Consider the following 72,089-nt stretch of genomic DNA (forward strand, 5'->3'; position numbering starts at 1 on the left):
TCAGCAGAACTGCTGAAAGGGCCCTACTTTATGGGTACACTAACAGAATGCTCACGATTAGACATCCCACTGCTGGATGGACTCTCCACAGGGATTGGCCTCAGTGTTTTCTTGCAGCTCGGCTTTCACACGTAACAGTAGTTGTGCACCACTTTTGGAATTCAAATTACTTGGTCTTGCAAATTCTATACACAAGCCTGCTTGTCTTCCTCTTCATCAATGACTCTTAGCAATTGAGCACTCGTCTTTGGGTGTATATTACACCCAAACCTAATGAGTGCAAATTAGTAAAAATACAGTTTAATCCCTGATAGGCCCTCCACCATCCTTTGCATGTTAATAGTAGGATTGGTTGGAGTTATGGTGAAGGTCACACATTTTTTTAAAAAATCTTTCAAACCAGCCCAGATGTCAAACTGTTGTGCTCTGCCCCCTGCGTCATCCCTGCTTGTGTTTGGAAAGTACATATTAGTGCCAGAACCTCACGTGCCAGAACTGCTGCCACTGGTGCCACACTGCTGCAGGACTTACACAATCAACCGCATCCTCATCGTCTGATACCCAAATCTCCCCTCATCCTCTTCTAAAGACAAAGTGTCATCCTCACTTGGTGTATCACCGGCTACACTCGGGCTGTTCAGGCACACATCAGCAGAACTGCTTAAAGGACCCTTCTTTATGGGTACACTAACAGAATGCTCACGATTAGACATCCCACTGTTGGATGGACTCTCCACAGGGATTGGTGTCATTTCTGATTCAGAGCAAACATTATCCTCTAATGCCTGTTATCTTGCAGCTCGGCTTTGACGCGTAACAGTAGTTGTGCACCCCTTGTAGGTTCGGTAACATTTTTGGATCTGCCACTAATAGAGAAAGGTGAAGGCCTCATTCTCTCTTTGCCACTGCGTGTGTAGACTGGCATGTTGGCAATTTTTTTTTTATCGCCAGTTAACTTTTCCTCAGTAACACTTCTTTTCCGCTTCAACACGGTAAATGTTTTTTTGGTGTGTGTTTTTTTGACTGATTTTAAAAGACTGTGTAGTTTGACATCGCCTTTTCCAGATGACGTACTGGGAACTCCACCATCAGGACTGGTGACAGAACCTGGTTGCTGATTCTGCTCATATGTGGACTGCTTTGAATCCATTATGAGCACAAAGCACTTGTAGTGCTTCAAATTGTTTTAGATACTGCTGACAAATATGACTTTTGACAGCCAGAAAAATTAATGCAAAAGAATGGGGGACACCTCAAAAGCACTTGGAACGCAAAAAATTAACCAGATAGTGCTGTTAGATAAGACTTTCAGCACCAGAAAAATTGTTGTTTTACACTGGGGGATATGGGACACCCCAAAGCACTTGTGCCAAATATTGAAAAAAAGGACTCCTCTATCCTCCTCTCTTCTCTATCAATTGTTATCAGAATTGTAATCAGAATTGTTATCAGAATTGGATGAAGAATAAGGTATATTCTCTGTCTCTGCTCTAATCAGCCTGTGACTACACCCTGCTCTGTCCCTATGTCAAATGGCGATGGATTGCTGTGAATAGGCAAAGTTCCGGCGGGATCGGTTCTCGGGGAACCGAGCCCGCCCATCTCTAGAAATGACCCACTGGGGCATATTCAATTAGCTTTCCCGTTTGTGGTAACGCGCATTACCGTGAAAAGTGCGCAGTATTGACGTAATACGGTACCGCAATAACGCAGATTTTCCTTCCCAACCCTATGGGGTGCGCACGAAAATCCACGTTATTGCGGTACCGTAGATTGCCTTCACGTTACTGCGGACCGGAAACCTAATTGAATATGCCCCACTGTGTCTTAAGTCATCACATCCAGGTTTTCCTAAATGTTACTACAATCAAATTCCAGTAGTTCTAAATCCTGCCTAATTTTGTGTTGGCCCCACCTACAGTTGATTCGGTCCTGCCCACATTAGGCCACTTCAAGAATTTTTTTCAGGGCTACTTTAAGTTCCCAATCCTCCCCTGCAGGTATGTTACATCAAAGTTTGTGCTAAGTATTTTTTTTGCTTTTAATATTTATAGTGAAAGGTAGGTCTTTATTATTTGTCTGATGAATGCCATTTTTCTCTCTTATTTGTGCAAAGATTTGTCCTATCTTCATGAACACATAGCACAGAAACGTGATCTAATAAAATGAATGGAATGAAAGGAATGAATATACCTTAAACCAGTGGTTCCCAAACTTTTGCAGTTCGCGTCACCCTTAGAGTCTCCATAATTTTTTCAAGGCACCCCTCCAAAATAATTACCAAGCAGTCCCGTTTTATATGTAGTTGGGTCAAAATAACGTAATAAGTATTTAGGTCAGGACAGAAATACTTATTTAGTTGTATGCAAAAATACTACACATAAATCCAAGGAAAAAGAATATTTTTATATATTTTTTTCAATTATTTCTGTCAAAGAATAATTTACAGCTAACTCAAACTGTGCCCTCCTTCATATCCACTCACTCTGTGCCCTCCTTCATATCCACTCACTATGCCACCCCTGCATCCCCTCACTCTGCCGCCCCTGCATCCCATCACTCTGCCCCCTCTGCATCCTGGGGGCCAGGAAGAGAAAAAACAAAACAAAACAAAAAAAAAACTTCGCAATTTGGCGGCACCCGGGACCCAGCATCCTCTTCTCTCCTGCCGCTTGTCACTGAATGTTGGGCGTGATGATGTCACACCCGACATTCACTAAGAAGTGATGAGGGAGGATGCTGGGTCCCGGGCGCTGCCGAATTGCGAAGTTTTTTTTTTGTTTTGTTTTTTCTCTTCCTGGCCACGGCATCCCTGTGACAGCGCTGCGGCACCCCTGGGAGCTGCGGCACACACTTTGGGAACCGCGGCCTTAAACCATACTTGTCGACCCTCCCGGAATGTTCGAGCGACTCCCGAAATAACAGGCAGTCTCCCGGACTCCCGGGAGAGTCTCCAAATCTCCCAGACTGTGGGTGACAGATCTTCCAGATCAGAAGAGGGTGACAGATCCGCCCAATCTAGCGTGATGACACGCAGTGTCATCACTCATCTATCCTTGTTCAGACTGTTTTCGCGTATCAGACTCTACAGAGACGTGGGTCCCACCCCCACACATGACCCTGAGAGACTGTGTCATTGGCTGACAAGAGAACTACACTGAAGATTGTGGCAGACACAAGAAGAATTGATAAGGTAAGTAAAAGACTCAGCAATGTAAACAGAGATAACGGGGAGTGAAGAGACCAGAGGAATAGTGGGGAGTAGAAGCAGTGTATGGGGAATACAAGGGGAGAAGTTAACACAAGCAATAGGGGGCAAAGGAGAATATAGAAAGTGCAGTTAGAGACAGACATAAGAGGGGAACAGAAAGTGAGGGGATATAATGAGGACTGAACTGGAATCTGTAAAGAAGGATCAGAAGGATAATAAGCAAGGAATTAAAAGAGTAATATGTAGCCACCTGTAATATGAAGTTTATCTGTTAAAATAATACATGTACCCCTACCCCCCATCTCCTCTTCTCTTATCGATACCCTCCCCACCTTGTTGAAATTAAAATAAAAATAAATGTAAAAATAAAATAAAGGAGTATTAAATAATATAACAGAGGGGGTAAGAGATAAAGAGAACAGAGGTGGAAAAGTAAAGGGAGAGTAAGGGGAGAGAGAACGAGCAGCATAAGAGTTCCTAGGAGTTTGTATGTGTACATGAATATTTATTATATAGCTGGTGATATTAAATGGTCTATCAGACAACCCTACCAGAAATAATTATTTTATCCTAAAGTTTTGTCGAGTTCCACGTAAGAAACATAAAAATACAATACAAGGCTTTTATTACAAGTAAATAAATCTGTGTATGTAAATGTATTTATTTATGTAAATAATTTATTAGAAGTACAAAAATGTGTTTGTTAAAATTTAATAAAATTGTAATAGAGATTTTTGATAGTTGAAGAATTTGGGGTCAATAACAGCCTATAGGTTCCACCTACTGACGCTGAACACGTACCTGGGTGGCCAGAGCTGGATTAAGGCTGTGGGGGGGCCCTAAGGTGTACTATAGCTGTAATTTTAGACAAATACACAGACAATACTATGTGCACTACTATTAGGTGCAGGCAGCTCTGCCCTCACCAGTAGTACAGTGTGAAGCAGGACATACCTCCCAACTGTCCTTGTAGTTGGACCAAATCCTAACTAAGAAGACATCCACCACAATTCGGAACTGCCCCACCAGATTCAGGACAGTTGGCAGACTGTCCTACTCTCTCCTACCTGTTCTTGTCACTTCCATCACCTGTGGCTGCTGGTGTCTTAAACTCAGTTATTGCTTGTGTAGATCCTGGAATGTTCGTGAAAATCTAAAACAGCCCTGGCATTAAATCAATAGCACCCACATTTAATAAGTAGGCCTCCCTCCCTGCAAATAGGCCTGAATATAACATTTTATAAAATTAATAATATACAAATTTAATAATATAACTGTTTCTCCCAACTAGCCCTGACATTGAATTAATAGCATACACATTTAATAAAAAGATCCATTTCCCTCCCCACAAAACAGCCCAGCAATAAATTAATAGCATTCACATGTAACCCATTTCGCACAACCATTGCTGACAATTAATATTTCATATTCACGTTTAATAAATTAGCCCTCCTTCTCACCAAACTTAGACCCAAATTAAATAATAAATTAATAGTCCGAAACCAGCACAGCATTTAATTAAAGGTCGCATCAACACACACACACACACACTCTCTCTCTCTTTCCCCCTCTCCCTTCTCTCTCTCCCCTCCCTTTCTCTCCCCCCTCACCTGGTTGCGACTAAATCCCCTTCACCGTAGGTACCTGGTACCTACACTGCATGGGAAATAGCACACTCAGTGTGAGCCAGCTAAATCCCCTTCACCGAAGGTACCTTTTGGCCCCCTGCTGGCCGGGTCATGAATTGGAAGGGGATTTAGCCTGCTCAGTGTGAGCCAGCTAAATCCCCTTTACCGTAGGTACCTGGTACATTGACTGTATGGGAAATAGGATTTAGCCAGCTCTTAGCCACACTTGTACTGTCTTATATTACTGAGGTTGTTTTTGGTGATGGTAGTATCAGAACTAAATAACATGAAAATGGATAGTATAATATGTGAATTTTGTCTTGAATTTGTTTCCAGGTCACCTAAAAAAATAATAATATTTGTTTAGCCATTTATTTTTTAAAGATAAAATGTACTTATTGGGACAACCTTTTAAGAGTTAATTTCTCTTGTGGTTACTCATAAATGATCCATATGGATGTGTAGAGATCTAAAAAACAAGATAATTTTAGAGTGATAAATAGAGAAACTGAAGATACAGGGTCATAAATTGGAAGTAACAGCAAGAAATGCAAACTGAAAGGTCAACTCACAGTAAAGGATAATGTGTAGATATTAGCCCATGAGAAAAGTTATTTGCAATTATTATTTTATGCTAGAACCTTAATGCACATTAGCATTCATTAGCGATATATGAAGAGCCCCCTTTCCCTCTCTATTCACAGAACTTGTTTTCACCAGCAGACAATTATAGTTGCCAACTGTATGGTGTTACTTAGTACTCTCTGGGGCATATTCAATTCAGTCTGGAGCATGTAGATTTGCTTACAGAAGTTGACTATTATACTTGTATAATAAGCATTCAAGTAGGGTCGTAGTCCTGAGAGCGAAGGTAACCTGGAAGAAGCAAATAAAAAAAGCGTCAGCTTGAGCATAGGGTTGGTATGTACAGAGACTGTGATAATAGATGTAACAAGTGAAAATGGATATGACGGCACTAAATACTTTTGTAGTGAAAATATAACTAAAATGGAAGACAGGATGGTTTCAGTAGGACGACAGTAATTGATGATGGAGAGTAGAGAGGTTATTCCTGCAGCAACTATTTGATTGGATTGTAGGGGATCAAGATATCATTACAGCAACATGGAGGTTGCAGCAGTCTGGGGAGTATATAACAAAAATTGCTTTGTAGTACCAGGAAAAATGTTTTATTTTTGCAATAGTAATCAGGGAAATAAAACATAGAAGGAATGATAGGATTTTTATACATAGTCCACTGGGAAACATTGGGATATAGTGTAGGGACCAGTCATACGGACACTATTTAAGCACCTCCCTCCAGAAATGCATTGGTAGCTGTTCAAAAGGACACACCCTCCACCAGTCCAGTGCCTAGTGGGGGCTTACATATACCCAGTATCGCCCACCTGACCCAAGCCCCTTAAGGAAACATGAAGCCTGCCCCAACTGAGGTATCCATTCCTGTGTTCCACATCATCTTGCTAAACCTATCTTCCAACACTGTGGTGGGAAAGGTTAACACTCACAGTCTTGCCGTCCTACAGAGCACTGTGAAGCAGTGACTGCCATTCCAGAAATCACTGCCTGGGAACCCCTGTAGCGATTATGGCCATGTCCTGCAGAGGAATCCAGCACTATGAGTGGGGGCATTAGCGTAAACACCACGTCGTTACCTCCGTTCTTCCGCTCAGCGCATTAAACAATCATCTGCGCTGTGACACTGAAGTCGCTGACTTTGGAGACCACACCAATAATAAAAAAATATGCCCTGCCACCCTGGGCAATTAATGCAAACTGAGGGCCTAACAGGAGAGGGGTATAGAGCAGGAGCACTGTCAGTGAACTTCCAGAATGTCTTATATTGCCCTTTCGCCTGGTCCCTACACTATTCTCCAATGGTTCCTGGTGTCCTACAATGAATGCCTGAAAAATAGCAAAAATTAAGTTATGGATAAGTGAGAAGGCAAAAGTATGACACCTAATAAAGTGCTTAGAAAACTGGATGTATTGTTATTTTTGTGAGATAATTGATAAGTCTTTTATGTACGGTGTTGTGAGAAAATCAATTATACTCATGGCCTGTAATGAAAATATCATCTGAGCAAAATGTGACTAAATACAGTATTTTTTAAAAAACAAAACCACAACATCTATGGCAATAACGGTCTCTGTATTATTATCACATTTGCTGGTAAGGCTGTACTCCTCTTTCAAATAAAAGATGCCTCTTCTCATTTTGAAATAAGAGAGGTGTCAGGATTGAGGCAGAGGGGCCTGTAAAGGAAAAGCTGGTGGGCGACAGTGAGACACGATTGTGGGCACGGGGCCTGTGAGGGAAAAGATAATGAGCACCATGGGGAATATCAGAGAAAAAGAGGATTTATGTACTTACGTTAAATCCGTTTCTCTGATTCCGTCTGGGGGACACTGCTTACCATGGGGTTGTGGAGGGGAGCTTGGGAGTTGGCACCTAACTAGTTAATTTAGTACTGCTGGCAAACCCCTCCCCTTTACAAACCCCCTGCCTCTTCCTGTCCAGTTAGTTTTAACAAGCCCAAGATAAAAAGGGCAGTCACACAAGAACACACAGAAGAAAACAGAAGGGAGGGATCGCAGTGTCCCCCAGACGGAATCAGAGAAACGGATTTAACGTAAGTACATAAATCCTCTTTTCTCCTTCATCCGGTCTGGGGGACACTGCTTACCATGGGGACGTTCTAAAGCAGCCCCCTAAGGGTGGGACTACTCTGAAAGCCCTGCTACGAGCAAAATTTGCATCCGCAGAGGCAAATATATTAAACTGGTAAAATTTGGTAAAGGTGTGGACAGAGGACCAGGTGGCTGCCCTGCAGAGCTGGTCCGCAGAAGCTCCATTCCTTGCTGCCCACGAGGCCCCCACCGATCTGGTGGAATGGGCCGTAAGTCTCTCCGGCACAGCACGGTTAGCATTAATATAAGCTTGCCTGATGGTAGACGTAATCCATCTGGCGATGGATTGTTTTGAGGCTGGCCAGCCTCTCTTATTAGCGTCATAAAGAACAAACAGTGAGTCAGTTCGTCTAATCTGGGAAGTTCTTTTAACATAAATGCGGAGAGCTCTAACCACATCCAACTTTTTCATCGATTGCTGATCCGTATGAGAAGTGGATGAGAAAATCGGAACAATTATTTCCTGGTTTCGATGAAAAGCCGAAACTACCTTTGGCACAAAAGAAGGAAGGGTTCTTAACACTGCTCTGTCCTCGTGGAACACCAAATAAGGTTCCCGACAGGACAGGGCTCGTAATTCAGAAACTCTGCGAGCAGAGGCAATGGCCAGAAGAAAGAGGACCTTCCAGGTCAAACACTTCAAATCCGCCTTGTTCAAAGGCTCAAAAGGGGGTCCCTTGAGCATGTCCAGAACCAAGTTGAGATCCCATGGAGCTGTAGGAGGGACATAAGGAGGCTGTATATGGAGAACTCCTTGGAAAAAAGTCCTAATGTCTGGTAAGTCAGCCAACTTCGTATGGAAAAATATCGAAAGGGCTGAAACCTGAACCTTTAAGGAGCCTAATCTAAGGCCTGCCTCTAAGCCATGCTGAAGGAAAGCTAACAAGCGAGGGAGGTGAAAGGAGGACGAGTGGTATGTCCTACTTTCACACCATCTAATATATGCCTTCCAAATCCGGTGATAGATGCGAGATGACACTGGTTTCCTAGCTCGCATCAACGTTTGAATTACACTGGAAGAAAACCCTCTAGCCCTCCAAAGGCTGGCTTCAACAGCCATGCCATTAAATTGAGCTGATGTAAATTCTGGTGATAAAATGGACCTTGAAGAAGGTCGTGACGATACGGAAGGTGGAATCCCGGACCTTCCGCCATAGATATTATTTCTGCGAACCACACACGCCGTGGCCAGAAGGGGGGTACCAGAATTACTGGTAGGGAACCCTGTCTAACTCGTCTGAGGACGCGAGGAAGCATGGGGATCGGAGGAAACATATCCCATCCTGAATTCCCATGACATCGTCAGGACGTCCACTGCCGCAGCTAGGGGATCTCTTACCATTGCGCAGAACCTGTGGACCTTTTTGTTGTGTCTGGAGGCCATGAGGTCTATGTCTGGAAGACCCCACCTGTGAACCAGAGATTGGAAGACTTCCGGGTGAAGTGACCACTCCCCCGGCATCATCTGGTTTCGACTTAGATAGTCCGCCTCCCAGTTTTCTATTCCTGGAATGAAAACTGCTGATATTGCCGGAACATATAGCTCTGCCCAAACCAATATTTGGGCTGCGATATCCATCGCCGCTGCGCTCCTGGTTCCTCCTTGTCTGTTGACATATGCCACGGCCGTGGCATTGTCGGACTGGATACGGACTGGGTGGCCCTGAAGAAGGGATTGCGCTCCCTGAAGGGCTAGAAGAATGGTCTTCAATTCCAATACATTTATTGGGAGAGCCGACTCCTGAACCGACCAACATCCCTGGAGCCGGAGGTGCAGGACCACCGCCCCCCAACCTTTGAGGCTGGCGTCCGTCGTAGCTATGATCCACGACCAAGGTGCGAAGGATCTGCCCACATTCAAGTGATCCTGGCACAGCCACCACTGAAGAGATGTTCTCGCCCTCTAGGATAGAGAAATCTTCTGAAGATCTAGGCGTAGGTGTGAACCTGACCACTTCGACAATAGGTCCCACTGGAAACATCAAGAATGAGCTCGACCGAAGGGAATGGTCTCGAAGGAGGCCACCATGTTTCCCAGTAGCCTCATGCACAAGTGCATTGAGGGTCTGGGAGAAGACAGAACCTGAGAGGTTACCTTCTGAATAGAGGTGATCTTCTCTACTGGGAGAAATATCCTTTGTTTGCTGGTGTCCATGATGAGTCCCAGGAACACCATGCGTTGACACGGAACCAACTGGGATTTCCTTAAATTTATCAGCCATCCATGGCCCTCAAGAACCGCTTGGGTGCGAGATAGGTGATAGCTTAGGCAACTCTCTGAGGAAGCCTTAATTAGCAGGTCGTCCAAATAAGGAACGACCTGAACACCCTGCAGGTGAAGACATGCTGCCATCACTGACATAATCTTTGTGAAGACCCTTGGCGCTGTTGATAGGCCAAAGGGGAGGGCCCGAAACTGATCCCACCGAAAATCTGAGAAGGGACTGATGGTGGATCCAAATGGGAATATGGAGATACGCGTCCTTTATATCTATGGACGCTATGAACTGATCTTTCTCTAGGCCGCTTATCACTGACCTTAGAGATTCCATCCGAAACTTGTCCACCTTTAAGTAGACATTGAGGCCCTTTAGGTTTAGGATAGGGCGAAAGGAGCCGTCCGGCTTGGAGACTAGGAATAGGTTGGAATAAAACCCTGTTCCTATCTGGCAATCTGGAACCTTGCAGATGACCTTCTGAGCTAGAAGAGAAGCTACACAATCCTGTATAGCCTGTCTTTTTACTGGATCTCGGGAAAGAGGGGTCTGGAAGTAACGGCGTGGAGCCAGTCCTGAAAGGTCTATTTTGTACCCCTCTGAAATAATTTCCCGAATCCAATGATCTTGGGAGGATGCTGCCCACTGTTCGTAAAACAGAGACAGACACCCCCCCACAGGCGCCCCCTGCAATACAGGGTGGTCGTCAGGACGCAGGTTTCTCCTGAGATTTAGGGGCCTGGCGTTTGTATGCAAACGAGGACCTCCCTCTGGTAGAGGAGCCTCTGGAATTGGATTGCCTGCCTCTAAAGGGCTGTCCCCTATGGGGAGAGGCCCCACGAAAGGGCTGACAAAAGGAGCTACCCCTCGGGGTGCGGCTCCTGTTAGCATAAACTGGCAAGGACGTGTTCTTGCCCCCCGTGGCCTGGGAAATAAGGGTATCTAATTCCGGGCCGAACAAACCTGCAGCCGAAAAGGGGATAATTTCAACGGACCTTTTCGATTCCGCATCACCTTCCCAGGATTTCAACCAAAGCGTCCTTCTGGCTGAAATGGAGGCCACCTGAATGGAAGAGGAGACTGCCGCTGAGTTCTGGGCTGCTTCATAAATATACCCCGAAGCCTTCTTTAAGTGTAAGGCTAGGGGAAGAAATTCGGAGTCCTGTAAGGCCTCAGCTAGCTGGTCTACCCATGCCTCCATGGCTCTAGCCACCCAGGCCGAGGCAAATGTGGGTCTAAAGGCAGAACCCGCAGCCGCAAATATGGATTTGAGCTGGGATTCAACCTTGCGGTCATTGGTGTCCGGAAGGGACGCTGAACCCGGGGCTGGGAGCAAGCGAGCAATAGGAATGTCCACCTTGGGAATACTTTCCCCGCGAACCACTTCTTCTTCCTGTAAGGGATACAGGGAAGAGAACCTCTTGGGGATAGAAAATCTTTTATCGGGATGTTTCCATGCCCCTTCAGCGATATCTCTAAGTTCTGCGGAAGGGGGAAAACAGCTGGCCTTCCTCTTGGCCTTTTTAAAGAGACTTCTGTCTCTGGAGGTTACATCTTCCGGTTCCGGGAGATCCAACGCCTGTCTTACCGCTAAAACCAAATTGTTTACAAATTGGCCCCTAGACACTTCTCCCTGCTCTGAGGAATGACCTTGGTCAGTGTCCGAATAAATTTCCCCTTCTTCCTTAGAATCTGAGAGGGTCAATAGGGGATTAACATATCTAGGCCTCTTTCTTTTAGCAGGCGGGGTACTAGAGGGGTCAAGTAGCTGGTTAAGCTTATTCAGCCCTCTGATAAAAGCTGTAGACCATGCCGGTTCTGTAGCAACCAGGGCTGGGTCAGTCTGTAATGAGGATGGTCCCGGCAAACTCAAGGCACTAGAACCTGAGGAAGCCGGGGGGTCTGACTGTAAACTTGCGTTACTAGCCACAGAAGTTGCCACAGTAGTCAGCAACTGGTTAGACTGAAGGACCATTTGAGCTAAAGAGCTAACCGACTGTGTAAGGGAGGTGACCCAGGCCGGTTCCACCGACGGTGGGACTGAAACCTGCGGTATCTGTGCAGTGGAAGCCTCTGCTTCGCATGTCGTGCAGAGCGCCAACGGGTCCCTCTGGGCACTAGGTAATTTAACATTACATTTAGAACATGTGAAATATTTTGGCATAGGGCCCTTTCCCTTATCTGTCATTTTTATAAAGGAAGGCACACCAAGCACACAGATTAAATATAAATCTAGCTGAATATACAGATAGATAGCCAATATATATATAGAGAGAGAGAGAGAGAGAGAGAGAGAGAGAGAGAGTAAAGTAAGCAATGAAACAGAGCAATACCAAGTAAACAACTGATATGTTCTAAAAGTTGTACTTGAAAATAGTAAACACCATAAATATCAATGGCTAGTAGGAGGCTATAATAGTAAACCTGCTAGGCCAGTATAACCACATCAGATATGTGTGTAATAAAGGTGATACTTAGCCAAATGGCCACCCAGTGGAGAAGATCTGACAGCAGTCTGTGCTTTCTCCTCAGCTCTGTTCCTTTTCCCGGGCTTGTACTGGCGCCAAAAGACCTGGGAAGGACCATCTCTCTCTCTCTGAAGGGAGGGGGGAACTCTATGTATTAGCTCCCCCTTCCTGTAGTTCTTTTTTTCCATGTTCTTCTCCTCTTTACTAAAAAAAAAACCTAACATAATAGTGGCAGAGTGGTGGAGACCTCTAGGACAGAGGTCTCCGCAGCTGAAGGTTTCCGACGCCCCCCTCCCATGTCTGAGGGGGGAATCTTGGTTTAGCCCCTTCTCCTCGGCGCTTCTGCCGAAATCCAAGATGGCCGCAGCCATCTTCATTACCCGATAACCAGCGCTCTATGCCTGCAATGGCAGCGCCGGTTATCAGGGAGGCTATGGGAGTGCAGCGGTCCATGAGACCGCTTGTCACTCCCTTCAATCAGGCACCCTGTTTCAGCCCCTGTCAGTGAGAACCGCTGGCTTTCAGCTGACAGGGGAATGCCTGCGCTGCCAAGCTGTGAGTGTGTTCTCTATATTATCATCATCATCATCATCATCATTTATTTATATAGCGCCAACATATTCCGTAGCGCTTTACAATTGGGGACAAACGTAATAAACTAATAAACAAACTGGGTAAAACAGACAAAGAGGTGAGAAGGCCCTGCTCGCAAGCTTACAATCTATGGGACAATGGGAGATTGACACATGAGGTTAAGTATACATTTTGCATCTTGGCCCAGCCAGACTGCAAAGGTAGGGTGACTCATAAGCTAAATGATCCTGTCACACAACAATGTTGGTCCGGGGGTAGTTGTCTTGTGTGAAATTGTGTAACAGGCTAAAGGTAGTGAGGTTAAGATGGTGGTTGAGGAATATTATAAGCTTGTCTGAATAGGTAGGTTTTCAGAGAACGCTTGAAAGTTTGTAGACCAGAGGAGAGTCTTATTGTGCGAGGGAGAGAGTTCCATAGAGTGGGTGCAGCCCGAAAAAAGTCCTGTAACCGGGAATGGGAGCATGTAATGAGGGTGGATGAGAGACGCAGATCTTTTGCAGAACGGAGTTGCCGAGTTGGGAGATATTTTGAGACAAGAGAGGAGATGTATGTTGGTGCAGCTTTGTTGATGGCCTTGTAGGTTAGTAAAAGTATTTTATATTGGATTCGGTAGAAGACAGGCAGCCAGTGTAGAGACATACAGAGTGATTCAACAGAGGAATAGCTATTTGCAAGGAAAATCAGTCTTGCCGAAGCATGCAAAATAGATTTTAGGGGTTTGAGTCTGTTTTTGGGAAGACCAGTAAGGAGGGAATTGCAATAGTCAATGCGGGAGATGATTAGTGCATGAATTAAGGTTTTAGCAGTGTCTTGTGTGAGATATGTGCGGATTCTGGAAATGTTCTTTAGATGTATGTAACATGATTTAGATATAGAGTCAATGTGGGGAACAAAGGATAGGCGTGAATCAAGGATTACACCTAGGCAGCGAGCTTGTGGGGTGGGATTTATGGTCATGTTATCAACAGAGATAGAAATGTCAGGTATGCTCTTGTTGGCGGGTGGGAATATTATTAACTCTGTTTTAGAAAGATTAAGTTTGAGTTGACGAGAGGACATCCAAGATGAAATGGCAGAAAGACAGTCAGTTACACGGGACAACACAGATGTCGAGATATCAGGAGAGGATAGATAGATTTGGGTATCATCCGCATAGAGATGATACTGAAAGCCAAAGGAACTTATTAGATTTCCAAGAGAAGCGGTATAGATAGAGAACAGCAGAGGACCTAGCACCGAGCCTTGTGGTACTCCAACTGATAGGGGAAGCGGAGCAGAGGTGGCTCCAGAGAAATTAACAGTGAAAGAGCGATTAGAGAGGTAAGATGAGAACCAGGATAGAACTGTGTCTTGAAGACCTAGGGATTGCAGCGTTTGTATGAGAAGAGAGTGGTCAACGGTGTCAAATGCAGCCGAGAGATCAAGGAGAATTAGGAGAGAGTAATGGCGTTCAGTCTTAGCAGTGATCAGATCATTAACAACCTTGGTCAGCGCAGTCTCTGTGGAGTGTTGAGAACGAAAGCCAGACTGAAGAGGATCCAACAGGTTGTTTGCGGAAAGAAAGCGTGTGAGGCGAGTGTAGGCAAGTCTCTCTAGAAGCTTGGAGGGGCAAGGGAGCTGAGAGATGGGACGGTAATTTGAGAGAGAGTTTGGGTCAGAGTTTTGTTTTTTTAGAATAGGAGTAATCACTGCATGCTTGTATAGTGATGGAAAGATGCCAGTAGAGAGTGAGAGATTACAGATTTGAGTTAGAGGTGAAATGAGCACAGAAGACAGGGATCTACCAATTTGCGAGGGAATAGGATCAAGAGGACAGGAGGTAGAGTAGGAAGATAAGAAGAGCGTAGAAATTTCCTCTTCATTTGTGGGGTCAAATGAAGAAAGGGTGTCAGAGGGTAGAGGGAAGGAAATGAGCTGATGGCTTGTTGAGGAAGAGGATACCATTTCTAGTCTGATCTTGTCAATCTTGTCCTTGAAGTAGGAAGCAAGATCCTGAGCACTGATAGTAGATGGAGGGTTCGGGGTGGGAGGATTGAGAAGATGATTAAATGTATTGAAAAGGCGTTTGGGGTTAGAAGCCTGAGCATAGATAAGAGATTGAAAGTATGTTTGTTTTGCAGTGTCCAGAGCATTTCGATAGGAGTGGTAGACAGAAGTATATGTGAAGAAGTCATTAGAGCTTCGAGATTTACGCCAGTGACGTTCTGCTTTACGGGACAGTTTTTGAAGATTTCGTGTTGCTTTGGTGTGCCACGGTTGACATCGAAGTCGACGTGTAGTATGAAGTGTCGCTGGAGCCACTTGATCAAGGGCCGTTGCTAAGGCTAGGTGAAAATGAGGTACTGCCATCTCAGGGGATGAGAATGTAGAGATAGGGGAGAGAAGGTGTTGGAGAGAGGTGGAAAATTGTTGAAGATTAATAGAATTAAGATTTCTACGAGTATGAGGAGGCTTGGTTGAGTTAGACAGTAGAGAGGTTAGAGCAGTGGGGGTGAGAGTGTAGCTGATAAGGTGATGATCCGAGAGGGGGAAGGGTGTATTAATAAGATTAGAAACTGAGCATAGTCTAGAGAAAACAAGATCAAGGCAGTGGCCATCCTTATGAGTAGATGATTCAATCCACTGGGAGAGGTCAAGTGAGGATGTTAGAGAGAGTAGTTTGGAAGCAGCTTTGGAAGGTGGGTTATCAATAGGGATGTTGAAGTCACCCATGATGATGGTGGGGATGTCTGAAGATAAGAAGTGAGGGAGCCATGCAGAGAAATCCTCAATAAATTGTTGGTGTGCTCCAGGGGGACGATAGATCACCGCAACACGTAGGGAGAATGGATTAAAAATGCGAATAGCATGTACTTCAAAAGATGTGAACGTGAGTGATGGGACATTTGGTAGAACTGTGTATGTGCACTGTGGGGAGAGAAGTAGTCCAACCCCACCTCCTTGTCTGCCTTCAGGTCTGGAGGTGTGGGTGAGATGGAGGCCACCATGTGAAAGTGCTGCAGGTGAGGCAGTGTCTGATTGCATGAGCCATGTTTCTGTTATTGCCAGAAGGTTGAGGTTGTATGAGAGGAAGAGATCATGAACGGAGGTAAGTTTGTTACAAACAGAGCGTGCATTCCAAAGGGCACATTTAAAGGACTTGGGAAGAGAGGGGAGACAGGTGATGTGTTTGAGGTTTGCTATAGAACGGTAGTGTTCTGATGTATGTGTGTGTGAGGAGTGTGGGGGACCTGGATTAGGTGATATATCACCAGCTAATAGAAGCAGAGTGAGCGAAAGATAGGCAAGGGGATTGTAAGATGTGTGACTTTTTATTTTCTGGCGACAGGTGGAGGCTGTACTTGTTAGAGATAATAAATAGGACAACAGTTCATGGGTGTTAAATAGAGGTGAGTGGAGTAATGCAGGTGCAATATGAACAAGTTTGTGTGTTGGTGGAGGGGTGAAAGATGACACAGTCCTAAAGATCATGCCATGAAATGAGACTAAGAAAAGCAATTTGTGAAACATTGTGATAAAAGGGGTAAAAGCAAAAAGCAAGGGTATTTTAAGAATTACCTCTTAGCAGTCTTCCATATAAATAGACAAGTAGTGCAGAAATAGGCTGTGGCAGATGTTGCTTATTGCTGGGAGTAAAATCAAGTCAAATGTAGTCCAATGTTTGTCCAACTGTGTTGTCTAACTGTGCATTTTCATCCACTTTGTGAGAAAATCCCACTTAGTGCAGAAATCACACACGTCTAACCCCACATACGTCTCCCCATAGACGCGTCTCCCCATAGAACACACTCCAACGCTGCCACCTGAAAAAAGTCAAAAGTAAAAGAAAAAAATTATTCTTTTTAAACATTAAACTATGCAGTAACAAAAAGGCTGCCCAAACTCCAGGGCACCTAAAATAAACAGGAAGAGGCAGGGGGTTTGTAGAGCGGAGGGGTTTGCCAGCAGTACTAAATTAACTAGTTAGGTGCCAACTCCCAAGCTCCCCTCCACAACCCCATGGTAAGCAGTGTCCCCCAGACCGGATGAAGGAGAAAGATGGTGTGTTGTCATGTGTAACGCCTTGCAGCGTCACACATGCCCCCCTGTGCCAGCGCTACAACCATCACACATGCCCCCCTGTGCCAGCGCTACAACCATCACACATGCCCCCCTGTGCCAGCGCTACAACCATCACACATGCCCCCCTGTGCCAGCGCTACAACCATCACTCATGCCCCCCTGTGCCAGCGCTACAACCATCACACATGCCCCCCTGTGCCAGCGCTACAACCATCACACATGCCCCCCCTGTGCCAGCGCTACAACCATCACACTACAGTACCTACACTGAATGGGATTTAGCCGCTACCCCCCTTCCCATCTGAGAGGTCTCTTAGATTTGGACCTGACGGATCATACTCACATTACAGATCGGGGAGTGCAACACATCTCTGAGCTAACAAACCTGAGTCCTCCCTGTGTAACACATCAGTGTCAGACTGCTCCATCTACGGGACTGAAGCTCTTGAAACACTTAAGCCTGGACTGGACTAAAGTGACCAGTAGAGGGGTATTGTACCCCCCATCTTCCACACCTCCAGGTTCTTGGTCTCTCCTATATAGTTCTTGGTGATAATTTGCTAAAGCTGGGTCACCGGAACTGCAAAAATCTTTTGAAAGTCAATTTGACTCGAACTTAATCTCGCTAAAACCGAACTTATTGTTTTTCCTCCCGCTCATTCCCCCTCCCCTTCCGACCTTTCTATCTCTGTTCTCAACTCCTCTATTTTCCCTGTTCCTCAACTTCGCTGCCTCGGTGTCATCCTTGACTCCACTATCTCCTTTGCTCCTCACATTCTCTCTCTCGCCAAATCCTGCCGCTTCCAGCTGCGGAATATCGCACGAATTTGGCCCTTTCTCTCCCAAGATGCCACTAAGGCTCTTGTCCACGCTCTTATCATCTCCCGCTTGGACTACTGCAACCTCCTCCTTACCGGCCTCCCCCGCACTCATCTCGCTCCCCTTCGCTCTGTACTTAATGCAGCCGCTCGGCTCATTTTCCTTTCTCGCCGCTCCTTTTCTGTCTCCCCCCTATACCAATCCCTTCACTGGCTCCCCTTCCCCTACAGAATAGTGTTCAAGCTCCTCACACTTACTTTCAAGGCCCTCTCCAACTCCACTGCTCCCTACATCTCCAACCTTATTTCCATCCACGCTCCATCCCGCCCTCTGCGTTCGGCTAATGACCGTCGCCTCACCTCCCCCCTGGTTACCTCCTCCCATGCTCGCATCCAAGACTTCTCCCGCGCTGCCCCCCTTCACTGGAACCAGCTCCCCCGCTCCATCAGAACATCCCCCAACTTGTCCAGCTTTAAACGGGCTTTAAAAACCCACCTATTCCTCAAAGCCTTCCAGTCCCCCACCTAACCGACCTCCTTCCAGCCTCCCACCTACCGCCCTCCCTATCCTGCCCTCCTCCTGCCTCCCTCCTCGTAATTCTCCTCTCCCCCCTCTCCCCCTTTCCTCCTCCCACCCTTGTGTCTCTGTCCGTCCTACCCTCCCCTTAGATTGTACGCTCCTTTGAGCAGGGCCTCCTCTCCTCCTGTTCTCCACCACCTTAACTCTGCTCTCCAGCTCCTTGTCTCCTTCGTGAGGTCCTCCTGCCCTTCTAGCTTCACCGCTGGGGGCTCTCACCTTTCATCTAGCTGTACTTTGAGATTCTGAGTTACTGTGCTTTTTGTTAACTGTACCGTGCTGTCTCACCCTGTATCGTGTTTCTGTATGTCCCTGTACGGCGCTACGAATAACTAGTGGCGCCTTATAAATAAAAATTAATAATAATAATAATAACGCGTGTCACTAACAATGGTCTGCGATTCCTGAGACAGGTGCCGATTGTGAAGTTAAGTCTGGATGGTTCAGGGGTCACACTGCAGGGGATCTTCGAACTAATGACCAACTGTACCACCCTCACCAGCGTGTGAGCCAATAACCTGCGCGTCATTACCAGAGACCAGGTATCGGACGAGGAGGACGTCAGCTGAGAGATACCGCCGCTTTGTGATGTCAGGGAAAGACAAAGATTATGTGATGTCATCGCGCCACTTTACATCATTCCCTCATCAGACCTTGCGGCTCTTGCACGATTACTAAAATCTTATTAAACAGTGAAAAAAAAATGAAAAAATCGCCAACTTGTAGCTGCTTCTCTCATCCCAGCCGGTGGCGGGGGGCCCTCAGATAGAGAGGGGGGCCCTCAGATAGAGAGGGGGGCACATGCCCCCCCCCCCTTAATCCGGCCACGTGGGTGGCACTAGAACGCCTAGTCCAGTTCTGCCGAATTCAAATAAGTCTCATGTATTTCCTGTATAGTCCTGTAGATGTCAGTATTCGGGTTTTCAAACTCCGCCCACAAAAAACGTCATAGGCGAATCCGTCGGTTACGTGATGATGTCACAGTTTAGGGCGTGTTTTCCGAGTGGTTGGAGTCGGACTCGGATCGTGAACATGCGCACTGCTCTTTGTGTGAGTGAGCGGTGGTTCCGGTGTGTGGGCCGCGCTGCGCTGTAGGTGCAGCTATGGTGAAGAAGCGGAAGGGTCGAGTCGTTATCGATTCGGATACAGAGGACAGCGGCAGCGATGAGAACCTGGATCAGGTGAGAGGTCCCTCTAGTAGAACGTATGTAGCCAGAAACCGGCCGTGTTTACCACCTGTGGGCCCGGGCACTCCGGGTTCTAGCGCATTATGTGACGTGAGATGCTGCGTTCTATACTGTCTTCTCCTCCAGTGAGACCATAGCAATACTATATTGTACCCTGATCTTTCATATTAGGTGAGTGGACGGGTTTTTGAATGCAGGAATATTTCCCAAGAAAAGTTTCAAAACAATAAGGGATGTTATGGATGGATGGCCAGCACGGTGGCTCAGTGGTTAGCACTGGGGTCATGAGTTCGATTCCCAACCATGGCCTTTTCTGTGTCGAGTTTATATGTTCTCCTCGTGTTTGCGTGGGTTTCCTCCGGGTGCTCCAGTTTCCTCCCACACACTGCTAGGTTAAGTGGCTGCTATTAAAAATTGACCCTAGTATCTCTTTCTGTTTGTATGTATGTTAGGGGATTTAGACTGTAAGCTCCAATGGGGCAGGAACTGATGTGAGTGAGCACTGTGGAATTAGTGTGCTATATAAATGATGATGATAAATAACTGGTGGGAATGTGGCCACTAATAGACACCTATGTAACTCCAGGTTATTCCTAGATGATGACACTGTGAGGAGACAACATGTTAAGACTACAAATAAAATGTAACTGAAATATAGCCTAAGAATTAGCAAATTTGTTCCTAGTAGTGTGACCTCTGCCTCAAATGCGTTGTCACTAATGGAGTTTTTGCACATGAAATAAGTTGCTTATTCAAACAATTGACTCGTATGTCTAAATGGGTTTTTGTGTCTTGCTTCCTTAAACGGGTTGGATTATATTAAATGAAAATCTGTTACTGTAATTTGTGGCCCGGCTTATTGTGTTTTTTAATGTCTTTCTGAGTTTGGAATTCTGTGTTCATTATATCACTAATGTCTTAATTAATATTACTAAGTTTCTCCTCCCTTTTTCATGAATATGTGATTACTGCCTCCTCTTCCTTGCTCTGCCTCCTTAGCAGGGCCACCTTAACAACTTTATGGGCCCCCGGGCAATGCAGTGTAGCGGGCCCCTAAAAAAATAATTATATATATATATATATATATATATATATATATATATATATATATATATATATATATAAATAAATCACGTTTTTTTTTTTACATACATATATTTTTTTTTTTAACACACACACTAATAATATTATATATATATATATATATATATATATATAAATATTATTAGTGTGTGTGTTAAAAAAAAAATATGTATGTAAAAAAAAAAACGTTATATATATATATATATATATATATATATATATATATATATATATATATATATATATATGGGCCCCCTTAAGTCCGATCCTCTTCTTTTTTTTCCGCGCCGCTGAGTCTCTTCTGCCCTCTTCCGTGCTGTTGTTGCAGTGAATGCTGGGCGTGACATCACACCCAGCATTCACTGCAACCACAGCACGGAAGAGGTAACCAGGGAGGGAGCCGGATCACCGCTGATGTAACCGCAAGGTAAGTATTTTAAAAAAATATATATATATATATTTTTTTTTTTAGGATTCGGACAGGCCCCTCTTGCCTGCAGGGCCCCCAGGCACCTGCCCATCGTGCCCAATGGAAGAGACGGCCCTGCTCCTTAGCATGCTGAAAAGCCTTAAAACACTATCAAGACAGGTCCATCGCTGAGCTGTCAATAATGGTTCGTCTCCCCGTCCATTACACCTAAGGGAATAAATTTACCAGTCGCATGCATGATCTCTCCTTCTTAAGCCATATGCTTGTGGGGCACATTTATCTGGAGAGAACTTGCAGGTGATTGTAGGAACTTCCTTTCATTGTAGGGGATGTACTAGGTGAGCAGTGCATATTGTCTACTGTTTGTACGGACAACTCCTACATACCCAACCACATGGGGCCGGTCTGCATGATAATGAGGTAGCTGACCACCCGAGTATGAATGATGAAGAGAGCAGGAATTCCTGACAAGGGAGGGAAGAAATGGTGACGAAAAAATTTATTAAAATACATTTATTTAAATAATAGCTGAGATGTGTCACTATGCACACTTTTTTTTTTTTTTTTTTTTTATAAATGAAACAATCACTTTGCCCATAAGGACACAAGCCCAGCCAGAAATAATTGAATGCTGCCTCCTAATGATCAAGACAGTTCAAAACTAGATTGCCAGTGTTATTGTCTGCAAACAATATAAAATGCATGATACCAACCTCCACTGCCATGGTCTGTTTTCTAAAGTCTTACAATCCTTAATCCAATAAACTTTTTGAATATAGATTATTTGCTTTAGGATAATAGCCACTTGGCTCCCTCCTTCAAACAAATTTAGCTTGGGTTTTCCCTGTGATTGATCTCCCACATGTGATGTTGCTTGTACTGTCAAATTTATTTTCTGTTTGGTATCCTTGCAACCCTCACAAAAGCAAAATATTTATTTTCAATTGTTGAATTGCTTAGTTGATTTTAGTACCAGAGCTTAGATGTGTATTTTGCGATGCGCACCGAGAAATTTGTTAGTGGAATAACTGCAATAAAAATGCAGTAATTGCATCAGTTTCAGTAGTTGTCAAATAACTCCGTCAGCTATCATGCAAGAGACATTGTTTATTTACACACTTTAGCTGGTTAGCGGTTATCCTGGAAAATTATTATACAGACCTCAATGGGGATGAGTATCTGCTACACCATGAAAGTTTTGTCATTGAACCCTTGTATTTGTAGCAGGTGGTGGATTTACTGCCTATAAGATATGGGGTAAAAATGTAACTAATTGGCCACATGTTAGTTTCTTCAGATGTTTTAATCTAGCCATTTCAAAAGATGACATACGTGGGATTTCTGTCTTTTTTTTTTTTTTTTTTCCCAGAGTACAAACACTCACTGTCTTCATCTTTGTCCTTCTCCCTGTAATAGTTTGTTGTGAACTTCATACAAGTTTGTGAGGTAGACTGACACTCCAGTTATCTTAATGAAGCTGCACCAAACCCATTTCCCATTGTTTAGCATAGGTCTAGTTAAAGAGAAGATTCATCCTTCCACCTTTGGGACTCCAGTCTGTAACTACAAACAAAACTGTAAAATCCTTTGTCTCCTCACATATTTTGAGTGTGAATATAGTGAAAAATATACTTCTAGATATGTTGCTTAAAAAAGTCTGCTGTCTAAGGACACATAGTTACTGACATTTTACTTGCATTTTTATGCTAGTAAAAGTTCAAATAAAATGCTTTTTCACGTTTTAAGGACTACTTTATGCCTTCTATCACATTTACATGGAACACGTAGCATTCTGTAAGCGCTACAAGAACTCAAGTAAAACGCCAGTGGCTATGGTATTTCCTGAAATAATTGTTTCTAATTTCATACCAGGTTCTGTGAACAAAAAACCACCAGTGGGTCTGAGCCCTAAGGCAGTTTTCAAGTGGGCACTTTGCATGTTATCACTTTTTCAGCTTGAAAATTGCTAGTGTTCATATTATTTACTATTTGTTTGTTTATATTGGGCCATTATGTTATGCTATGCTGTACAGAAAATATTTAATCCTTCAATTAGATCCTGCCCCATTAGATGCTGTACATTTTCTACACTGTTGGGGGAAATATAGAAATTCCACACAATCATATCGAACAATCTGAATAAAACCCAGAGCTGTGATGTGCCAACGTTAACCACTATGCTACCGTGAGCTGAAATTGCTCTGTGCCGCATGCTTAATAGGGAATGCTCCTCCCATCTAAATGCTGCTAATTTCTTTCATATGACCATGTATGAATGTTCCGGTGTTCGCTTCAATGCATCGGCATGAAGTAATTTGAGTACTATTATTGCAAGCTCTTTTCAAAGCGCTGCTAGACCTCGCCCTAACATTGTCGATATTGTATATAACCTGACTGTCAGCACAGGCAAGTTTATATACGATATCCCTTGTGTTTGTGCAGGATTGTTTTAGTATTTCTTTATATAACCTGGAGCATCAAGCGATGTAAGTGTGGTGGGTTTTTTTTTCTGTATCCCCCTTTTATAGGCAAGCTGTTTCTTTAATTGTCTTGTGTGGTTGCTTTTAATAGATAGTATTGTTGCATTGCTGCCAAACCAGTGTGAAAGCTGAATCATGACAAATTTTGTTTACGGTTGGTTCACAAATTATTATTCAAATAAAGAGATGTTTATTAATTGAAATTTAGCTTCCTGCCCTTTTTGTTCTTGGGTTTCATTAGGCAATATTTTGGGAACTGATGTAATGAAGCGGTTTAAATGATTAAAAACAGTATTATTTATGACAATGGGAACATCCTCGATGTGCTGACAGGTACATTTTCTTCTTGATGCATCCTCATTCACGAATCACAGTGGCCTACACGAATCACAGTGGCCTAAGAGGTAGAATACTTTTTAGGTTATATTTAATTTTGTTTTTTTATATCTATGCAAACTTGTTAGTTGATCCATGTTCTAGTATCCTTTACTTTACAGGTTTATTAAGCTTGTGGGCTTATTATATTTTATTAAAATGTACTTAATTGATGGACTCTAAACTGTGTAATTTGATATGATCAAGGTATTCCTAGATTTATGAACTCCTTTTATTAAATACATTTTTTTCTATGGAATGCTTTAGTGAAACGTACAAAATTATTACCGATCAAGGGCGCTCACAGCAAGCTAGATTGAATCTATATTTTCCTTCAGGCACGGTTTATAAGAAGCTTTCCCACCCTCCCTATATAAGGAGCAGAACAGCACAGGACAAAGTCTACAGCAATGCAGAGCTCCCGCATGCTTGAGGACCTGACGTTGATTGATCCTGCAGATGCTTGCTGCAGCATTTTGAAGGTCAAGGCAAGATCAGATGACTCTTAAGATCACACAACTCTCTAGTGAGTATTTTAGATTTGGATCAGTACCAGATTGCTGGTAAAGGCTTTTATAGAAATCTTAAGCTGTTATGTCAAAATGCTTTACATTTTCTATAAATGAGCTTATAAGAAATGTAGGATATGACTTGCATATGATGTCTAAAGCATCTTCTTTTTTTATTCTCTTCAAACGGTTTATCATACTGGAAGAAATATTTACGTAGTCTTGTTTCTCTGCGCAGATGGAAAAAAAATAAAAAATACATCCAGCTTTTCTAGGAGACCGATGGTTAAGCTTTGTCATCTCCCTTTAGAGTGTTAACCCATCACTAAATCCCCTGCATAGTACACTTTATCCTGGTGAAACATACATTATATCTAGCGTTGACCAAACTGTCAGAAAGCTTATGGTTCCAGTGCATCAACTGGAAAGTCTTTTGAATAACATCACACTTCATGAACCTAAAAAAGCAAACCCAAAAGGAAGTCTCCTGAACTGTCTTAAAACCTTATGTTCTGAAACTACAACGTAGATTGTCAATTGTGGTTATTTTGTGCGTATTTGTATGCAGATATTCTCCTTTAATTCTTGTACTGTGTAGTTATCTTATGATTAGCCATCTAAAGCTGGAATTGTGTGGATTACTTTTTATTTAATTGTAGGCTTTCTTGACCCACCACTCATTGCTCAGTGGGCTCTAACTTAAGAAATTTTTTTAAATCATCCATTTTTGACGCATATATTGTTACATAGGTGCGTGTTTTACTAACAAAAAGGGTTTTTCAAAAATAAAAAAACCTATAACACGTTATGCTGGGGCAAATTTATTGATCCTTGTTAGTAACTTGGGGTTGACTTCAACTTCTGAATAACTGTGCTGAATTTCAGATGAAGTGTGTGTAATTTATAGGGGATAATATATTCTGTATTGTATATCGATATTGGATGTAAAAATAAATTGGGACATTTATTTTGTGCTCCTTTTTTGGCAAAGGCAAGAGTTATCATGTTTCTGTATGTGTAACACATGTTGACATATGGGAAATGCATATATCTCTTGGTTGTGAGAGGAAAAATGCAGAAATCTACTTTTTATTGTTGCTTACAGGGGACTGAGTACAACTGGTACAGAAAAATATTGCTTGTTCTCCTATTTGTTTAGGTTTAACTGAATTAATTGACATAAGTAAGATTGTAATCAGTCTTTGCACTGTTCTTTGGTAGTTTACTTTCACTTTATTCTTTATTACGATAAGTAAAATATATGTACTTTATGCATGCAATGTTCTTTTCTGGTATATAAAACGTGATTATAATATTTTAAGAGGCTTTAGCTGTTTGTAAAAGTGTGTAGTCCTTTATTGCTATCTGCAGCGTTTCTGTCCTCACTCAAGATGGAATACACTGCAATTCTCACAGAAAGTGTAGCTTGTTATACAGTAGTGAGGTCTTTGTATTTAGAAGGGAAGAGAAGAAATAAAAAAAAAAAAAAAAAGCATCTGCCTTTGTACAGAGGAGTCTATTAGACTATAATGAAGCAGTGCTGCTCCCAGGTAATCCATCATCCCAGCACAAAGCTATCGTCTCCTGCCCACTGCAGAGGTTCATGCTGTAAATGCGTGTCTTTTGAAGTACTGACTCCCTTTGTTCGTGAGGTACAAAAGGGTTTTGAGACAAATGAACTCTGCCATGCTTATTGATTAACCATTATTATGGTAATCTACTTCAAATGATTTGCCACACTGGTCTAGTCTGTACAAATGTTTGGCGCTATATAATCAAATTTTTGTTACCCCCATCCCGGATGCCAGGTAGGTCACAAACCTGAACGCTGCCAGGGTTTGTTGCCAAAATTATTCTTTGGGCAACTGACTAAAAGCTGTGTAATTGTGTTATTTATTTTTCAATGGGTCAGTTAACTATTATGTAAATGAGCAATTCCATCAGTAACCGAATTACCTTTTTACATTTTAATCCATTCTTTACACTATTGCCATCACTAATATGAACAAAAATCATAATCCAATAGCCCCCAATAAAACCCATTTAAAATATTTTGAAAATAGTTGAAGTAACATTTTGTACAAGTTATCCTTCATTAAACAGCCTACTTTCAATACTGGTGACGCAATCACCATTTGTGAAACATGTCATTACATGTGCATGTAATGATCATATAGATAAATTCAGCTTTCAGGACTTACTCGTATATTTGCACTATTTTTTAGCATGATGGTGCCATTTGGGGCATACATGTCGTACTTCTACCAAAATTATGTACAACTTGTCTAACCTGGACACGTTTTTTAAGTAACGGAATTACAATGCTGTGATAACTGAACGGATATGGTAACTGTAGAGCATTGATTTGTTTACTACCGTTTACATATGCTTTTGAGTTGCTAAACTTGTACTTGTAATCAGTGGTCCAAGTGGGCTGGTATTATAGTGGTATGCCATATTGCCACTTCCCCTACTGCCTTCATTGTTAAAGTTTTTTTTAAATTCCATTCACTTACATTTTCCATACTGCCAGTCTTAAATTCGACCACTAGTAACACTTGTGAATAAAAAAAAAATAATTGTCATAATATACGAATATGTATTAAGATAGATAATTTAGTAGTATTGCTTTGGTCTTTTGTATACAACTGCAAGTGGGTACTTTCAAATCAAAATTTGAAGTAATCAAGAAGGCCTGATCATTCATGAAATGTAGTTTAACTGAGCCTCTGGAAGAGGAGGACAAAATATGTTCCCTGATATCAATATTGGGATGTTGTAACCACTTTATTTTCCCACAAAGAGGACAAATGCTGGGTGGATGGATGAAACTCAACACGCTTCCTCCAGTATCTTGCTTGATAAGGAATAAAACTGCACCTGAGATACAAACTTTCTCATGGGTGTTTGCTTGCATATGCAATCAAAACATGTTATCAGATTTGTAAATCTATAGCAGTGTTTACCAAGCTAAGTCCCCACAGCCCCCTAACACTGGATGTTTTCCAGGTGACAAGTGACATAATTAGTACAACCTGTGGATCTGTTACAATGTGACAGCCAGTAACTAATACAGCTATGCTCCAAAAAGGAGATATGGAGATATGGAAAACATGCACTGTGAGGACTGAGTTTGGGAAAGCTTGATCTATAGTTTTATCCTGTTTGTCCAGAAATGAGTGTATTTTCACAGCAAGTTATGAGGAATATGGCCTGTATTCTACTATACCTTTCTTTACTGGCTTAAAACAGTGTGTTTGATGTGTTTGTGGCAGGAAGATATTCTTTTCCATCTCTCTCATTCGACATGGTGCGATTTTCACTAATCTGTTCCCTATTAACAAATAGGATTTTAACATGCTCAACTTTTTTATTCTATTTTATGGCCGCTTTGTATAATTCTTTAATTGCCACCAATTCCATCAGGCACACCCTTTCCATGACTTGGATGACCGTTACCAACATACAGTGATTCCGTTACAATAAATTGCAGTCTGAGAAACAAATCTTGGGGCCATCTTTTTTAAAAATGAGTTTGCATTTAAAAACCTTTAATATAAAACTTTAACTGATCTTCAACTTAAAGATCAGAATGGTCAAAGAATAGAGGACTCCAATCCACTAAAATACAATAAAATTATCAAATCTTTGAGGGGTTTTTTAAATAATGAATATAACAAACAAAACCCATCTATATCTTAATTCATTTTTGTATTAAAATTGGTTATTAGTGTTCTAATGTGTAAGAAAAGGTGATCATTTATTTAGTACCTTCTACAAAATGACAGCTAGATTCTGATTGGTTGCTATAGGCAACATCCCCACTTTTTCAAACCCGCAGCTTAGTAAATCTAGCCCATTGTCTGCTAACGTGTCAAAGTACAGACACTGCTAAAAATGCCTAATATATTCCTAATAAAATCCCTCTGTACGGTGCTGACCTTATGTGATGATCTATAAATAAAGGTTAATAATGTAAGCTCATTTTTATTATATATATATATATATATAACATGCTTGCCCAATGTCATATGTTAAGAATGAATAGTCACTCCAGATGGATACATAACATAATAAATGGCTAGCTACAACATGCACTAAACATATTGGGTTAAAGTGATGATTGTTTAGCTACACTCCCTATGCAGTGACTGAAGCAATTGGCTTATTCTGATTCTTAAGTTCTCAAACTTATTTAATCTGTAATTCCTGTGTGTGAGCTACCATATTCTGTATGTAGATGTGCAATACATTGAAAACTCAGCGTAACACCATAGTGTTCCTCTAATACCAATGACATTTGCTGTGTCCTATTTACTTGGGTTGTTAAGACACCTGAATACTGATATCGGATTATGTTTATTATTTGATTGTCAATAACTAATGAGTTAAGTACTGACAGTTAAATAAATCTGACATTAGATCGAGGGCGATGTATAGAGCTTCATATTCCTTGTCCTTTCTGAAACCGTTCTCAAACCTTTCCTATTAGAAGTATGATCAGCATTTTAAATGGGTTGGAACAATAAGGTACCTGTCACTTTTCTCCATCTTCTTTTTTACTTCTCTAAACCAATTTAAACACCAACTACTGCTCTAAACCAATTTACACACAAAACGAGGCTCGGACTGGTCTGCCGGGGAGTCTGGGAAATAATTCCCATGAGACTCTGCTGAGGAGTGAGAGGAGCTTGTGCTGAGCTCTGATTGAAGGAGCCCATTGCATGCACCTCTGACCCGTGGAGATCAGCAGAAGCCTCATGGGCTGTGCCTTCTCTTCTCTGCCTGGCCGGGTGACTGAGGTTTCTTCTTGTGAGTACAGTGTTGCTCCCAGTCTGCTGGGTCTCTAACTCCCAGCACACATTCTCCCAGACTGATACCCCACTCTGCTTTTTCAAGTGACACAAATGGTCCAGGGTCAGGTTAGGTTTGGGTGTGCTTAAATTAGTGACCAAGGACCTCTTGTTAACTAATTAAAGCCCACCCAAACCTAACCTGACCACTTCAATTGTGTTGGATAGGCCTGCCTTTTACCTTTCCCTGGACCACTAGAAGTGTTTCCACGTAGAGTATATTTCCACTTGTTTGCATGCCTGTGCAGAAGTGGAGCAGATGCTGTCTGTACAATAAGGTCCCCAAGCACACCTGAAGACTAACTTGAATTCCTCTAAGTGAACTTAGAAAAATATTGTTTTGTTTTTCTCAGTTGTGTAGTGCCTCAATAAATACAATTTCCTGAACCACTTGAAACTGAAAGCTCTTGTAGAAGATGATCCCAAAATAAAACTGGGGATTTGTTAACCATGTGAACATTTTTTGAGATATTTTTCAAAAATTTAAAAATAAGGCTTTCAGAAAATCAATATTTTGATTTTGAAAATCCTACATTTTTAATTTTTATTGAAACCTACTGCTGTTCTATATCATATGAAAGCCCATAAAAAGGTTTAAAATGAGACCTTGTCCAACCCTCTAGCTCAATCAGGTGAGCTACAAATGCAATTTAAAATAAGTAAACAAAATTGCAGCTTTAAAGGCATATAACTTCAAAACCAGTATACATATCCGCCTAAGATTTGGGGGTTTTGTTTACACCTGTGGCAGAATTTATGATACCAAATTTCATTACAATCTGAAACGGTCAGCTTGAAACCCTGTGTTGATTTGATGTGAAATGTCCCTATACTTAAGCCATTGATTACTGGTTATAGACTTAATCCTCTTTCTGGTGCGGATAACAACACTACTGTATAAAACTTCAAGGTAATATCTCAAAACTTGAATGCTCTTGGAATTTTTTTGTTTGTAACAGTCACTTTCACTATTTTATGTTTCTATCTAACTCATGCAAAGCGAATTATTTATTGCTTATTTAAACTTTGTCCATATTTTCAAGGAATTGCCTAAACTAAAATGATCGTATAGATTTCTGTACTGTATAAATTGTGTTCATTCAAGAGTAGTGATCATCACTATTTATTTATATATCGCCACTAATTCCACAGTGCTGTATAGAGCTCGCTCACATCAGTCTCTGCCCCATTGGGGCTTAGTCTAAATTGCCTAACACACACACACACACACACACACACACACACACACACACACACACACACCGGTCAATTTCACCTACTAGTATGTTTTTGGGGTGTGGGAGGAAACCGGATCACCCAGAGGAAACCCACGCAAACACGGGGAGAACATACAAACTCCACACAGATAAGGCCATGGTCGGGAATTGAACTCATGACCCCAGTGCTGTATGGCAGAAGTGCTAACCACTTGGCTACTGTGCTGTAAGCAATGATTAGAAAATTGTGTAATAATCACTGTAGTATTACAAGGCGTCGTAAGACCTTTTTGTAGTGTGTTCGCACATGTCTACAAATTACACCTCCGTGTTTTAGTTCTAAAACCAGCTTTGTGTTTTGGTTTTGGCACGACCATCCCTCATGTAATTTGAATTTCATTAAAAATGTTCAAAAACGGGTAACATGTAGCTTTGAACTCCTTCTTTTTTTTTTTTGTTCTTGCTTTAGTGTCCTTCATTTACAGTCTATTGTCTGATGATGACCTTGTAACTGTCAGTATTTTCTGCATTATTGGCCAAAGGCTGCAGCGAGCTGACTGTGCCGTTGATCTGTCACCATTTTTAACCAAACACCCTAAAAGTGTGTGTATTATATTACACCACTAAAACTTAGTGGTACAGCAGTGGCAGAGAGGATGGTAATTTAATTTTACTGTGTGATAAATCAATTCAATTTAATAATCGTTCACTTGCTACATCTCTAGACTGATACTGAGGATTTTTCTAGCCATTGACATTTACAAGATCATTGCTTATCTAGTGTTGTGAGCCGGCGTTTCTTTTCATTTATTGCCATGTATTTTGTACAGCGTTAAGGGTTGCTCTAGTACCCAAACAGCGCACACACCCTTACTTCTGGGTAGTGCGCATATATTATATAATTAGGTAAAGGATACCCTTAAAACATTCAGACAGAGCACTGGCTGGCTGGTAGGATGGTTGTTTTAGAAATGAAGATATCCTGAAGTGGGCCCACCTGAAATGGTTTGAGAAAGAAAATGGTTCCATTTCATTCTACGTTTTATTCAGCACGTGTGACATGGAGAGACACAGCAGCGGCAATAATAAATTGTAAATCCAACAACAACAAAAAACAAGGTGGACCTCGCCCACTAGTAAAATGGTTCGAGAAAGACAATTGTACTATTTCATTCTCAACTTTATGCAGCATATGTCATACATTGGAGATGGAGAGCAGTGGCAGTAATAAATTGTCATTTTAGTAAAGATGATACACCAATGTGGACAAAGCCCATAATGTATAATAGTGTACGATAGGTTCAGGTTATAGATTAAAAATGACATGCCTTGTTTTTGCAAACCAAGCATTTCAGCATAGTGGCATTCCCTTTCGCTGAAGTGCTTAATGTCTTTGGCCCATCACAAAAGAAAACCGTTTGGTAGTTGCTTTTTGAACTGTAGAATAAATATGGATTTTAACAATTTACTAAAGGGTTTCAGGCAAACAGTGGTCATCTTCCTTAATGTCATCACCATCATCCTTATCACGGATGTCCATATCCTCATCACGACATTCGTTTATCCCCACAGGAACTCGACGGTGTGTGTGGCCTCCTATGACGATTGCTCACAATGATCCCAGCTGGGCTAAACACTCTTTCCAACTACACACTGGAGGAGTGGGCAGCTTAAGTACACCATAGCTAGTCTGCACAGTGGGCCCCAAATTGCTTTTTTTACCCCCCCTCACAGATTTCAAAGGGACTGTCTGGGATGCTAATTTCTACATATCATTAAAGTAATCCTCCTCCAATATACTTTTTTTTTATTGAAGCCAGAGGTGCAGTGCTCCAAATCACCCAGTGCCGTGAAAAACAGTGCTGGGGGCTTGGTCCTTTTTGCCCTTCCCAAAAGGGAAAGGGCACGTTACTCCTCATTCCCCGGAACCAAAGGCTCCCTAGGGAGATGAGGGTCTTCAGACCCACCTTCAATTCTAGGGGGGCCCCTTTACATCCCAGACCCCTGGAGCCAAAAGGCCCCTTAGGCGGCAAGGGTCTTCAGGATTGCCACAGAAGCACCGAGCCTAAGACAACTTGGTGAGAGGGGAGGTCCTAAGGGTCAAACCCAAAAAACATGCCAGCAAAAACAAACTAAGTGAAATCTGTGCAAAAAATTGCTTAAGTGCTATATGTTAAAAAAAAAAAATAATAAAAAAATAAATTCCCATAGGCCCCCAGTCTCATGGCGGGAGGGTGTAAAAATTATCCTCGACCAGCCAACAGGCTGGGACCAAGAAATAAAAGGTGGTGCAGGGTTCACTCAATTGTATTGTGCTCTGTACCTTACTGTGCCCCTGATAATGAGCACAGGTTTTAGCCTGTACTGAATATACCCTTTGCACCCCAGTAGCTGTGTTGAGTTGTAGTGTTTACTGTATTGTTTGCCCTCTGTACAGCCCTGTGGACCTCATGTGGCGCACTATAAATATATAAGTGAAGCTGAAGCAGGGGATGGGTCATGTGTGACTTGTGCCGATAGCTTGGTCATAAGGAGCTGTTTGCATCTGTGAAGACTTGTGTCAGTTGGAAAGAAAGACATTAAATATGGCTGAAACCTAGAATCAAGCACGGTTGCCAAATTGGAATGATCCAATTTCAAGATCCTGCAAACTATTAGGTCTGGGCAAAGTGAATAAAAACCTTGAGCTACCAGGCCAACATACTTAGCAGAATTGTTAACTTTACTTTTCTTTAGCTTCTGTCTTAACTCATTTAATCTGTTACCATTTCAAATGGTTTGAGTAGGTTGTGCAAAACTGAAAGGATTCCCCAGTGTGCTGGCATAAGGTATCATGACACCCCCCCCCCCCCTTCTATATCTCACGGCTTGATGTGTAGGTGTTTGTTGGTGAAGCCAGCAATTCAGAGAGTTATTTGCCTGTGGTTTAACCTCAGAGTTGGAATTTTGTAGCATGGACACACGACCTCAACTAATCTGCTAAAACCTGATGCATTGATGCCGGAAATTGGACGCACATCCAATGCTAACATAGTTGTCATGGCTTCAGTGATCCACTGAGCAACAGGATTTTGGCTGTCATACTACAACCGTTTGCAAAAGGAACCTTCACAGACAATTGTTGCTTAAAAGTAATCTTACTCCTTTTGGTCCCTTTCTGTATAAAAGCTTCACCCCAAGCAGAAGCTATGCTGCGCAAGGATTCTTCTTGAAAATCATGGATTGCATTAGGGAAGTCTGTTTGCATTTGCAAATTGGATGCTGAATTATGTATCAATAATGAGGTTTAGGATGGTGTTGACTGTCAAGATAGCATGAGCTATCCGTTCTGCTGCTAGCTGATGTTTGGCTGCTTGTTACCATACATGATTTTCCTGTTTTAGATTAATCCACTTGAATGAACTTGATGTAACATGGTGGAAGTGCCTAGAGATAGGGACATAGACCATCTACTTATTGTGGCGTCTCAGACTATAGATGACTTAACAAATGTTGTCTGGGTTTGGTTAAAAATACAATTGTTTTTTTGGTTGTTTTTTTTTGCCAAGGTAAAACAATGTGTTTATGGGTATGAGTTGGTACCACTGGTGGTGGCTGCCTTACTTGGGTGCAATCTATGACATCATTATCTTGTTGAAGTACAACACAGTAATCATTCTCAGGTAAACAATTATCCCCCTCATCCTGTTGCACATTAGTAACTTCAAAAGTAGTAATCCTTACTCCTCTTCCTTACCTTTCCAAATGGTTGAGAAATTTCAGAGGAAGGTTGCTCTATAATTAGTGTTCAGAATCTGAAATGTCACTTGCAGGCAACACTCATGGACACGATTAGACTCTCCTCAGGGTTTTGTGAATCCCCAATTTTATCCTGTGTCCATTTCTTTTCATGCACTGGTGTGGCTGTTTTGTAGGTGACAGACCTACACTCAGAGCATGGAATGTTACAGAAGATGCTTGAGTGTGTTGTGCACTTGTTTTTGCCATGGGATATCTAGTAACAACAGTAGCAGGACCACTCCTCACAAAAAGCTTTTCCTTGCCACTACAGGTGTATGGAATGTTGGCTCTCTTCCTTTATTTGTGTGTGTGTGTGTGTGTGTGTGTATATGTGTATATGTATGTATGTAGAGGGTGAAAAAGTACTGCTGTCTGTTCTAATATTGGAATGCTCTTGATCTGTAGACTGATCAATTTTTGACAAGAGGCCTAAAGCTACTTGAAGTTGGAACTACTTCTAGCTGTCACCCACCATACCAGGTGAATGGGAAATGAGGGACTGTTACCTTGCTATTCAGACACTGATACACGATATGTTTCAAAGTAATGCAATTTAGTGTTTTGAAGGTTTTTGGTTTGGTTTTTTTTGGGTTTTTTTAAGGAGATGAGTCCAATAGCACCCTGTAGTTTTCCCACTTACTATTATAGATGTGGTACAGCCCTTCACACAATAGCCTTCTTCACGTTCATGAAACACTTGTATTTTAAAATCAAGAAAGACCTCGTTTTTTTTTTGTCCTCTCCTGATTTGTTTACTAATATACTAGAATTGCTATCAATGGTCACTAAATTTTCTACTCTCTACACTCGTATCCACTTTATCACATAATTCCAGCAGGCACTGATCTGTTTAACTGTAAAGATTTCTGCAGTAATATCACAGCTAGTCTAGTACACATTGATTGCCTTTTCACCCTCTCCGACTCACTTCATCAGCCCACACTTACAGCAATGGACCTCCCCTAATGCTATCTATTTTAAAATGGCAGCTGAGAACAGAAGGGTGGGATAGAATATATATTTATATAAATTAGCGCTAAACATAGTGTGATAACATTTATACTATATAATAGTAGTGCTTCAGTAACCGCATACCAGAAAACAAATTAATTCAGGCTTATCTGGTCTGATATTCAATTGATCTCCAGATCCCTCTCAGAAGATGTATAGCAGATCCATATCCGCACTATAACTCGAAAAGATATAGTAACATAGTGTAGTAGTAGTAGTAGTGCAGCCTGACATCGCAATGTGTGTGAATAAACACTTGTTCCCACATTGCCGCTTTAAATTTTTATTCACACACGTCGCAATGTCAGGCTGCACTGACGTTGACTTCATTCTGCTGCTTTGTCCGGGCATCTTCAGCGCCTGGTTCAAGCCAAGTCTAATTATTTTCAATTCGGTTTTGGATGATTTCGTTTTTTTTCTTGTAGGCATTCCCGAGGTCGTAGTTGTGGTAATTGGAAAACCGATTTACCACCGTTTGGCAGCGTTAATTATGTAGCTCACAAGTGCTATTGTGTGTTTGTCAATGTCGGGTACAGGTCTGTGTAGGAAAGAATAGGAAGGACAAGGGGGAATTTGTAGTGAGGTGACTCTAAGAATTAGATTGTGAACCTTTTGCCAGAATCTGACCATCTTTGGACATGACCACCATATATGATAGAACATGCCCTCATTTCCACATGAATTCCAGCAAAGGCTGGAAGAATCGAGGTATATGGCTTTTAGATGGGTGGGGACCAAATACCATCTATATAGTAGTTTATATGCTTTCTCTTTGGTCCACACACAGATAGAGGTCTTTGCGATTCGTGTCCGGATCTTGGACCACTCATCCATTTTCAGCACCACACCAAGGTCTTCCTCCCACTTTAGTTTGTAGTGATCTTTGACAGGTTGACGCTATGCCACCAGAAGACTATAAAATGTAGATATTAAGCCAGTAGAGAGGGATTTACTTTACTTTTACAGAAAGATTCTAAAGGCGTGAGTTGGTAAAAGGTTTTAAATGCTGGGATTGAATGATACAAATGTTTCAGTTGGACATACAGATAGAAGAGCTTATGAGGAATATCATATCGCCGTTGGAGGTCCATAAATTCAAGGAAAATTCTCATAGCTATGTCTGTCAGGAACCAAATCCCACGACAGAACCAGTGCTGGAAGAAAGATTGCTGCTGCCCAGGGGGGAAGGAATAGGAAGCATCTGAAACAAATAAAGAATCCAAGTTCATTTTTACTGCTGTTATGCGGACCAGCCAAGAGATGTATAACCTATCCCATTTCTCGAGGTCTCGTTTAAGTGAGTTGAATAGTCGGGAAAAGTTAGCGGCATATAATTGACTATATTGACCTGTCAAGTAGATTCCCAGGTACTTGAGCTTGTCTAGCTGTCATCTGAAATTTGATGTTTCAGAGAGTCCAGGAGGTAAAGAGGGAGGAGGCAAAATGATTTTTGATTGTTTTAAGCCTTTTGCTAAAGGATAATCGGAAACTTCCTTTTGTATGTCTTCTATGGTATTTTGTAAATTAAATTGTTTGGCAAGGGGGCACACATAGACAATAGAAAATTAGCCCTTATTGTGAGACAACTTTTTAAAAAGCTGTTGGATGTAAAAAATATCTCCTGTTATCACATGAAAAGTAGACACTCTGCAGTTTGGAATGGAATGAAACCCCACTGATCAACCTGTCCTTTTTTCCTTTTGAAAATATTTGTATTTTCACTTCCCCCATCGTCCCATTTCTCTGTCCTACCACTGGGGGACACTGTGTTACCTTGTGGTATAGTAGGTGGGACTGGAGTTAGGCCTTTATAAACTTGTTTGTTCCCCTGACTCCTCCCCCACTATGCCCCTCCTCTGTAGCTGACTTCAGTTGTTGTAAGTGCCTTCTGGAGAAAGGTCACTTCTGTATAGGCTCCTGCCTATACTTAGTTTAGCAGTAGGTTTTCCTGTTTTTATTTTTATTCCTTTTCAGGTGCAGCGCTGGACTCCATGCCAAGACCCAGAGGAGTGAAAGTCCCCGGGATTTCTTCACTCTTGAGTTCCAGCGCAGGTAAGCAGCACACTTCCCTTGCACCTCTGCCGGCAGTCTACCCCTAGAAAACAACGAGCAAAGGGGCCATTTATGTTTATTAATGGCCACGTTTAAACAGGCGGGAGTGAGGGTGTCTCTGCCTCTCCTCCCCGCCCGCAGACTTGCCGTCAGCCTCCCCCCCCCCCCCCCCCCCCCCCTCCGCCCCTAGATAACGAGCAGCGGGGCAGAAGGACAAGCATCGCGCTCTGTAGAGGCGATGAAGTCAGTGAGACCGCACGCACCCTGGGCATGGCAGAGCGGCGGTTCTCACTTCCAGCAGCTGCAGCCATATTATATATATATATATATATATATATATATATAATGCTGAGCGGCAGTGAGCAGAGGCGGACATGTTGGGGGAGGGGAGTGCACCTTCCCCCCTCTCTCTCTCTCCCTAATGGCGCGAACGGTGGCCATCTTGGATCTGGAGCGCACACACATCAGTGCATGCTGTTCCAGACTTCTGCCTCTCATCACTGGGTAATGTAGTATCGTTTTTAATTCTGTTTTTAAACGATTGTCAGCCTGTTTTCCACACAGTCAGGACCTTTATTTCAGGACCCTATGACTGCTGTATATATTATAGGATTACCTATTAGACAATATGGTAGTTTCCTATCCTCTTTTGACATATTTTGCTTGTTGGGTAGATGTACATTAATATGGGAATACATATCTGTATAATATTCCATATGGTGACTGTGGATGGACTTTTTCCATAAGTCTCGTAAAGGGAGTTCCATGTATATACACAATCCCTTTTGCTACGTATAGCCTGTGTTCCTAAGTATTGTGGTTAACTTTTATACAGTTTTCCAAATATGAGTTATGTCTGAGGAATTACCTTAGGGGTAATAAACACGCTGTTTTACATTCTCTGCATTTGTGGCACAAAAATAATATACAGTGTTATCCCGTGGTAGGCGGGTTGGTCTGTATTGCATTGTGTATATGTGTGCGTAAACCCTAATAGTGTGTGTATATATATATATATATATATATATATATATATATATATATATATATATATATATATTCTATATCTTCAATTTAATTGTTAGACAAGGTTATAACCTGTTACTTTGCCTTCCATTTCCTTATGTTTTCTAATGGATCACCTGGGAAATAGGAGTGACATTATATATGTGTAAAATGTAATTTCCACAGCCTAACCTGAATGCCTCGGCACAGACTGCGGGGCTAGGGTCTACAAACAGGGTGCTCCCATTTCGGTGTCGGCTGTTTTTCAGAAAAAGGTCTGGTCTAAATCACTGTCGCTTCTGGTGGCCGAACACATTAAGGTGATTTTTAAGTTTGAAATGGTACGCGAGTATACCCTTTTTCATGCTTCTACACATGTTTACACTGTGCTGGTTAAGCTCCCACACAGCTTATATCTGTCCGCTAACAGAAGCGGCATTACGCTGTTCAGGTATAAAACCATTTGGCCAAAGATGCTGCTGTTCACCATCTTCCACAGATGGAGAGGATTTTATCTTGGACTGTTGCCACAGTCAGAATAAGGATGTTGTTCATTCCTCATCAGAGGATGTCTATTTCCATCTTGTTTTACTATCAAGAGGAATATTCTTGCTGATTACACTCACGAGGTGGATAATCCCAGCTTAAACTGTACACAGTTTTCGTATTTGCAAGACAACAGTCTATACTTGGTTTTCAATTTTCAACCTAAGCCTTAGTGACACCCTAGTTGGGGAAAAAAAAATTTCCTCATATCTTAGACTCGGTTTCTGTCTTTTGTCAAAGACCAGGTAAACTGTAATAGACTAGCTATGATTTCACCTCCTATAACTCTCTGTCAATACAAGGGAGGTCCCTGTTGGTGACAATCCTGTGGCTCTTCAGTTCTCTTATTCTGCTGTGGCGGGAGCAGACAAAAGTCCTACACAGAGCAGGGGCTGGTAACGGGTTTTATCTAGCGGCTCTCGGACAGAAGAAGTGCTCTAGCCTTTATTCACATTAAGGGTTAATGGGGTGGTTTGTATTCAGCCAACAGCATCATAGCTGGTAGGCATACAGCTATTCAGCTATGATACCTATAGTTAGCCACATGCTTACAGCACTTCGTTCCGATAGCGGAACTCTCAATTTGCTATTACAAATGAGTATCCAAAGGCTTCTGGCGGTAGGTGTGCTTTTTTTTATGTCAGCGACACCAGGCCATGATGTTTACGTGTTCCATCCGTTGATCCTCTCTGTTGATTTGAGGTCAGGGTGCCACATTCCGAGTCGGGCTTAGCCTTACAGGCGTGGTTATAGTTTATGTGCTGGGGAAATCAGGTAAACATCCTTAGATTTGTAAACATTCCCCGAAGGTGGAAGTTATTTATTACACCCTACGCTTAACTTACAGCTAGACGTTTTCAGCCAGAACATTATACTTGCAGCCTCTCAGCAAGAAGCAGGACTGCATTATTGGGTTCACAGGTGATCACTTTGAGCCTACCCAGCTCTTCGTTTATTCTAACACGATAGAAGCGTTGGCTTATGCCTTATCTTCTAGTTTGGGGTTTTCAATAGCTTCCTACCGAAGAACACGCTCATCTCTTTTCTACACAGTTCCTAACTGCTCCTGGCAGAACTTCCTTTCAGTATCAGCAGTTTCTGTTTTGCAAAATAGGATACGAAGTTTCTACTTGTATCCTTGGCTCTCCTTGTTCGTAACATCTCCCATGTCTCAACAGGGAGATTCTCATCAAGGAAGGCTGATTTCATAGCTTTGGACGTGCATAGCACCCCTTTGCCCTGATTCACTAACTTACCTTTCGGGTGGTGCTTAGTCACATTGTTTTTATAAGTGAGTCAGTTGTTCTTCTTGTACAGAGGGTCAGCAGACCTGTAGAGATTCGGTCTTAAAATGCAGTGCTGCTGCATATTTGTAGCACTTATGCAATTCCCGTATCCTAATGCAGGATAGGGGTCGACCTGTGTATGGTTGAAGGGGGGTTCCTTGTGCCATCGTATGGGCCAAGCTAGACCAACTTATTATTATTATTGTTATTGAGGGCCGAATGCCTTAGCAATCAATCCTTTAACAGGTAGAGTGGGTCACCTCAGGGTAATACCTTTGTGCTCTCCTGGTTAGGTCATAGGGCTCTCTAAGAGGGAGCCCAGGTTCCTTTCACATGTTAACCTGTTTTCTCTATCAGCTCTCAATCTAATGTCCCTCAGTTGGATTTGTTCATAGCTAAGTCGGGTCTCTCTAGAACTTAAGGGTGTACAGTTGATTCACAGGTCCAATTTTCTTGTAGGGGTTCAAGAGTTTCTAGGAGGGGGCGCATACCAGTTAGTCTGGTGGTCCGTCGTATGTCTCGCAAAGCAGTGTTCTACTGTTTTAGGGGACTTGTGTTGTCGTCCCTCTTTTCCCGTTCCAGAGCGGCCTCATCTCGTAGTTCGGCTCTTTGTTTTCATCATCTGGGTTGACGTTGTGGCGTCGGATGGCTAACCTTTTCGGCTAGAGCATCCTTGCAGGAACATGGTTGCTACCTTCGCTTCAGCCGTAGAGATTCTTTTTTAGCTGTTTTCTTTGGGGCTAGAAACTATATTCGATTGGTGTAAATTCCTAGAATTTCATACGTCCCACTCAGGAATATTTAAAAGTTTCCTTACCAGCTGGCTTTTATTGGGTCTACGCCCTGCTTCTTTCAGCGTGCAGCTTCCGTGGCTCTCTGTTTAGCTCAGCGGAAGATTGTTTTGCTTAAGTGGTTTCTTCATGCTCAGCCCACCTTTGGTTGGTTGTAGATTTCCAGGGAGTCTAGTTCTAGTCATCAGGAGGCTTGCTTGGGCCTCCGGTGACTCTCTGAATTAGTTAAGCTGTTTGCTCATGAAATGAGTGCTCCCTTGTTTATCTCTGAATGGTTTAAGCACTGTATCAGTGCTCCCTTAGATATCGCTGAGTGGCTTAAGCTGTTGCATCAGTGTATATGGTGATCCTTTTGTATATTATTGAGTGGATTGAGTTGTTGGCTCAATGCAGGCTGTTCTCTTGGATGTCACATCTCGTAGGGGATCTGGGGCGAGAGTGTGTATGGCTCTTCCTCATGTTCTTTATCAGAAACTTAGTGGCGCGTTGTACGAGACATTATTGGTTATGACAATTAGTGCCTGCATTCCACTGACACAGAGATTATAGTTCATCATTCTTGTGCCTCTTCTTTTTGTGTAACGTTTCTCCGACGGGAGATAGTTTGTGCTCTTGTTCGCACAGTTCCTGTTTAGGAATTTAATGCCCATTTAGCCTCTCTAACGCTAAAGAGCGTAGGGGGGACAGGGTCTAGGTGGTCTCTTGTCACTGCATCTCGACCAACATTCTGTCTGTACCCCTCTGCAGGTTCCAGTGACTTTTACAGTGCACTTTCCAGGAGGGTTGCAGCTTTTTGTACGCCACAAAAGCGTCATTCAATGGCGCAGTTGTACAGAGTGGCAGCGTCTGTTTCTGCTGCATATTGTTTCTTTGTTGCATGCCTTTGCATTCACAAATGCAGGGTTTTGAACACAAAACATTGCGCACAGCCATTCCAGAGCATTCCCGCCCTTGGACACAGCTTTGGTAGCTCCCCAAGGTAACGCAGTGTCCCCCAGTGGTAGGACAGAGAAAAGAGGATTTTTACTCACCGTAAAATCAATTTCTCTTACTACACTGGGGGACACTGCGCGCCCTCCCTTGCTCTGAAAGTAATGCTATCTTTGGTGTTGCTTTCTAAATTGCTTCTTCTCTCTTCCTGGCTTGGTTATACAAAACTGAAGTCAGCTACAGAGGAGGGGCATAGTGGGGGAGGAGTCAGGGGAACAAACAAGTTTATAAGTGCCTAACTCCAGTCCCACCTACTATACCCCAAGGTAACGCAGTGTCCCCCAGTGTAGTAAGAGAAATTGATTTTATGTTGAGCAAAAATCCTCTTTTTCTTCCCCTAAACTGACAGATAATAGGATAGTGTCCTAAATGTGAAAGAATAAAATAGAATTGTATTGTGGTAGATGAGCATCTTCAATGACGAGGTTCTCTTCACCTTCTGCTTATTGCTTGATACCGCAGATTACTCTAAACAAAAAAAAAGCAGACTCCAAAAGAGTGTTTCTACCCATATACAGATACGTACAGCTCTGCATTGACTACATATGCACATCATGTCCTCATCATCCCGGGTGTATTTGCAACTGCCCCGTAGCAGGTGCAAAAAATATGCCACCTACCGATTCTCGGCAGGTCGGCATGAGGTGGAATTGCATGAACTTGCCTATTACTACAATACTTGTCATGCTTTTGCAAGCCCCTTCTCTCTCCTGTTCCACCCCTCCAATTGTAAGGAAGGAGCAAGTGCCGGATACACATTGGCACATATACATGTGTTCTCTTTGTGGGCATGCGCAGTTAAATTTGCACTACATAATTAGAATAAGTTTAACTCTGCATAGTCCCTTAGTGTCTATATCCCCCTTACTCTCCCCTGCCATGCAATAGAACAAAATGCAGCTGAAGCAGAACTTTAAAATGGGTGCAGGATAAATGCTTAACAGAGAGAAATCTGCAAACTGCGTCTCTGCGCTGTCAAATATGCATCCTGTGTGTACTTGTGAATCTCCCTTGTGCTTCTAGGAATAAAGGTTTCTGTGTAAGGTTTCTTTGACAAAAAGTTTTCTCCCACAGACTGCTCTAAAGCCATATTGCACACATCTGATGAAGTCCTGCATTGGTTTAACAGCTGCAGTTAGGAAAGCCAATCATGGTGTAGACTCTTGACAGCTGTGATTATTACAAGAGACATGCATGTATTACAGTAAAGTTTCAAACTAGTGTAGACCTAGAAAGAGCTGGTAGAGTTACAACCAGGTGACTTTATAGGATCACACAGTCATTGTTCAGTGTTATCTTTGTTGGAACTATTCTGAATTAAGTGGCTGCTATGGCATCAGATTGGTTGTGAAGCCGTTCACAAGCAGTCATATGCTTACCTGTATGACATGGAATGCACCTTTCCCCTCAAAGTTTTGCCTCTAGTTTAAAGTGTAGGGCTAGTCCTTTACGGAAAGGAGGATGTACAACCAGTTTAATGGCCACAAAGCCCTATATTTTGTTTTACTAGGAAGACATTTTATTCTTTTGTATATGTTGTATCACAGATGTATTGTCCCTTGGCTAGATTAGTATTTTGTTTGCAGATTAACAGGCAAATTTGAACTTTTTTTTTTTCTTCTTCTTTTTCCTAGGTCTGCCTGGTGGAAGACTGGTGAAAGAACAGATACATTTTTTTTTTTTCTTCAATGAATGGCACCTTAGGAAAATTCAAACAAGGCATTCATAGGTATGTCTTAGAAGACATATCCTGAAATATGTTCTGCTCCAGTGGAATGAAATTTGTTTAACAATTTTATCTGTTTCATGTCGAACCTCTGCATCACTGATCCAGGCATCGACTCTTGCAAAGCAAGACTGTCAGCTATTGCCTGGAGGAGCGAACATCAAAAATGACAGTGCATAAACTTGACCTTTGTATAACAGCCAGCAGATGTGCTGAGGACTATCGTAATATCATTTTTTATTTGTCCTTTTACAAGCAGCTCAATGACTATTTTTTTTTTTTTTCTGTGATACTTCTATGGCAGAAGAGATGGTCTGTATTGGAAAGAATCCATTTACACTAGTTGTATTCTGTATGTTATGAAAGGAGAGCATTATGAAAGGAGCAGCTGTATCCAAGACCTTGTATAACCCACATCTCTGGAGGCTGACAAGTCTGATCAAAGCTTGTGGAGTACTGTAGTATTGTACAATTTTATTACAATGCTATTTTTCTTATATATGTATGATTAGTAGATCTTCACATCACATGAAAGCAAATCGTTAACACCTTGAAGAAAAATAGTTGGAATCCTCAAAGTACTGTATTAAAGTAAGCTGTTTCACTTGGCATGTAAAAGATCGAGACCGTTACTAAGAGCAGTAGGCATGTTAATGAAGCAAACCTTTTAAGAGAGATGAATAAGATTTGTTTACACTATACACTGCTTGCTATGGATCTGATATTACGGGGGCCTGTTAATAAAAGGCCAAAGTTGAGTTTTCGGATGAATGTCTGAAAAATAGGATTCCAGTGGCTTCTCATTAATAAATCAGTGAAGAACTTAAGTTATTGCTCAATCTATACTTTTGTATTTTTTTTTCTGTTGAAGGAATAGGCTTAATGTCTTTTTTCTATTAGAAAAAAAGCAAACAAAACCTTTTCAGTTATTTTTGTAGGAATATGCTCTGCATTCAATTTACCAACTAGAAGTAGGCAAAGCACTTTGATTCCTATAGCAGTTTGTGCCAGCTAAACCTAGTAACACTCTGAATTGCGTTCATTGCAGGTTTTCCCAATAAAATGATTTTGACTTCTCAGGTTTTACACCAGTTTTACACTTTATTGGTGCAGTACTCTCTCCATTCTGTTTAGGAAATCTGCCAAGTACAACACTATTATGTGGCATATTATCTGATAGTCCATTTTTATGTCTTTATCTTTTCAAATAAGTGTTTGATTTCGTTTTTCCCATCAGCACCAACCATGTCAGAAGTGATCAATTTTTTTTTTTTACTTCCGTTACACATGAGGATCTGAGCTGTGACGTCACCGTTTAAAACTCGTTTTCCAAATGCCAAGGTCGCCAGAAAATGTGTTTGTTAAAACTTTAGCAGCTAAAGCATGCTTTATAATAATCAGAAATAAAACATTGATGTTACTGCTTAGAAAATGGGTCCTTCCGTGACCAAAGTGGATAGATTAGTGTTGTTCTGTTGGCTTTGCTACTGACCACTGATTTGAAATGGTTTAAACATATTCTTTGAACCATTACTAATTGACTACATTCTCCTGCAGAGTGAAAATGCCAGCATTGTAGTGAAATTATCAACTTAACTGTAGATTTTCAAAACACGTTGTATTCTATTATAATTCTCCTGATTGGGCATATTCGGTATGAAATTAGTCTACTTTGTGTGCCAAACATATCCACTGGATGCAAGTGTATAACACAGTGGTGGGCAACAGGAGGTCAGGAACTGCATATGGCCATGAAAATGTCACTTGCTGCCCTCTTGAACAGTGGTATTTTTTTTTTTTTTTTTTTACTACTGAGCCTCTGTCTGATGTCTTGAATGTCATAAGGAGCATGGTTCATTGCCACACACAGTCTATGTAGTAGTTGAGACCATGTTGGGTTGATGTGTTCTTGCCAGCTTGATGTCGGCCACAGGTTAACCATCTTTTTGGGCTGTGTTGTGAACACTTCATTGTCTTAAGTCACAATGTGTGCAATGCTTTCATGTAAAGGATACATCCCTTATGTTTTTTTTGGGGTTTTTTTTAAACTACAAAATTTTTGTCTCATTATTGCCTCTTAAAATGTATTTGTTTGCACAACTGAAAAAAAACAAATATGAAAACATCTGCTTACCTTTGGGTGTTAATTGGCTAAAATTCTCTAGAATAAAATCGGCTGGTATGACACTAGATCATGAAGCAACCAAAGTAACATTCACAAACGGTGCCAAAACACACACCACAAGCTTAAACATTCTAATAATGCAAAACCTTTTTCATATGCTGCAAAGCATAAGATATAATCTGTGCAACTGCTTTGTTCACTTGGCACATAGTCATGTAAATGTTTTTGTTTTTTTAATCCGCCTGTTATCTATGCGTAGAAAATGAATTTTACCTTATTAGTTACATATGTAATATAGCCAACATCAAACATGAAAATTTAATGTCCCTGTTGTATAGTAATCACATGTTATGCTTTATTTTTATTAATTGTTTAGTAAACCATTTTGATTTAATAATGGGAAAAGTGCAATATTGGCGTATGTAATGTATATTTTACTACTTGTGGACAAAATGATGTTACAAGTTGTCTGAGAACAACAAAATCACCAATGTCTTCCATTTTGAGATGTGTATAGTTCCATAAAAGCATTAGTGCTATGTAGTGCCACTTTAGGGCCAATGCATGATATATCTTTTACTGTGTAAGAGTGACTAAGAAGTTAATCTGTATAGACTAAAATGATTCCTTCACATGAGTGCAGTAATCTTTCTAACTTTACACTGTGGTCAGTCAAAATTTCCATCCAGCTAAATAGGTATATTAAATCTGGAGGTATAATTTGTCTTTAAATTAATTCTAAAAGTCCCTGTCTGTAATATGGTCTTACATCCAGTAACTAAATGAGTAGTGGTTTCCAGCCACTGTTTTGGGACATTATTTATTCTTTTATGACATCATATGGATGTTTTACAGGAATTTAGGAGTGATGTATAAAGTCTTGTAGGAAGTGTTAATCGTTGATTAAAAGCTCCCTCCTGTTTACTACTAAATGCATGTACATATTAGTAAATATTTGCATGAAATATACTATGTCAAATGCAAGAAGTTGCCCAGTAAAATGGAGGCGCTACATAAAATGTAAACTTTTTATTACCAATGTTACAATTTTTGTTTGGCATGCGCATCTAGTATACTGATTATATTTGTACCTCAATCTTTGCATGGAAGCACCAACTTTTCAGGCTGCAAATCACCTTGTATGATTAGGCCTGCATTTATAATAAATACGTAACATTTCATTAACAAAAAAGTGTACAATGCTTGACCATGAAATCAAATAACAGTTGCTGCTGCTTTCTAAAATTCCCATAAAACTTATATCAAGTGACCAGATGGCCAAGGTGTACTGCAGTGTGTGAAGGAACCTGCATCCCTTTGTAAGGAACCCATTCATAAACAAGGTTTAATTTTGCAGGTTTAAGTGCAAGTGTATATAGTAAAATAGCCTGTATATATATTAGACGTTGGAGTGCTTAGCAGACTGTGAGGCAGGCTTGGACAACACAGAGCTATGAAGCAGCTTTTGAACTTGCACCTGCAAGTCTGCTGGCTGGCAAGGATTCTATTGATTTGTAATTGGGTCGGATTGTAAAATCTGTCTAGCTGTATCCTCCAGGTATTTGTCATTATAATCTACTCCAATGGAGGAAGCAATAAGAGCTGAGCTTTGCTTTCAGTAGCATACATTATAAGATCAAAATAAAATACCTCACACTGGAATGCAAAATAGCACAGTGCCACTGTTGATGCAGACAAAGCCATACAATGCGTTAGTTGTTTTGTAGCAATAACTGTTTTGCATGATACAGTATACATCTGTGTACGGTACCTACAGTATCTGACAATTGTATAGGTTTTTTTTTATTGTGGCAGAAAAATAATCTGCTCTTGAGAGCACTTTCATGTGAGCTCTTAACAGATTTTTTTTTTTTTTTTTGCATCCTAAATAAAATTACCTTCCTCTGCATAAGATAATAAAATTGGTTAATTATAGAAGCAGTGCTTTCTTGTTTTTTAGCCTCCCAGACATGCACAGAATTATTTTTTATGTAACACTTACTGATATACCTTATGTACGAGTCTCGTTGAATGCTCTTCCCATTAGGATATGCAGATTAGTCATGATCACAAGTTTGAAATTAGAATTTAAATATACTGTGGTGGTTTTGTATTTTATTTTTGGGTTTTTTAAGTACTTGTGACTAACAGGTTAGTATAGCTGCATAAAGAATTATAGTAAATGGTATTGAGGAGCTACTGTCATCAGTAGTGCTCAAGAAAACTGCTTATATAGTGCCTATATCAGCCACTGTAATCCTGCTGTTCATTGCAGGCAAGGAGAATGCTGGGTTCCAGTCACTCTAGTGCCAATACGCTCACTCTATGAATGCCGGATCATATTTGTGATCGTGACAAGAACATGGCATTACAACTGCTTACAATGTGCAGGCACAACGAGCAGATCCATGGTAGGTTCCTGTGTCTCATATATGCCAGTATGACACTACCTCTTGTGCCAACAAATGCAGCACAGCAACCCATAGGCAATTAACGTGCTAGAACCACATAATTGTTTTAGAAAACGTTATCCTATGCACACGTTCTCACACAATCAAGGAAGTTTGAAACCACCATAGATTTTGTCATAATTGGAAATAATTGTTTTAAGAAAAAATATCTATACACTTTTATTTCCACTGTGGTGATTTCCACAGTGTCTGTATGACTTTGAAATACATTAATTAGTACTTCATGACCTTGATTTTTTATTTATTTTTTTTACACCTTGTAATTATTTTAGTAAATATATTTGCCTATTGTGCGGTTTTCAGGCTATAGCTTTAATAAGAAACTATTTCCTCAGGGCAGCATGCAAACCAGTGACTGCTTGGGACTCTCCTTTATCATTTAAATGTGTTATGTGATACTTTTCATGACACTGGGCTGCTGAAATAGATGGACATATAAGTATAATAAATATCACTAGTGTCTTAAAATGGCAAGTGGTACACATTTATTAAGGGTGGAGGAGACCTTTTAAGCCTGTAGACACCACAGTGTTGCAGACAAGGCTCCATGTAAGCGGTCCTACTTGTAACTGAATATGGATTTGCATTATTTAATGTTGTATCCTGTTTCTTGAAATATCCACCCTTTTGCATGACTTCCCGGGTTCAGTTTTGCATGCCTGCAAATGGTTTGGTCATTTTTGCTTGCCAAATTTAGCATTTCAATAAACTATAAATCTACCATATATTTTAGTCAGATAATGATTTGTTTTTAATTATGTTAATTGTATAGTATTTACTTATGATAAAGCTGTACTTTGCATTTGTAGTTTTAGCTAATGAAGAAAACATTTTTATAATTTGGTTATTGCAGGACACTTTTTAACCTACGAGAAGCTTGTGGTAAACTGAATATTTAACTGTTCAAATTGCAGTCTCACTGTAGTCTAAACACTAGCAAAACCTAGACAACATTAATATCCTAAATCAGTAAATTATAAATTTCATCTGTCGCAAAATATTTGTTTACATGGGAGTGATTGTCCAGAGTGCTTGGAACTTGAGTTTTATTTGCTGCAATTTAAAGCTCCATGCCTAATACCTACTAAACCATCCGTCGTCTTCCCACACCCACCTCACATTCCCATTCCCTTTCCCTTCTTGTTAAATGGTTTATTTAGTTTCTAAAAAAAAGACTGATCATGGTTTTTGTGTCCATGCCACAGACCACCTATATAACTTTAAAAAAAGAAAAAATCTGGGTAGCACGTTTATGAATAAGAAGCCCCATGCCTGTATGTAAAAACGATTGCAATATGTTTCCTCTAATAATGGGAGTGTTTTTTTTTTCTTTTATTGTCCATATGTAACTGAAGTTCAGACAGGGTCTAACAAGACACAATTTATTTTTGAGTAGGGCCTTCAGCACAACGTGCACCATCAATTTGTTGTTTTTAAAACAAAGAGATTTATTTTAATAAATATACACTTACTGTGTTACCTATAACTTATATTCCCAAGACTTGGATATCTAGCTTGTTTAAAATAAACATTACATAGCAATGTCTAGGAAAGTTGAGATTGATGGCCAAGAAAGTTTGGAAGGGAGTGTGGGGGGATTGGTTAGAGCTGTAAACAGCTTTTGTAAGCTTCAGATCTGAGCTATTCCATCGAACCCACTCTATGAAGTGTTTCCAGCTCACCCTTACAAGAAACGACATTCAACATGTAAATACAATGTAGGTACAACACCTTTTTTAAGCTTATATTGAATGTGGTTTTGTGTGTAAGTTGATGGTACTTTGCCTCTGACACTCAGTCCTGCTGATGATGCCTATGAATTTACGTCTCGTGGCACATCATGCCAAATAGTTGTATAATTTGCTTTATGAAAGTTTGTTGAACTACTTGATGGACTAATTATGATGATTTAGGTCTATATAAAGTTGATTTACTAGAGCAGTTGTTTACAAGTAGTTTAATTTTTTTCTAGGTATTTTTGATTAATTTTCCATCTCTGTACTTCCATTTAATATATCTTTACTCTGTTAGAAAAGTGACTTGTCACACAGGGGTCAACTCTGAAGTCTTAACAGAAAAGTGTTATACTTGACTACCCCATGCCCCACCTACCTCATAACTAAGTACTTGACCAAAGATCTATTTTAGGACACCTGTGCAATTAAAAACAACCAACATGTGTGAGTAATTCAGAAAGATTGATCACTATTGAAGTGCTTTTTCTATATAACCAACCATGTGAAGTCTGTTTTCAGGGCTACAGTGACTATTTTATGCATATCTTTCCATTATTTACAGAGCAATGTTTGCCTCGTCCACCTTGAATTTTTTCTTTCCATTGTGGCACTGCCAAAAAATTAAATACAGGTTACCTTAGCATAATGTATAGAACTGGCTGCCTTTCCCAAATCCCATTGACTTATCACATAGAAATGTGCTCACATCTCATAAAAATAAGTGAGGGACTGTAGCATTGGGCTTATCAAGTTGCTTATTTAAGGGAATTTGTGGCACCTTATACTATGGTTTTTCCTCTTTGATCCAGAGGGACAATGTAACTAAAGATGCAGAGAGTTACCCTTTAAAGGTGCTCAGGCCTTTTCTACACTACACCAACATTCTGAAATGCTGTATGCTGCACAGATTGAAAATGTCACGCGTTCATGTAATCTTGAATACTATGGAAGAAAATATGGAATTAAATGACCAAATTACTATGTTATTTAGGCATTTCTAAACTATTGGTTGTATATAATTTTCTCCAAAAGGAAAGGAATTCTGGGTGTTAAAGCAACGTACCTGCATTGATGCCAAGCTAGGTTGAAATTCTCTGTAAATCTGCTAATTATTCTAATGAAGTGGCCTAAACTATTGGATGAATGCCTTATTTTGGTGGGGCGCCTTATTGTGTCTGATATCCAACTAATGTGCAAATATGCTTCTGCTTTGCAGGCATTGCTGCTTTCAGGCACTATCGAACTGTATGTTTAAACATTTACACCAGTATAATAGAGTTTACAGTTTCATTAATGTTACTTTGATCTGTGCCATATGACTGGAGTAATTATGAATGCGACGGAGCTCGGTTGTGCGGAGTCAGAATCTGGAGTATTCACTGCTACTAGAGTTTCATGCATGTTGAGCGCAAAAGAATAAACTAACATATAGGACATCAATATACAAAGCCTGGTGATCCGAAAACAATATTTTGATTCAAAAAGGCAAATGTGTAAAGTTATACATCTTTGAATAGCCAGGACAGTGACAAGTCGCCGTCTTTAGGGTTGGTTTGACACCAGTACATAGTGACATTTTAGTACTGCTCTACCTTCTCCAGTGTAATCTTGCAGAAGATTCCGCCCATCCGTACATTGATTGAACTACTATGCAATCTGTGTACAAGAAGGTGGGACATCAAATCTTTGTTTACCCCGCACAGCAGCTGGGAGTGCCAAGATCTGTCAAACCTTTTCAGTAATGAGGTGGGCAGGAGGCCTACTCTGCCAATATGTACTGCCCAACACCGTTTTCTCTAATTCACTTTTTGAATTAATCTGCCCATCCTCAAAGCTGGGGTTTTATCTTTGATGAATCTGGAACTAGATATGTATGAGATTGCTGTTACTTACCTGGTGCATGACCATGTCCGCTGCTTCATTGCGTCTCTACTTCTCAGTATTTCATTACCTTTTTATTGTTTTAACCATTCAGTTTGAATTTATGCAAAAGTAGACCACATGCAGCTCGGTTTCAGCTATCTGGTCAAAGCATTTTCCCTGTACGATGCAGACATACGGAGAGTTTAGTAGTCTATTAAGCTTGTCAGATGATACTATCCCATCTTCCATTATATGACTTTCCCATTGAACAGCTAGGAAATTTGTATCATTTTATGATGTGTGTTTAAAGTTCTGACAAGATACAACATTTTCACTTTAACATTTTGTTATGTGTTGTGCAGGAAATCAGTGTCCTTCTTTTTTTTTTTTTTTTTTTTTTTCCCCCCCCCTCCTACTTCTCCCCTCTAAACCAGTATCTGATAATAAACTACTTTTATCTGCTGTAAAATGGGGCATGGGAATTTTTAGTACTAAGGTGCCTTTTTAAATTTACTGTTAAGAACTAAAAGTAACTTAATATACTGGTATTTGGTATATTAACTTTGATCTGCTAAATGCTTAAGAATAATCTAGGTTTGTGATGTGAAGGGAAGCTGTTATAGGGCGAGTAATGTCCTCCATGCTTATAGACTGGTTAGTATGCAGTATCTGTCATAGGAGAATCTTGCACTTCCACCCATTTACAGGGTTATGAAATTACAAATCTAATTTTGTTTAGGGAAGAATTTTCACAGTTTTGATTAACAATAAAAAAAAAAAACCCTCCCAAAAAATAACATAAAACGGTAATAAAATGGGCTCCCCTGCTTCTCACACGTCTCTCTTCCTCTGTTATCCTGTCACAAGTGGCTGTTGGCATTTACCTATTTTGGCAGGGGTCAAGCGTAGTGTAAACTAGTGAATTCCAATTTTCTGCATAGGTTGTGGGTTGTTTTTTTTTAGTTTTGTTTTGAACTCTTGTCACAGTACATGTTTCCAGAACCACTAGTGATATAAGTTGCACATGTGGATGTTTAAAAACTAGAAAATTGCTAATTAATATACTTGCTGTCTTGATAGAAAATCTGGACTTCAACTGTTGGATGTCCCTGAAGAATAAGATATTAAACTCTGTTCTGGAAGATGTCTAAATCCTTTAAATTGTAAAAACCCAAAAAATGTTAAGGTCTGAAAAAAATGACTCCAGTACAGTAATAGGACAACCCAATACACTTCAGGGGCAGCATGGGTAGCCCTCTGCCTTTCAAAAGGGCTGCAACCTTAATTTCAATAATAAGTAAATATGTGTTGGCTAGATATATATATATATACATTTGATCCAGAACAGTAACACCTATTTGTAATATGTGAGCAGGCTCTTTAAACAAGTGTTACAAGCTATAACAAACAAAATTGACCATAAAGCAAGAATGAGCAGGGGAGAGGGGGTCGACGGTAAATCCTTGCAGGGGCCCATCTGTTAAGGAAAGTTTGTTTCATTGTGTGTGTATAAGTGTATATGTGTGTGTGTATGTGTATATATATATATATATATATATATATATATATATATATATATATATATATATATATATATATATATATATATATATATATATTTATATATTATGTGTGTGTGTATGTATATATTATACACATATCTGTGATGAATTTTACAGGCCGAAGCATTGAAGGGAGTACACACGTCTAAATACCAGAGTGAATATGTATCCTTTTGCAACATATCTTTAATTTTACTTTTCATTTCGTGGTGATTGTCATTTAACTCTTCTGAAAGAGTTCACGTTGTTCTCACTTGAAGACCCAAGTGTAAGGCGACATCTGTACTGCTTATCTCGCCCGAAAACGTTCAGGGGGTCCCTTAACTTAAAATACTAGCACAACAGTTTGAGAGTCTAGCGAATAATTAAAAAAATCCCTGAGTGAGCCTATTCTGAACTGCAGTAGTCCTAGATAAAGAACCTTCATGGTTATAGTACTCTGGTATGAGAGGGGCTCAGACCAGCATTTTTTCATTTGGATTATCTTTTTTTTTTTTTTTTTTTTGTCCTATATTAAAAAGGGTTTATTACTATACTCTTGCAGTCTCGTTGGCATGTTTTGTATGCAGAAGTTGTTTTTTCTGAAATACGTAACTTAGTCTATTTAACACAATTACATAACTTTGTTTAAGATTTAGCGATGTCTTTGACTTGATAATGTTGTGTAGCTGAGAAATATGAGGTCAAAGTTGCCAATGCGGATAAGACTATGTTCTATGGGGCATATTCAATTGTCGGCGGGATCGCCGAAAATCCCGCCGAGGAAAAACTAATACATGTAGTACGGTAATTTGTAGCTGGATTTCAGCTCAAAGAGCTGCGAGCCAGCGAGTAAATTACCGTATTACATGTTTTTCCGTGCACGATTACCGTAATATCGGTAATCGTGCGCGGACCGCAGGAGTTTCGACAATCCACGGACAATTGAATATGCCCCTATATGTCTGTGTTGTGTGTGACTTGTGTGTTTTACTGCGGGCATATCTCATGAATACAAGATTGGAAAAGGCAGATTAACATTTATCCCTATGGCAATCTCTTTACCCTTTTACATTGTAGAATGCATTAAATTTCACCATGTTATGAACCCTGCATGTGGGCATTTGCGTATATGAGCAAGTCCTTAAACCTAAAACGTTTCTGCAGAAACTTAAAGGGCAGATTCAATTCCCCACATTGTTCTTAAGAACATTGTGGGCCATGCACTTTTTCATTACTACAGTAATTTCAATGCTGATTTTTGCCCACAGCTCTTTGAGCCACAAGAAAAAAATCTTGGGGGAATTTGCACGGGAATTTGAATCTGCCCATAAGTGGCTCTTTAATTATTTAAATTTGTGAAAAAGTCAATGGCATTTAGACAAGAGTTTACTCTTCGTTCCAGACAAAATTGTGGAATGGAGGTCCATTGACTTTTTATGCCATTCTGCATACAGTCTGCAGTGATGTATGTAGCTTGTTATCATGAAAAAATATGCATATTTTTATGGTAACATCCAAGCTATGTATCTGCTGCTGTGCATGTGAACAAGTTGGGAAGCATGACATAGAGATCAATGTATGTCTATACTATACTATTTGCCCAGAATTGTTCTCATCGTGTTCCCTGGTATAATCTGTGTTCATGTGATTTGTAGGAGCACTTACCCTTTTATTTGTAGGATAATTGTTTTATGTTCTCCTTGCTGTGCAATATTCTTTGAGTGCATAAAAACACAGCTGCAGATTTGGCCATTAAAGTGTCGAGAAGGGAAATTAAATGTTGCTCAGGAAGCAAAATGATTATTATTTTTTGTAAGTATGCACGTGTGTGTGTGTGTATGTATAAATATAATATATTATTTCAACTGGTAGCAATAATGTATGTAAATAGGGCATCTCAATATCCAGTCCTGTGCTGCACATAACATTTATCACACTGCATTGTGACACAACTGTAGAATAATATATTACAAAACTGTGTAAAATTAATAGAAATAGTTAAATGTCTAATTCCTCAATAACCGTTACCTATAAATATTACTGATGTATACCATAAAGTGGTTGCTGTATAATGGGAAGACACATAATTTTGCATGATTTTGTAAGGGTGGTCAGACCTTTTCTTTTATACTGGACAATTTGAACACATGTTGCAGTTCTCTACTCCAGTTAGTGCAACTCTATATGTTAAAATAATAGCTGCGGTTTAGAGTTGATACTTCAGCAATTTAAACTTGAACTTGTATAATACTCCATATACATGCTGCATGTCTCAAAGTATTTTCATATCTGTTGTAAATATTACACCTGCTGTTATATTGAAGCATTAATATATGGATATTAAGATGTCAAGACATTTGGGTTATGTTTGTTTAAAAACAAAAACAAAAAAAAAAAACCCCAAAAAAACTGAGTCAGGCTAACCCTTGTGAACATAATACATAACGTCTTCGTATATGAAATAGCAGCAAATAATGTTTCAAACACCTAACTCAAGCCTCTTGGCCACAAGATATACAGTAGAATAAAACATCATGCAGACATAAGACTTATCTGTCTGAGCTTCCAACGTGCTTTTTTGTTGCCCCAGCTTCCAGAATGAAGTTTGACATTTTAAGGAGTATTCAGGACACCACCATAAAGTCATAACTGCACTTTTAAAAATACTTGGACAGCATATGGCTCTTCCATAAGAACTATAGGCCTGTAACACGTCTTCAACTAACTCCAGAGTAGACATGCAGCAGGTATATTTTTCATATTTTTATTGCTGGCCTGGCAACTAGGTTATAAGTAAAATGAACACATTGCAGATATCCACAGTATGTATTCAATCTCTTACTAGAACACTTCTTACCAAAAGTATTTTTGCACTACATTTTCTGAGCAATAGTGGACATTCTGTATATGCCTTGCATGTGTAAATGTAAAGCTTTGCCTGCTTACAAAATATGCTCATTTAAAGGAAATGCAACACAAATAGAGCAAGTATATTATAACCTCACTAAGCAGAGTTTCTGTACATATGGATGATTTAAAAGTGGAACTTACACTTTTTTTTGTTTACACCAACAGCTGCAGTCTATCGCCATGTAGTGATTGCAAATGTTATACCACAATAACAATTTAATTAAATGTAACCTAGTTTTTATTTTAAACTGCATTATTTCTTTGTTATATGGCGCCCAATAGCAATCTACAAATAAGTTTTTTAATAAGCAGCAACACCTGTATTTATCATGTAAGGAGTAGGCCTTGCTTGTATATTTAAAAATAAGCAAATGTTATGAGGGATGACATATTGGGGAGGAGATGTTGATTGCAGACTGCATGGTTTGTAATGTGTAAATGCTCAACTAATTACAAATATTTCAAGTTCTATTAGAGTATAGTAATTTTTAAATAAATTTGTAAATGTTCTAGGACCTAAAAGTAGTTAGATTTTTTTGCTGTTTTTTCCCCTTCAATTACTGCCTTTTTGTATGTTCCAAAAAAAAGAAACTTGCTTAATAACTATGCATATTTGGTGAGCTAGGATAAGTTAATAGGCTTTAAAGTTTGAAGTACTCTACTGTAATGATTGTAAATTTCTATGTTATACCTGGTTGTGAAAGTTCTACCTTTTTGTGTATCTTTTTAAAGCAATAAACAGACTAAAATAGTAAGAAATGCTCAATAATTTTATTTTACACAAGTATATTTAAAGCTGTTTTGTTTTGTTTTTTTCCCCCCCAAATGACAGTTGATAAAAACAAAAGTGACATAAAGCAAATTCCCAAAAGTCTGATGACCCCATTTTAATTGTTTTATCCAAGTTTCTATTATAAGCATGCATTGAATTAGAATTTTGATCAAACTTCAAATAGTTACTTACATATTCACTTTGCAGCTCTAGGAGAAAACACTAGAAATGTTACATTTCCACAAAGAATTGCACCCAATTATCTTTTCACATTTTCCCCAAAAATGTTTGATTATACAGTTCTTCAAATGTTTTTCACATTAATAATTCCTTTGAATTTCGTATATGCATCCAAGTTTATGAGCAAGTGAGCTGAAGGCAGTCACTATTAGCAGGATTTCATGAAGTTCAGTTCAATCAATAGAGCCTTGCTCACTGGTTAGAAATGTAAGAAAAGTGTAGCATTGAAATGAAGAGTCCTATTCAACGCATCTAAAATGCATGTAAACATATGGAAAATGCATGTACACTTTTGAAGTGTCCGTTTAGACGTCTCGCTCAAAAGAGTTCTGTTCTAAAATTAGTGATGCACGGACATTACAGCCTTATCAAAGGCAAAAGATGCTGATATCTTAGATTTTATATTAGACACGTTACACTAACACTCACTAGTCACATTGTGCAGTAGTAAAGGGGTACTTCTATACGTGAATGTTGTATTTTATAGAACACTTGATGTAAAGTCAGTATGACTTCAGTAGAAGAGGATACCATTTTAAAATGGTGATATAATGAAAACTGCTCTAGTATGTAAAACAATTGCTGTCTGGTCAGTTTGCAGGTGTCAAGTTTGATAATACTAATGGAAAATACTAGTACCTGCTTTTTGCATTTATAGTTTTGCATTTAGTTCCACTTTCCAAAAAAAGAAAAAATATTTTAATTTAAAATACACATTAAAAAACAATATAGGAAGCACACTTTAGCTAATAACAATACACTGTTGAGGAATATTCTAACTTTCAGTGTAAATTGATGATAAAATTTAAAGCAGCTGCTTAAAGAATTACATGAATCAAACTCTAGCATCAAAAAAGTACAGTTATAAGATAAAATATTTTAGTTCTGTCAAATATATGTAAAGTGGTGAATTTTAAAGCAGATTTGTAAACAGATTTTTTAGAAATGATCTAAACCACAGAATCGGCTTCAATCTATTTGAACACAGACATTTTCCACACTAATCTGAAATTAGAAGCTGTTTAGTACTTGATTGACTCGTAGTCACTTTAAACACACACTCACACCTCCGTGCAGGTATTGCAGGGGTGGGCTGGCAAATTTTAGTCCAGGGGTCAAGTCTCAAGTCGGTAGCCTATTAGGAACATTTTAAAGGGAAAAAAATGCAGGTAGTCCACTATCGGACCGGCGCAAGGGGCATATGCCCCCCAGCCAGTCACTCAGGTATCCTCGACAAAGAAATCACCAATTGTGTGTTAGTGTTGAGATCCTGTAGTCCTGCCTAAATTGAGGTCTATATTATGCTGACAGTGATTTAATGTGTTTGGGTAGTTGTAACCCAAATTATCTTTGGTAAACACTTTCCGTTTTAGTGCAAACTAGTCTCCACACAGACCATTAGTCAAGCCGTTTGGTGGCCCGGTTTAGTTTGTAACAAAGTTGGTGAAATTTCTCTCTTAGCGTGATTGTTTCTCCACATGATTGCATGGTGGGTTGGCTGACATCACTGCAGCTTCACAGCGACTGGCTCATCTGCTGTGAGTGATCACGGAGGAGACACACTGAATCTTCCATTGTCCTGAATTCTGCACAGGTTACAATCGGCTGTGGCCATCAACAGCAGTTCACGGTCTAAAGTGGCACTTTGCTGAGCCAGAGGTAAGAAGGATACAAGCTCATGAATTCAGCAGAAGTTCAACTGGATTGTGGTAAAAATGGCAAATAAAGCATGTTCAGATCCCTGATGTGTTTCATTACAGTAAATATAACTTCAGAGGGTCATCAATGAATTTAAAACTAGTAACCTGTCTGCAATATATAGGGCAGCCCAACCCACTTTTGCAGTTATATTCACTATATAGTGAAGTAGTTTGTGATTTGAGAGAATAGATGCATTGAAATAAAAATGTAAACTGTTTTCCAACAAAATTGCACTGTTTGAAGATGCCACAAAATTGGTATAATACTCTGTTCATGGTCAGTAACTGTATGCAGTGACTTTATATTACAAGCAACAAGGAGAAAGTGCGGTGTCCAAGTTACATTTTCAATTCCCTAATTGCTGTGGAACCCTTCATGAAGGAAGGTAACAGATACACCAAATTTTGCAGGAAAGAGTAGTTCATACATTTGGCTATATGTGTGGCACGAGACAATCCCTGAAATAATCTAAACTTTATCTTATATGTATCCAGATCTGATGATATCTGAAGGCATTCTCTTGTGATAGACATCACTGAATAAAATAACTAAAATTGCAGACAAGCGAGAGGCATAATTGCAATTATGGGGGTCTTTACATAGTAGCCTTCATGCCCTTTTTTTTTTTTTTTCTTTCATCACCACAGATTCTTACAAGGTCTTATTTGATTTTTCAAGTTTATATAGATCATGTACAGAGTCCTTATAAAAGGTTTCAATATAAGAACTTCTAGCAGAAGTTAGACTGACTGTAGAAGCAGGATTGAAGTCACTATAACGCTCAGAATTATGACCCAAAGTTCCTTAGCCCTCTGTTCCTAATAGCACCCTTCACAAAATTGTGAATTTGTGCTTAAGCGTGCCCCTCCCCCCCCACCCCCCACACTGGGACGTCCTAGCGGGGGCAAAGCTTAGGGCATAGGAATCCATTGGGATGCTCATAATCCCCTCTGCCTCAACACTGCGTCCTGTGACTGATTGTCGTGTGCACAGTGCCAGATCGGTGAGGGCAGTGTGTGAACTATCCAGAAGCCAGTTTGTCTGCAGGAGGACCTTCTGCACAACCTGGAGTGATGAATCGCCACAGATTGCATGATAGCTTATATAGCCCTGGACCCATTTTTAGGTCCCATCTCCATTTCATATGTCTGCCACGGCACCACTACACTTCAGAGATACTTCCATGTACACTCTGTTCCTTCCAGGAATTATTTGTAATATATTTAACCCCTACAGTAACTGTTCCATATTAACTCTTTATTTTGCAGTTTCATATTAATACTGTACAATGTTCTACATTTTTAGTACCCTAACTCTACAATACTAATACTATTTAACTCTAACTCTGCCATAGTCATCTCTGCAATATTATATGAACTGTTTAACTCTTGTTAGTGTAATTTTTAGCAAATCGATATAGTTGTATTTTTAATTGTCAGTTCATTGTATTTTTTTATGATTTTCTTTAATAAATAGGATAGAAAACTAAAATTCCTATATTCAATGAAACACCTTTCATTCAGACAGTCTCTGAATATTAATTAGAATCTCATGTATTACTTGTAAAACTTGAGTGTGTGGAATCGCTATATGAGATTTTAAGAAGTGCAGTTTAGTGAAAAGTACAAAATTTCATATAATAAATGATTACTCCTTTCTTATCCTTGTCCGTGTCACACAGAAAAAAGAAAAAGGAGAAACCACATAGTGTAAAACTATATTCTGTACTAAATTGGGAGGTTAATGGAAGCACTTACACAGCTTCTACCCTATGTGGGTTCTCCTTTTTTTTTTTTCTGCACTTTTTAAACGCTCCTATAGTGATTCCACATACTCTATCTGCAGAGTCCCACCCACACCTACACATTCCTTTCCCTTATTGTTTCCATTCCCCCATCTGTGCCTGATACCCTACATACTTCTTGTAACTCACTCATATGTTAGAAGGTCACAGACTACCTTCATTAGGGTAATAGGGCTGCAATCCAATACCTATCCCCATCACTCTCTAGGAGCGCTGTAACGCCTATTATTTTTCTAGCACAATTAGCTGCATTAGGGGAAAGATCAGATAGTGGGAATTGTCGCCCCCAGCAGAGACAAGTAATGCAAAAGGGAAAGGAGCCAAGAAACAAATGTTCTTTGGTTTATTGAATGCTGGTGTTCCAAAATCGGAAATAGACAGCATACCACAACGAGAACTAAAAAGTGAAAAGCATCAAGTATCAGGAGAGCATAAAGGGGAAGGGCGGTGGCTTGGTACAGTCAGCTCGTAGCTCGAAGTGAAATAGATGAAGATGTGCCTAAGCAAACCATTCCATTAGCCCCTTCTCCTTCACGCTCATCACCTGGTTCACTCTGGGAAGGGAATGTTGATGGAAACAAGTGCTGTGTTCTGGGATGTTAGTGCAGGTACCTCTGGGTGTGAAGTTAATGTCTCCTCCAGGTCACTGTCAGCTTCCTCATCTGCTGACCCGTACTGCGTATCCCAGGATCTCAGTGCCTTTTTCATTTCGCTCCTTGTCACTGTGTAAGAAATTTCAAACTTCTTTGCTTGGTACAGTATCTCAAGGTCCCCCTTGGACATTTTACTGTAATTAGACATCCTGTGCGTTCTCCTGGCTGAAGTTATTCCTCTCCTGAATAACTCGGCTCTCCTGACTGCTGCAAGAAAACCTGCCCGGGGTTATCCCACTACTGCCACCAGAAATCTTTGACAGGATGGACTGCCTATACCACCCTGTTTGTTGTTGCTGGGAACCGGCTGGGCTTGGACTTTGCCACCGTTCCCTTTTGTTATCCCAAATGCGCCCTCTTGCAGCAGTAGGAGGGGCTTACAAAGGCTGCCACCACTGGACTCCTTACTGGCATCCAGAACCAGGCTTCTTCTGGGTAATTGACGCTGCTAGCGTATCTCGTTGCTGGTGTACCTGGGCTGGTACTCCTGACCTTTTACTATGGATCAGGGAAACTGTGGATGGATCCCCCCTGGCCTATCACACTGACCAGGGCAAGTAATACTGAAGATGTTTTCAAGCAGGTCTTTGAAGCAAGTGATGTTTATTTGCTCTCACACTGGTTGGAGGTACCAGTGATCAGGTAAGATGAAAATCAGAAGAACAAGTTTCCAATACAAGCTAGTGCCTTTTATACAATTTAGACAGGCTATTTTTAACATCCGGATATAACCTATTTACACAAACACGGGTTTACATGCATTGCAAATCCAATAATATTTACACATGGCTACGAAATTCTTAAAAACCTTGCTGTGATATCCTGCGTCTTATTTAAGGGACAGGATACATACTAGCAAGTCAAAAGGTCTAACTAACATGAATAACTTTTTCGAACAGTCGCCGAATACACATTCCCACAGAACAACACAAACCCAAACAAGCCACTTTCCCACATCACAATACACCAAAAGCTTTGTAAACAAAGGCTCATTGTATCAGATATATACATCAGACATAATGCATTTCCTCTAGAAAGGGTAAACATAAAAAATAAATTTTCTACCCTGGTCTCAGAGATAACGATTTCCTATCTCAAAATATACACAATATCAAAAATAAGTGCAATTATATAATTAAGCGCCCTGCGCTATTTCCTTTAAATAAATTCATACCATAACTTATTTATGAGTGATTCAGTCACAGTTGCATTTATTAAACGAGTATACTGGCACTGCCCCAGTTACTACACACTGACATTGTCTCATTTATTATATATGGGTATTGTCTCATTTTATATTTTCTAACATTGCCCTGATTTTGTTTTTTTACATAGCACCATTGCCCCAGGTATTATGCCAGCACAGCCTGTGGTCGCCTAAGCTCCTCCCCTTTTGAGATCAACTAATTATGATAGTTGTGATGTATGCCACAGCATCAAGCAAAGCACTTAAAAAATTATTGTAAGGAAATTTGAACCAGAGCCCTGAGCTACTCCCACAGGTGCCTGTATAGTAGTCCACTACGCCACTGGATGTTTAGCTGAAGCCTAGCAACCTTTCTTTATGACTGCTATTAAACTAGGGCCAATTAGGATAGTCAGGATGTATGCCACAACAACAAGCAAAGCACTTAAAAATTGTCACAAAAGCCAGATAGATGGAATGGTCTTGATCTCTGCTTGAGTGACAGCTACCCCCAGAGAGGTGCGGAGTCTAATGGAGGAGAGGTATTCACCCGGGATTCTTTGAAGGGAATATGGTCTTAGCTGCTCTCAACCGCAGGTCGCGGTCCTCTAGGGGGCGCAGAGCAGATAATACAGAGAACCACGAAGTAACTGTAAGGCAGAATGAAACGTAGCCTCAGATGTATGGAATTCTGCAACAGGACGGGTGCTGTGCGATGATAAGCAGTATAGCCACGAATCTCGATAATAGGATAGGCTGAGCAAGATGTACAGTCACAGGTTTAAACAGCGGATTAAGCTGAACAGATAAATGTGAAGCCATACACTGCGTTGAGCAGAAGTACTAAGATCCACACAGGTGATATAACTCTGGAACAGGACCGATGATGAATGATACCATGCAGTGAGGTCACAGATCTTGACTGTAGAATAAGCTGAACAGGTAATGCTGTGAAGCGATGGACTGCAGAGAGAAAAAGCACTGAGATCCACTCAGGAACAGACCGATGATGAGCGATGCTGCAGCCAATGAACGAACGGCCTAACTCACAAAGACAGGAGCAAAGGTAAGTATGAGCACGGACGGGAGCCAGAGGAGCTGCTTCCTATCAGGTAGGGAGACCCAGAGCCGGAATTAGAACTTATGGGGCCCTAGGCAAGAAACTGGTTTGGGCCCCCCCTCCTTAAAAAAATCCATAACCCCTCACATACACACAATACAAATACGATGGCCCCTCACTCACACACACACTACAAATACGCTGGCCCCTCACACACAAATAATATAAATACAATGCCTGCCCACGCACACAATATGTACATAACATAACAATTTTACTTACTTTTCTATTGCCTTTTTCTCTTCTTTTCTGTTCTTCTTGTCTTGCATTCTTCTTTGTCGCGCTGCCTCTGCTCCTCACCGAATCCTCACTGAAAATGACGTCGGGCATGAGGATATCATGCCCGACATTCAGTGGGAGTGAGGAAGAAAGGAGACTGCCAGGAGCCGCCGCGGGATCAGGTGACTGTTTGTTTTTGTTACCTTTTTTTACTTTATTCACTCGACTGCGATTTTTTGTTTACTATGCTGGCAGAAAGAGGGGAAAGGCAGGTGGAGGGGAGTGCCCCTCCTCCTTGCCTAACCAGCTCACCGTCGGCTCTGGGGGGGCCCTCTGGGGACCGCTAGGCCCTAGGCAGTTGCCTAGCTGTAAATCCGGCCCTGGGGAGACCTGATGAACTGACACCCATGACCCATAGAAAGGAGGAGGACCCTTATAAAGGGAACTGGCTGGTGACCTCCTATCACCTTGGAGCAGAGGTTTTAAAAAGGTTCCCGGGGTTGCGCAAGTCGTTCTACTTTGTTGTGAAACTGAACCAATGGTTGCTTAAGCACCTTCACTTTTGAGATCAACCAATCAGAATAGTCAAGATGCATGCCACAGCAACAAGCAAAAACACTTAAAAAAGAAGCCTGTCAGGGGCTTTGAAACAGAACCGTAGCCATAAGCTAGTTATACCTCATTCATACTGCACCAAAATCCCGGGTTTTTGCCGGGCGGGCTCAAACGACCCGGGTCTTGGTGCAGTATGAATGGTACAAGTCCAAAATCCCGGGTCTAAAAACCCGGGATTTATCGAGGGGTAATTCCTGGGTCGGACCCGGGTTGCCTGCACTATGAATGGTGCATTTACCTTCTGATCTTTTCTACCTCCAAGAACATGTAAAAATAATAATAATCTGACAAACTTTGTAGGAAGCATTGTGGGAATGTCCGCTTATAGCTGTGCAACTCTCCGATCGCCACTTCTTGGAGCTCATTTAAATAACTCATCCCCCCCCCCCCCCCCCCCAGCATTATATCTTTTTTTTTGCTCCGAGTTGCGGTACTATCTTGCAGCTAGTCCACATTCAGCCATGCGTTCCCTGTTCCGCTTAACTTTTCTCATTAGACGGCCGATATTGTCAGTAAAATCAATAAAACATACAGCGTATATACAGCATTTTTGACAATGCAAGTTTAAGATATAGAATCTATTTACAATATTCAACATTTTCTTAATCTATAGTTTAATCTTGCCCGCGGTTCACACATAGACAATAGAAATCTGTATTTATATGGAACAGGTGTCTGCTAAAGGATTCAATTCACTGCTGACAGGCAGAAAACTACTCACACATTCCCTTCATATCGATCAGATATCTTTCCCAAAATACTCCTTCTATAATAAATTCTTTTTCATCACTTATTTTTTTATCAGATCACATTAGCAGCTCAAACATCAAGGCTCTAATTAGTTTCTAAAAAATGGATTCCAATCATATATATCTTTCTTTCATTGTTCGCTTGTGAATACATAATTTTCCATTTATTCTTCCAGCGTTCCTCTATAATTGAACCACCATGATAATATTTTTATCTTGTTTTAACATAATAGTTTAACAAGAGACTGTAAACACAATATAATCCATTTAAAACATTATATATACTTTCCAATTAGATTGAAGCTGCTTTTTTGTGGAAGAACTAATAAGCGCTTCCTATTTGAAAACGATACTCGTATGGTTGAATGTGGAAACATCTTACCGTCCGACAGTATCAGTACTAGTAAGTATACCTGATTAAATTTAATACAGCAGATGCTCTAATAGTTTCCCTGTTATATGAAATAAGTACAGTTGTGCTGCTTATATAGATTACAAATCTAGTAGCAAATGTGTGGTATATATAATCTTATTTATCAATACAACTCATATCCGTTAACATATGTGATCGGCTTTATTAATGCTATACATATCTGTTAGCATACATCTTACCACAGTTGTCAGATTTGCAGGGGCTCAAGTTGCATAACATCACATAGCTACTTTGTATCACTTAATAGAAAAACATGAGTTTACATTTGTTACTTTGAAGGAGACAGTGTTCTGTCTCCTTTTATCCGGTGGTAGTCATTTAAACGACTATCTAAATTCCAACATAGTTTTCAGCTACTGCATAATAACGATGGCTATAAGCCCTACAATAATAAAATGACCACTTACCATATAAGAGACAAGACGTTTTCCAGAACCTTTAAATGACTGTGTACTGTAAAATCCGAATAAGCTAAACAGCTACACTGCAAAATGACGCCATTTACTAAGGACATACTGAAAACGGGAGATTTTAAAGCGGCAATACCCGGACCCCACGCCATATATAATGGAATACAGGCGTGGGGTCCGAGTAGAAACGTCTAAATGCAGTGATCAGTAAAATTCAAGAAGTGAAGGTACAACTAAATAAACAAAATCTTCCTTTTTGCAGCTAAATACCAAATACTAAATCTTTTGGAAACTTTGCACTTAGCTGGCACCACTTACATTTTGACAGTGCTTTTATTTAAAATAAATTGCATGGTGCAGATCCAGGGTAAGAAATACAAGCTTGTAGCTGTTTTTATATAAATATCTAATATATAAATGCTTAGTGGCGTCTGTCTGTCTGTGTGTGTGTGAAAAAAAACAAAACCAAGTTGCAGCGCCACCTGCTGGGCAGAGTTATACACTGACCTACTAAATTCTTAGTGTGTGTGGGGGAAAAAATTCAAAAAGGGCTGAAATTTGGTAGGGCTCAAACTCATTTTCGTGAGGTAATTTTACCTCATGAATACACATGTGTAGAGGCGTGCGTTAGTGTGTGTGTGTGTGTGTGTGTGTGTGTGTGTGTGTGTAAAAAAATATTTTCTCAGAAAGGGCTCATCCAATTGACCAGAAATTTGGTATACTGACATTATTTGACAAAAAAATTAGAATAGTCAAGTCATCATCCCCCCTTCCCCCCGTGGGAGGGGTAGTAAAGGCTAAATTTATGAGTTGAGGGGTCAAACTCATTTTCGTGAGGTAATTTTACCTCATGAACACACATTAAAAAGGTCGCTTGCGTCGGGAAGTAACGCTCTTCCCCTGAGGAGGCCTGGGCTAGGCCCAAATGCATGACAAGAACCTTTTTAAGACCTTAAGTAGCTTGATTTGACTAGAATGCATGAGTATCATGCACGGGTTAACTTGTGTGTATATATATATATATATATATATATATATATATATATATATATATATATGTAGAATCTATTTAGTTAGCACTTCAATTCAAGGTGGCTGTAAGCTTAGAACCCCACTTTGACTTAAAATCTATCTCTGCGCTCTCAATAGCATCTTGTGCCTATGAAGAGTGTTAGTGAATTGGGTGAAACCTAACTTCATACAGGAAGGGACTAGGGGCCTGATTCATTAAGGATCTTAACTTGAGAAACTTCTTATTTCAGTCTCCTGGACAAAACCATGTTACAATGCAAGGGGTGCAAATTAGTATTCTGTTTTGCATATAAGTTAAATACTGACTTTTTTCATGTAGCACACAAATACTTGATAGCTTATTTGTGCACTGAAATTTAAAGTTGATATTTGTGTGCTACATGAAAAAACAGTCAGTATTTAACTTACCGTATATACTCGAGTATAATTCGACCCGAATATAAGCCGAGGCACCTAATTTTAACACAAAAAACTGGCAAAACTTATTGACTCGAGTATAAGCCTAGGGTGGGAAATGCAGCAACTACTGGTAAATTTCAAAAATAAAAATATTGGGGGGTGGCTTCTATGCATTAGATAAATACATATACAGCTATTATTACCTAATGAGATAATGAGGATAGAGAGGGATTGATTAACCTACTAGTATGTTGCCACAGGGAAGAGAAAAAATAAATAAATAGTTGATTTAAAGCATCATCATTATTACTCCTTTACAGCACTGGCTAATCAGTCAGTAAGTTCTAGCATGTCAGTACATCTGTACATCTCCCTGACCTGCAGCTACATTACATTTTCTCTTTTGGACTGAAGACTATTCTGGTGTGTACAGAGCAAAGGAAATATTAGAAAGCTATACTGTTTAAGTTTTAGTTTTGCACTTTATATAAAGTAATATTATACATTTTGCACATTCCAGCCTTCCTACTGCCACTGCAAGCGCAAATATTGTTGCAAAAAAAAAAGTTTCAAGAAATGAAAACATTCAGCAAGCAATAGAGCCCACACATCAGAAGGAATAGCAGAGACAATGAAAATGTCCATATTTAAATATAAATGGACTTCTGTGGTTGAACTATGCAGATATGATGAAGTGTTCAGCAGACATGGTCCATTTATTGAAGTGTCCTGTTTGAAAGCCAGACAAGAAATTTTCAACGTGCGTGAATAGATTTACCAGATACTTGTGTGCGTTTGCCGAGCACTACCTATCATGGTAGACTAAATGGATGTTGGAGTACATTGCTACGTGTGTCATATCTGCCAGAAACATGCCAATGAAAATCCCTCCTTGATGTGTACATGGCTGGAACAAGCGTCTACTAATCGTACTGGGTCATAAATGTAACCCTATAGTTCTCACTCAAAACTTCTAGTTTGACAAATATGGGAATTACCCAATCCATAAGCGTTATTAATCTGCAGTACGAGATAGTGTTCAGCCTTTTACTTACCTGTTCTCCGGTCCCTCAGCTCTTATCTTCCGCAGTGGAACGCATGTGCGTTCCACTGACAGGAAATTTGGCATTTTCTGAACTTCCTCTCAGTGGAACGCACATGCGTTCCACTGCGGAAGTCAAGAGCTGAGGGACCGGAGAACAGGTAAGTTTACTCGTGTATAAACCGAGGGGGTCTTTTTCTGCATAAAAAATGTGCTGAAAAAGTCTGCTTATACATGAGTATATACGGTATGTGCAAAACAGAATACTAATTTGCACCCCTTGCATTGTAACATGGTTTTGTCCAGGAGACTGAAATAAGAAGTTTCTCAAGTTAAGATCCTTAATGAATCAGGCCCCAGGTCCTTTGAACGAAATCATGGAAGTTAAAGGGATCGTGCGTTGGGCAGAACTTAGCATTCCAACTGTCTTTGCTTTATTTATCCCAGGAGTGGAGAACTGGGTAGCTGAGTAGATATAGAGATGCTCACTGACCCCCGTGTTTTGGTTTTGGTTTTGGTTATGGATCACATTTCCTGTTTTGCTCACACAATCAACTTGGTGTTACAGAACTTTTAAAAAATTACAATGAAATACAGGAGATGCTGTTTGTGTCCCGAAAATTTTAGGGTCATTATTGGGATTCTGCAACAGCATGTAAGAGAATGCAGCAGCTGCAAGAATACTAGAATTTGAGGGGAATGTACTTTAGTCCAGCGAAGTAGTCACCTGTGAAGAGAGTACAGACACGGTAAGCTTGAGTCAAGTGATTGCCTTAATTATACTTTTTGAGAAGCAGCTAGAGAAATTGAAGGATGAAATAAAACTAAGCAAATCTGCTAACTATATTGTAATTGTAGATCTAGGACTTAATTCGCTTCGCCAGGATCCAAGAGCTATCAACATCTTGTAATGACGTCTCCTCCTTCAGTTTCTCTGGCAACTGCTTCTCGGAAAAAACTTAGCTTTCCCAAGACACCCAGTGGAGATGCAGAGAGTCAGCACAACATTTTGACATTTGCTCTGCTGTAAAAGAATTGCCCAAAAATCGTGACAGCTCTGCCATAAAATGAACTACAAATTTAATGAGGAAAGCCATTATCGGCAATTACATCAAAGTACACAGACTTCTGTGATGGTGGATTCTAGCGGGGATGCATTAGTATTGTTTAAGGATGATGTACACAATGATGAGGGTGAATATGATGACAGTGTAGATTGTGTTACGGATTACTGGATACACTACTAATCTTGATTAGTACTGGCTTACCTGAGGTGCGGAGTCTAACGATCTCCCCGGTATTCACCAAGAACCGTCGCAAGGCGGGATGGGCTTTGCTGCCAGGAGTCGCAGGTCGCGGTCCTCAGGTTTGCCCCAAGATGTAGTACAGCGGAATAGGAGCAGATGAGAATAGTCGGACAGGCCGGGTAGGTACACAGGCAGGCAATGCAGACAAAATCAGAAGGCAATCTCGGAGTCAATCAAATCGGGTCGGTACACGGGTCACAAGAACAGATGCGTGGTCAGCTAGCCGGGTCGGTACACAGGAATGGCAGATAAACATATAGAGAGAGAAGCGTGAGACAATCCGGGTCAGGAGCACAGGCAATCAGGAAGATCAGCAAGCCGGGTCAGTATACAGGAATGGCAGATAAACGAATAGAGAGAGAAGCGTGAGACAATCCGGGTCAGGAGCACAGGCAATCAGGAAGGTCAGCAAGCCGGGTCGGTACACAGGAGGTCAAGCACACAGGAAGCAGTAACAAGGAGGACACAGGAATCTGGAACCAGGAACTGGTAAGTTGCTCTGACACTCACCAAGTGTCAGAGCTATGCTTTATACTGTGTCCATTTTTGAATTCCCCGCCCTAGGTAGCGATCATGTGACCGCCCTAGGTAGCGATCACATGACCGCCAAACCCAGAAGTGCGGCTTCCGGGTCCGACGGAGCGGCGGGGGAACGCGGAGAGGTAAGTATTCGTAACAGATTGCAGGTGCTGAAATCTAGCTAAGAGAAGGGAGCTACCTGATGCTGGTATGCCTGGTAATATTTTGGGTAGAATGGCATCTTGGCAATTTTATGTTTTTCTACAGTTAACCTTCACCTTTTTTTAGAGAGGTTTATTTTTCTTTAAAAAGCTTTTTATTTACATTTTTGTTTCCCTGACTTAAAACCACTATACAATTGAACATAGGCTTTAGCACATGAGGTAAAGTGATTAGTATCATCATGACTGAGACAGGAGAGTGACAACAACAATGTCACCCCTCCTGTTTCTGTATGAGCTATGGCACAGTACAATGTCAATGGAGACGTTTAAGAACACTGACAGCCCTATTATTACAATTTCTGTTTCAGCACTGAACCCTGCCACCTCTCCTGTTTCTGAGTGAGCTATGGTACAATAAAATGTAACTGCAGATTTAGACCAAGCCAGCCAGGTCTATAATTTTTATTTCAGCAATTACAATTAGCAATGGAGCGCTTCTCTTTGGGTGTTACCTATATAACGCAGTAGAATTTGCCTGCAAATTCAGAAGACAAGCCTGCTTGCCTTCCTATTCATCAATGACTCTTAGCAATGGAGCACTCCTCTTTGCCTGTTACCTATATAACGCAGTAGAATTTGCCTGAAAATTCAGAAGATAAGCCTGCTTGCCTTCCTATTCATCAATGACTCTTAGCAATGGAGCACTTATCTTTGGGTGTATATAACACCCTACACTTATTAGTGCAAATTCAGAAAAAAGCCTGCAAGGACTTGTAAATTAATTTTTTAGCAATGGAGATCTTCTTTTTGCCACTCTATTCTACCCCTTCTGTATCCCTCTCTCAAATGGCGCTAGATTGCCGTGGAGGGCGGTATTTATAGATTCCAAAAATTGCGACATCCGACGATGTTACAATGACGTTTTGCCTCGTTTTGGAATCCGAATTAGCGCAAAAGTACGCGACTCAGCTCGGTACTCTGATCCCCGAAGTTCGGGTTTTCAAGAGACCGAGCCCGCCCATCTCCAAGTAGATAGTGTTCTACTTCAGGAAGAATGGACACAGGTATTTCTAAACAATGGCATCTCGGTTGAACCAGAAAATAGACCAGTATTATTGGCAAAGATAAGAAATCCAAAAGCGCTTTTACTAGGTGCCATATCAGTTCCTTGGAAATTCCCTCTAGTAGCAATGCTTGCTCTGGACTGGCCAAGAAGATTGTGGTACTTGGAGATTCTAAAAATGGCAAAGGGTCCATTGTGGCATCTCTGCCACAGTGGACCCTGCTAAGCCAAGTACCATTCCTTCATCAGGATTTATGTTGATGCTCTTTAACAGTGTGGCTGAAGATTGCTTGGTGTAACTTATTTTTTAGAAAAGAATGGCACTAGTTCCAGAGGTACAAACTTTTTTTGCAGGCTGTACTACAGTTCCATCCTCCATATGTTCCTCCGGTTGTGTTGTGAGAT

At 40.6% G+C, this 72,089-nt stretch overlaps 1 long non-coding RNA gene across 1 annotated transcript; it reads left to right on the plus strand.

Moving 5' to 3' along the window:
* The first annotated feature begins 19,295 nt into the window (after window positions 1-19,295).
* On the plus strand, window positions 19,296-44,693 carry LOC142109016 (uncharacterized). Its single transcript, XR_012680260.1, has 3 exons — window positions 19,296-19,467; window positions 24,180-24,367; window positions 43,516-44,693. It is a non-coding gene; the product is annotated as an uncharacterized LOC142109016 (long non-coding RNA).
* Window positions 44,694-72,089: the final 27,396 nt, after the last annotated feature.

This window comes from Mixophyes fleayi, chromosome 12 (assembly GCF_038048845.1).
Source record: "Mixophyes fleayi isolate aMixFle1 chromosome 12, aMixFle1.hap1, whole genome shotgun sequence".
Lineage (NCBI taxonomy): Eukaryota > Metazoa > Chordata > Amphibia > Anura > Limnodynastidae > Mixophyes > Mixophyes fleayi.